The sequence below is a fragment of the Heterodontus francisci genome, chromosome 33 (assembly GCF_036365525.1).
Source record: "Heterodontus francisci isolate sHetFra1 chromosome 33, sHetFra1.hap1, whole genome shotgun sequence".
Classification (NCBI taxonomy): Eukaryota; Metazoa; Chordata; class Chondrichthyes; order Heterodontiformes; family Heterodontidae; genus Heterodontus; species Heterodontus francisci.
In genome coordinates, this window is record NC_090403.1 from 15,437,873 (window position 1) to 15,509,961 (window position 72,089).

The window sequence follows — 72,089 nt, forward strand, 5'->3', positions numbered from 1 at the left end:
TGCTGACACTTACTGGGTACTGTTCCAGGAGTGCTGACTCTTACTGGGTACATTTCCATGAGTGCTGACACTTAATGGGTACAGTTGCAGGAGTGCTGACACTTACTGGGTACATTTCCATGAGTGCTGACACTTACTGGGTACAGTTCCAGGAGTGCTGACACTTACTGGGTACATTTCCATGAGTGCTGACACTTACTGGGTACATTTCCATGAGTGCTGACACTTAATGGGTACAGTTCCAGGAGTGCTGACACTTACTGGGTACAGTTCCAGGAGTGCTGACAGTTACTGGGTAGAGTTCCATGAGTGCCGACACTTACTGGGTACAGTTCCAGGAGTGCTGACACTTACTGGGTACAGTTCCATGAGTGCTGACTCTTACTGGATACAGTTCCATGAGTGCTGACTATTACTGGGTACAGTTCCAGGAGTGCTGACACTTACTGAGTGCTGTTCCAGGAGTGCTGTCTGTTACTGGGTACAGTTCCATGAGTGCCGACACTTAATGGGTACAGTTCCAGGTGAGCTGACACTTACTGGGTACAGTTCCATGAGCGCTGACTCTTACTGGGTACATTTCCATGACTGCTGACTATTACTGGGTACAGTTCCAGGAGTGCTGACACTTACTGAGTGCTGTTCCAGGAGTGCTGTCTGTTCCTGGGTACAGTTCAAGGAGTGCTGACACTTCCTGGGCACAGTTTTGTGAGTGCTGACACTTCCTGGGTGCTGTTCCATGAGTGCTAACACTTACTGGGTGCTGTTCCAGGAGTGCTGACACTGGGTACAGTTCCATGAGTGCTGACACTTACTGGGTACTGTTCCATGAGTGCTGACACTTACTGGGTACAGTTCGATGAGTGCTGACACTTACTGGGTACAGTTCCATGAGTGCTGACTGTTACTTTGTACAGTTCCATGAGTGCTGACTCTTACTGGGAACATTTCCATGAGGGCTGACTGTTACTTTGTACATTTCCATGAGTGCTGACTGTTACTTTGTACAGTTCCATGAGTGCTGACTCTTACTGGGTACATTTCCATGAGTGCTGACTGTTACTTTGTACAGTTCCATGAGTGCTGACTCTTACTGGGTACATTTCCATGAGTGCTGACTGTTACTTTGTACAGTTCCATGAGTGCTGACTCTTACTGGGAACATTTCCATGAGGGCTGACTGTTACTTTGTACATTTCCATGAGTGCTGACTGTTACTTTGTACAGTTCCATGAGTGCTGACTCTTACTGGGTACATTTCCATGAGTGCTGACTGTTACTTTGTACAGTTCCATGAGTGCTGACACTTACTGGGTACATTTCCATGAGTGCTGACACTTACTGGGTACATTTCCATGAGTGCTGACTCTTACTGGGTACATTTGCATAAGTACTGACTCTTACTGGGTACAGTTCCAGGAGTGCCGACTGTTACTTTGTGCAGTTCCAAGAGTGATGACAGTTACTGGGTACATTTCCATGAGTGCTGACTCTTACTGGGTACAGTTCCAAGAATGATGACTCTTACTGGGTCAATTTCCATGACTGCTGACTTTTTCTGGGTACAGTTCCATGAGTGCTGACTCTTACTGGGTACAGTTCCAAGAGTGATGACTCTTACACGGTCAATTTCCATGACTGCTGACTATTACTGGGTACAGTTCCATGAGTGCTGAGTCTTACTGGGTATATTTCCATGAGTGCTGAATCTTACTGGGTACAGGTCCATGAGTGCTGACTCTTACTGGGTCAATTTCCATGTCTGCTGACTATTACTGGGTACAGTTCCATGAGTGCTGACTCTTACTGGGTCAATTTCCATGACTGCTGACTATTACTGGGTACAGTTCCATGAGTGCTGACTCTTACTGGGCATATTTTCATGAGTGCTGACACTTACTGGGTACTGTTCCAGGAGTGCTGACACTTACTGGGTACATTTCCATGAGTGCTGACACTTAATGGGTACAGTTCCAGGAGTGCTGACACTTACTGGGTACAGTTCCAGGAGTGCTGACAGTTACTGGGTACAGTTCCATGAGTGCCGACACTTACTGGGTACAGTTCCAGGAGTGCTGACACTTACTGGGTACAGTTCCATGAGTGCTGACTCTTACTGGATACAGTTCCATGAGTGCTGACACTTAATGGGTACAGTTCCAGGAGAGCTGACACTTACTGGGTACAGTTCCATGAGCGCTGACTCTTACTGGGTACATTTCCATGACTGCTGACTATTACTGGGTACAGTTCCAGGAGTGCTGACACTTACTGAGTGCTGTTCCAGGAGTGCTGTCTGTTACTGGGTACAGTTCAAGGAGTGCTGACATTTATGGGCACAGTTTTGTGAGTGCTGACACTTACTGGGTGCTGTTCCATGAGTGCTAACACTTACTGGGTGCTGTTCCAGGAGTGCTGACACTGGGTACAGTTCCATGAGTGCTGACACTTACTGGGTACTGTTCCATGAGTGCTGACACTTACTGGGTACAGTTCGATGAGTGCTGACACTTACTGGGTACAGTTCCATGAGTGTTGACTGTTACTTTGTACAGTTCCATGAGTGCTGACTCTTACTGGGAACATTTCCATGAGGGCTGACTGTTACTTTGTACATTTCCATGAGTGCTGACTGTTACTTTGTACAGTTCCATGAGTGCTGACTCTTACTGGGTACATTTCCATGAGTGCTGACTGTTACTTTGTACAGTTCCATGAGTGCTGACTCTTACTGGGTACATTTCCAAGAGTGATGACACTTACTGGGTACATTTCCATGAGTGCTGACTCTGACTGGGTACAGTTCCAAGAATGATGACTCTTACTGGGTCAATTTCCATGACTGCTGACTTTTACTGGGTACAGTTCCATGAGTGCTGACTCTTACTGGGTACAGTTCCAAGAGTGATGACTCTTACAGGGTCAATTTCCATGACTGCTGACTATTACTGGGTACTGTTGCATGAGTCCTGACTCTGACTGGGTATATTTCCATGAGTGCTGAATCTTACTGGGTACATTTCCATGAGTGTTGACACTTACTGGGTACAGGTCCATGAGTGCTGACTCTTACTGGGTCAATTTCCATGACTGCTGACTATTACTGGGTACAGTTCCATGAGTGCTGACTCTTACTGGGTCAATTTCCATGACTGCTGATTATTACTGGGTACAGTTCCATGAGTGCTGACTCTTACTGGGCATATTTTCATGAGTGCTGACACTTACTGGGTACTGTTCCAGGAGTGCTGACTCTTGCTGGGTACATTTCCATGCGTGCTGACACTTAATGGGTACAGTTCCAGGAGTGCTGACACTTACTGGGTACATTTCCATGAGTGCTGCCACTTACTGGGTACAGTTCCAGGAGTGCTGACACTTACTGGGTACATTTCCATGACTGCTGACTATTACTGGGTACAGTTCCAGGAGTGCTGACACTTACTGAGTGCTGTTCCAGGAGTGCTGTCTGTGACTGGGTACAGTTCAAGGAGTGCTGACACTTACTGGGCACAGTTTTGTGAGTGCTGACACTTACTGGGTGCTGTTCCATGAGTGCTGACACTTACTGGGTGCTGTTCCATGAGTGCTAACACTTACTGGGTGCTGTTCCAGGAGTGCTGACACTGGGTACAGTTCCATGAGTGCTGACACTTACTGGGTACTGTTCCATGAGTGCTGACACTTACTGGGTACAGTTCGATGAGTGCTGACACTTACTGGGTACAGTTCGATGAGTGCTGACACTTACTGGGTACAGTTCCATGAGTGCTGACTCTTACTGGGCACAGTTTCATGAGTGCTGACACTTACTGGGTACAGTTCCAGGAGTGCTGACACTAACTGGGTACAGTTCAATGAGTGCTGACTCTACAGGGTACAGTTCCAGGAGTGCTGACTGTTACTTTGTACAGTTCCATGAGTGCTGACATTTACTGGGTACAGTTCCAGGAGTGCTGACACTAACTGGGTACAGTTCAATGAGTGCTGACTCTACAGGGTACAGTTCCAGGAGTGCTGACTGTTACTTTGTGCAGTTCCATGAGTGCTGACACTGACTGGGTACATTTCCATGAGTGCTGTCTCTTACTGGGTACATTTGCATAAGAACTGACACTTACTGGGTACAGTTCCATGAGTGCTGACACTTACTGGGGACATTTCCATGAGTTCTGACACTTACTGGGTACTTTTCCATGAGTGCTGACTCTTACTGGGTACATTTGCATAAGTACTGACACTTACTGGGGACATTTCCATGAGTGCTGACACTTACTGGGTACAGTTCCATGAGTGCTGACTCTTACTGGGTACAGTTACATGAGTGCTGACTCTTACTGGATATAGTTCCAGGAGTGCTGACTCTGAATGGGTACTGTTCCATCAATGCTGCCTCGACAGGGTACAGTTCCATGAGTGCTGACACTTACTTGGTACAGTTCCATGAGTGCTGACACTTACTGGGTACTGTTCCAGGAGTGCTGACTCTTACTGGGTACATTTCCATGAGTGCTGACACTTAATGGGTACAGTTCCAGGAATGCTGACACTGACTGGGTCCAGTTCCAGGAGTGCCGACAGTTACTGGGTACAGTTCCATGAGTGCTGACTCTTACTGGGTACAGTTCCATGAGTGCTGACTCTGAATGGGTACTGTTCCATCAGTGCTGACTCCACAGGGTACAGTTCCAGGGGTGCTGACACTTACTTGGTACAGTTCCATGAGTGCTGACACTTACGGGGTACTGTTCCAGGAGTGCTGACTCTTACTGGGTACATTTCCATGAGTGCTGACACTTAATGGGTACAGTTCCATGAGTGCTGACACTTACTGGGTCAATTTCCATGACTGCTGACTATTACTGGGTACAGTTCCATGAGTGCTGACTGTATTTGGGTATATTTTCATGAGTGCTGACTCTTACTGGGTACATTTCCAAGAGTGATGACTCTTACTGGGTCAATTTCCATGAGTGCTGACTGTTACTGGGTACATTTCCATGAGTGCTGACTCTTACTGGGTCAATTTCCATGAGTGCTGACACTTACTGGGTACATTTCCATGAGTGCTGATTCTTACTGGGTACATTTGCATAAGTACTGACACCGACTGGGTACAGTTCCAGGAGTGCTGACAGTTACTGGGTACAGTTCCATGAGTGCTGACTCTTACTGGGTACAGTTCCATGAGTGCTGATTCTTACTGGGACATTTGCATAAGTACTGACACTGACTGGGTACAGTTCCATCAGTGCTGACACTTACTGGGTACATTTCCAGTAGTGCTGACACTTACTGGGTACATTTCCATGAGTGCTGACACTTACTGGGTACATTTCCATGAGTGCTGACACTTACTTGGTTCAGTTCCATGAGTGGTGACTCTTACTGGGTACATTTCCATGAGTGCTGACACTTACTGGGTACAGTTCCAGGAGTGCTGACAGTTACTGGGTACAGTTCCATGAGTGCTGACTCTTACTGGGTACAGTTCCATGAGTGCTGACTCTTCCTGGGCACAGTTCCATGAGTGCTGAATCTGACTGGGTACAGTTCCATGAGTGCTCACTCTTACTGGGTGCAGTTCCAGGAGTGCTGACTCTGAATGGGTACTGTTCCAACAGTGCTGACTGCACATGGGACATTTCCATGAGTGCTGACACTTAATGGGTACAGTTCCAGGAGTGCTGACACTTACTGCGTCAATCTCCATGGCTGCTGACTATTACTGGGTACAGTTCCATGAGTGCTGACTCTTACTGGGTCACTATCCATGACTGCTGACTATTACTGGGTACATTTCCATGAGTGCTGACTGTTACTTTGTTCAGTTCCATGAGTGCTGACACTTACTGGGTACAGTTCCATGAGTGCTGACACTTACTGGGTACATGTCCAGGAGTGCCGACTGTTACTTTGTGCAGTTCCATGAGTGCTGACACTGACTGGGTACATTTCCATGAGTGCTGTCTCTCACTGGGTACATTTGCATAAGTACTGACACTTACTGGGTACAGTTCCATGAGTGCTGACACTTACTGGGTACATTTCCATGAGTGCTGACACTTACTGGGTACATTTCCATCAGTGCTGACTCTGACTGGGTACATTTGCATAAGTACTGACACTTACTGGGTACAGTTCCATGAGTGCTGACACTTACTGGGAACATTTCCATGAGTGCTGACACTTACTGGGTACAGTTCCATGAGTGCTGACTCTTACTGGGTACATTTCCATGAGTGCTGACACTTACTGGGTACAGTTCCATGAGTGCTGACTCTTACTGGGCACATTTCCATGAGTGCTGACTCTGAATGGGTACTGTTCCATCAATGCTGACTCGACAGGGTACAGTTCCATGAGTGCTGACACTTACTTGGTACAGTTCCATGAGTGCTGACACTTACTGGGTACTGTTCCAGGAGTGCTGACTCTTACTGGGAACATTTCCATGAGTGCTGACACTTAATGGGTACAGTTCCAGGAGTGCTGATACTGACTGGGTACAGTTCCAGGAGTGCTGACATTTATTGGGTACAGTTCCATGAGTGCTGACTCTTACTGGGTACAGTTCCATGAGTGCTGACTCTGAATGGGTACTGTTCCATCAGTGCTGACTCCACAGGGTACTGTTCCAGGAGTGCTGACACTTACTTGGTACAGTTCCATGTGTGCTGACACTTACGGGGTACTGTTCCAGGAGTGCTGATTCTTACTGGGTACATTTCCATGAGTGCTGACACTTAATGGGTACAGTTCCATGAGTGCTGACTCTTCCTGGGTCAATTTCCATGACTGCTGACTATTACTGGGTACAGTTCCATGAGTGCTGACTCTAACTGGGTATATTTTCATGAGTGCTGACTCTTACTGGGTACATTTCCATGGGTGCTGACACTTACTGGGTACAGTTACATGAGTGCTGACTCTTACTGGGTACATTTCCGTGACTGCTGACTATTACTGGGCACAGTTCCATGAGTGCTGACTCTTACTGGGTACATTTCCAAGAGTGATGACTCTTACTGGGTCAATTTCCATGAGTGCTGACACTTACTGGGTACATTTCCATGAGTGCTGACTCTTACTGGGTCAATTTCCGTGAGTGCTGACACTTACTGGGTACATTTCCATGAGTGCTGATTCTTACTGGGACATTTGCATAAGTACTGACACTGACTGGGTACAGTTCCATCAGTGCTGACACTTACTGGGTACATTTCCAGTAGTGCTGACACTTACTGGGTACAATTCCATGAGTGCTGACACTTACTCGGTACATTTCCATGAGTGCTGACACTTACTGGGTATATTTCCATGAGTGCTGACTCTTCCTGGGTACATTTCCATGAGTGCTGACACTTACTGGGTACAGTTCCAGGAGTGCTGACACTTACTGGGTACAGTTCCAGGAGTGCTGACAGTTACTGGGTACAGTTCTATGAGTGCTGACTCTTACTGTGTACAGTTCCAGGAGTGCTGACTCTTACTGGGTACAGTTCCATGAGTGCTGACTCTTCCTGGGCACAGTTCCATGAGTGCTGAATCTGACTGGGTACAGTTCCATGAGTGCTGACACTTCCTGGGTACATTTCCATGAGTGCTCACTCTTGCTGGGTACAGTTCCAGGAGTGCTGACAGTTACTGGGTACAGTTCCATGAGTGCTGACACTTACTGGGTACAGTTCCATGAGTGCTGACACTTACTGGGTACATGTCCAGGAGTGCCGACTGTTACTTTGTGCAGTTCCATGAGTGCTGACACTGACTGGGTACATTTCCATGGGTGCTGTCTCTTACTGGGTACATTTGCATAAGTACTGACACTTACTGGGTACAGTTCCATGAGTGCTGACACTTACTGGGTACATTTCCATGAGTGCTGACACTTACTGGGTACATTTCCATCAGTGCTGACTCTGACTGGGTACATTTGCATAAGTACTGACACTTACTGGGTACAGTTCCATGAGTGCTGACACTTACTGGGGACATTTCCATGAGTGCTGACATTTACTGGGTACATTTCCATGAGTGCTGACACTTACTGGGTACAGTTCCATGAGTGCTGACTCTTAATAGGTACAGTTCCATGAGTGCTGACTCTTACTGGGCACATTTCCATGAGTGCTGAATCTGACTGGGTACAGTTCCATGAGTGCTGACACTTACTGGGTACAGTTCCATGAGTGCTGACTCTTACTGGGTACAGTTCCAGGAGTGCTGACTCTGAATGGGAACATTTCCATGAGTGCTGACACTTAATGGGTACAGTTCCAGGAGTGCTGATACTGACTGGGTACAGTTCCATGAGTGCTGACATTTACTGGGTACAGTTCCATGAGTGCTGTATCTTACTGGGTACAGTTCCATGAGTGCTGACTCTGAATGGGTACTGTTCCATCAGTACTGACTCCACAGGGTACATTTCCATGAGTGCTGACACTTAATGGGTACAGTTCCAGGAGTGCTGACACTTACTGGGTCAATCTCCATGACTGCTGACTATTACTGGGTACAGTTGCATGAGTGCTGACTCTTACTGGGTCACTTTCCATGACTGATGACTATTACTGGGTACATTTCCATGAGTGCTGACTGTTACTTTGGACAGTTCCATGAGTGCTGACACTTACTGGGCACAGTTCCATGAGTGCTGACACTTACTGGGTACTGTTCCATGAGTGCTGACACTTACTGGGTACAGTTCGATTAGTGCTGACACTTACTGGGTACAGTTCCATGAGTGCTGACTCTTACTGGGCACATTTCCATGAGTGCTGAATCTGATTGGGAGCAGTTCCATGAGTGCTGACACTTACTGGGTACAGTTCCAGGAGTGCTGACTCTGAATGGGTACTGTTCCATCAATGCTGACTCGACAGGGTACAGTTCCATGAGTGCTGACACTTACTTGGTACAGTTCCATGAGTGCTGACACTTACTGGGTACTGTTCCAGGAGTGCTGACTCTTACTGGGAACATTTCCATGAGTGCTGACACTTAATGGGTACAGTTCCAGGAGTGCTGATACTGACTGGGTACAGTTCCAGGAGTGCTGACATTTACTGGGTACAGTTCCATGAGTGCTGACTCTTACTGGGTACAGTTCCATGAGTGCTGACTCTGAATGGGTACTGTTCCATCAGTGCTGACTCCACAGGGTACTGTTCCAGGAGTGCTGACACTTACTTGGTACAGTTCCATGTGTGCTGACACTTACGGGGTACTGTTCCAGGAGTGCTGATTCTTACTGGGTACATTTCCATGAGTGCTGACACTTAATGGGTACAGTTCCAGGAGTGCTGACACTTACTGGGTCAATTTCCATGACTGCAGACTATTACTGGGTAAAGTTCCATGAGTGCTGACTCTTCCTGGGTCAATTTCCATGACTGCTGACTATTACTGGGTACAGTTCCATGAGTGCTGACTCAAAGTGGGTATATTTTCATGAGTGCTGACTCTTACTGGGTACATTTCCATGGGTGCTGACACTTACTGGGTACAGTTACATGAGTGCTGACTCTTACTGGGTACATTTCCGTGACTGCTGACTATTACTGGGCACAGTTCCATGAGTGCTGACTCTTATTGGGTACATTTCCAAGAGTGATGACTCTTACTGGGTCAATTTCCATGAGTGCTGACACTTACTGGGTACATTTCCATGAGTGCTGACTCTTACTGGGTCAATTTCCGTGAGTGCTGACACTTACTGGGTACATTTCCATGAGTGCTGATTCTTACTGGGACATTTGCATAAGTACTGACACTGACTGGGTACAGTTGCATCAGTGCTGACACTTACTGGGCACATTTCCAGTAGTGCTGACACTTACTGGGTACAATTCCATGAGTGCTGACACTTACTCGGTACATTTCCATGAGTGCTGACACTTACTGGGTATATTTCCATGAGTGCTGACTCTTCCTGTGTACATTTCCATGAGTGCTGACACTTACTGGGTACAGTTCCAGGAGTGCTGACACTTACTGGGTACAGTTCCAGGAGTGCTGACAGTTACTGGGTACAGTTCTATGAGTGCTGACTCTTACTGTGTACAGTTCCAGCAGTGCTGACAGTTACTGGGTACAGTTCCATGAGTGCTGACTCTTCCTGGGCACAGTTCCATGAGTGCTGAATCTGACTGGGTACAGTTCCATGAGTGCTGACACTTCCTGGGTACATTTCCATGAGTGCTCACTCTTGCTGGGTACAGTTCCATGAGTGCTGACACTTACTGGGTACATGTCCAGGAGTGCCGACTGTTACTTTGTGCAGTTCCATGAGTGCTGACACTGACTGGGTACATTTCCATGAGTGCTGTCTCTTACTGGGTACATTTGCATAAGTACTGACACTTACTGGGTACAGTTCCATGAGTGCTGACACTTACTGGGTACATTTCCATGAGTGCTGACACTTACTGGGTACATTTCCATCAGTGCTGACTCTGACTGGGTACATTTGCATAAGTACTGACACTTACTGGGTACAGTTCCATGAGTGCTGACACTTACTGGGGACATTTCCATGAGTGCTGACATTTACTGGGTACATTTCCATGAGTGCTGACACTTACTGGGTACAGTTCCATGAGTGCTGACTCTTAATGGGTACAGTTCCATGAGTGCTGACTCTTACTGGGCACATTTCCATGAGTGCTGAATCTGACTGGGTACAGTTCCATGAGTGCTGACACTTACTGGGTACAGTTCCATGAGTGCTGACTCTTACTGGGTACAGTTCCAGGAGTGCTGACTCTGAATGGGTACTGTTCCATCAATGCTGACTCGACAGGGTACAGTTCCAGGAGTGCTGACACTTACTTGGTACAGTTCCATGAGTGCTGACACTTACTGGGTACTGTTCCAGGAGTGCTGACTCTTACTGGGAACATTTCCATGAGTGCTGACACTTAATGGGTACAGTTCCAGGAGTGCTGATACTGACTGGGTACAGTTCCAGGAGTGCTGACATTTACTGGGTACAGTTCCATGAGTGCTGAATCTTACTGGGTACAGTTCCATGAGTGCTGACTCTGAATGGGTACTGTTCCATCAGTACTGACTCCACAGGGTACATTTCCATGTGTGCTGACACTTAATGGGTACAGTTCCAGGAGTGCTGACACTTACTGGGTCAATCTCCATGACTGCTGACTATTACTGGGTACAGTTCCATGAGTGCTGACTCTTACTGGGTCACTTTCCATGACTGATGACTATTACTGGGTACATTTCCATGAGTGCTGACTGTTACTTTGGACAGTTCCATGAGTGCTGACACTTACTGGGCACAGTTCCATGAGTGCTGACACTTACTGGGTACTGTTCCATGAGTGCTGACACTTACTGGGTACAGTTCGATTAGTGCTGACACTTACTGGGTACAGTTCCATGAGTGCTGACTCTTACTGGGCACAGTTTCATGAGTGCTGACACTTACTGGGTACAGTTCCAGGAGTGCTGACACTAACTGGGTACAGTTCAATGAGTGCTGACTCTACAGGGTACAGTTCCAGGAGTGCTGACTGTTACTTTGTACAGTTCCATGAGTGCTGACACTTACTGGGTACAGTTCCATGAGTGCTGACACTTACTGGGTACATGTCCAGGAGTGCCGACTGTTACTTTGTGCAGTTCCATGAGTGCTGACACTGACTGGGTACATTTCCATGAGTGCTGTCTCTTACTGGGTACATTTGCATAAGTACTGACACTTACTGGGTACAGTTCCATGAGTGCTGACACTTACTGGGTACATTTCCATGAGTGCTGACACTGACTGGGTACATTTCCATGAGTGCTGACTCTTACTGGGTACATTTGCATAAGTACTGACACTTACTGGGTACATTTCCATGAGTGCTGACACTTACTGGGTACAGTTCCATGAGTGCTGACTCTTACTGGGTACAGTTCCATGAGTGCTGACTCTTACTGGGCACATTTCCATGAGTGCTGAATCTTACTGGATGCAGTTCCAGGAGTGCTGACTCTGAATGGGTACTGTTCCATCAATGCTGACTCGACAGGGTACAGTTCCAGGAGTGCTGACACTTACTTGGTACAGTTCCATGAGTGCTGACACTTACTGGGTACTGATCCAGGAGTGCTGAGTCTTACTGGGTACATTTCCATGAGTGCTGACACTTAATGGGTACAGTGCCAGGAGTGCCGACACTGACTGGGTACAGTTCCAGGAGTGCTGACAGTTACTGGGTACAGTTCCATGAGTGCTGACTCTTACTGGGTACAGTTCCATGAGTGCTGACTCTGAATGGGTACTGTTCCATCAATGCTGACTCGACAGGGTACAGTTCCAGGAGTGCTGACACTTACTTGGTACAGTTCCATGAGTGCTGACACTTACGGGGTACTGTTCCAGGAGTGCTGACTCTTACTGGGTACATTTCCATGAGTGCTGACACTTAATGGGTACAGTTCCATGAGTGCTGACACTTACTGGGTCAATTTCCATGACTGCTGACTATTACTGGGTACAGTTCCATGAGTGCTGACTCTTACTGGGTCAATTTCCATGACTGCTGACTATTACAGGGTACAGTTCCATGAGTGCTGACTCTAACTGGGTATATTTTCATGAGTGCTGACTCTTACTGGGTACATTTCCATGAGTGCTGACACTTACTGGGTACAGTTCCATGAGTGCTGACTCTTACTGGGTACATTTCCATGAGTGCTGACTCTTACTGGGTACATTTCCATGAGTGCTGACACTTACTGGGTACAGTTCCAGGAGTGCTGACTGTTACTGGGTACAGTTCCATGAGTGCTGACTCTTACTGGGTACAGTTCCAGGAGTGCTGACTCTTACTGGGTACAGTTCCATGAGTGCTGACTCTTCCTGGGCACAGTTCCATGAGTGCTGAATCTGACTGGGTACAGTTCCATGAGTGCTGACACTTACTGGGTACATTTCCATGAGTGCTCACTCTTACTGGGTGCAGTTCCGGGAGTGCTGACTCTGAATGGGTACTGTTCCAACAGTGCTGACTGCACATGGGACATTTCCATGAGTGCTGACACTTAATGGGTACAGTTCCAGGAGTGCTGACACTTACTGGGTCAATCTCCATGACTGCTGACTATTACTGGGTACAGTTCCATGAGTACTGACTCTTACTGGGTCACTTTCCATGACTGCTGACTATTACTGGGTACATTTCCATGAGTGCTGACTGTTACTTTGTACAGTTCGATGAGTGCTGACACTTACTGGGTACAGTTCCATGAGTGCTGACACTTACTGGGTACATGTCCAGGAGTGCCGACTGTTACTTTGTGCAGTTCCATGAGTGCTGACACTGACTGGGTACATTTCCATGAGTGCTGTCTATTACTGGGTACATTTGCATAAGTACTGACACTTACTGGGTACAGTTCCATGAGTGCTGACACTTACTGGGTACATTTCCATGAGTGCTGACACTTACTGGGTACATTTCCATCAGTGCTGACTCTGACTGGGTACATTTGCATAAGTACTGACACTTACTGGGTACAGTTCCATGAGTGCTGACACTTACTGGGTACATTTCCATGAGTGCTGACATTTACTGGGTACATTTCCATGAGTGCTGACACTTACTGGGTACAGTTCCATGAGTGCTGACTCTTAATGGGTACAGTTCCATGAGTGCTGACTCTTACTGGGCACATTTCCATGAGTGCTGAATCTGACTGGGTACAGTTCCATGAGTGCTGACACTTACTGGGTACAGTTCCATGAGTGCTGACTCTTACTGGGTACAGTTCCAGGAGTGCTGACTCTGAATGGGTACTGTTCCATCAATGCTGACTCGACAGGGTACAGTTCCAGGAGTGCTGACACTTACTTGGTACAGTTCCATGAGTGCTGACACCTACTGGGTACTGCTCCAGGAGTGCTGATTCTTACTGGGTACATTTCCATGAGTGCTGACACTTAATGGGTACAGTTCCAGGAGTGCTGACACTTACTGGGTCAATTTCCATGACTGCAGACTATTACTGGGTACAGTACCATGAGTGCTGACTCTTACTGGGTCAATTTCCATGACTGCTGACTATTACTGGGTACATTTCCATGAGTGCTGACTCTTACTGGTTCAATTTCCGTGAGTGCTGACACTTACTGGGTGCATTTCCATGAGTGCTGATTCTTACTGGCACATTTGCATAAGTACTGACACTGACTGGGTACAGTTCCATAAGTGCTGACACTTACTGGGTACATTTTCAGGAGTGCTGACACTTACTGGGTACATTTCCATGAGTGCTGACACTTACTCGGTACATTTCCATGAGTGCTGACACTTACTGGGTACAGTTCCATGAGTGCTGACTCTTCCTGGGTACATTTCCATGAGTGCTGACAGTTACTGGGTACAGTTCTATGAGTTCTGACTCTGACCGGGTGCAGTTCCAGGAGTGCTGACTCTTACTGGGTACAGTTCCATGAGTGCTGACTCTTCCTGGGCACAGTTCCATGAGTGCTGAATCTGACTGGGTACAGTTCCATGAGTGCTGACACTTACTGGGTACATTTCCATGAGTGCTCACTCTTGCTGGGTACAGTTCCAGGAGTGCTGACTCTGAATGGGTCCTGTTCCATCAGTGCTGACTCCACAGGGTACATTTCCATGAGTGCTGACACTTAATCGGTACAGTTCCAGGAGTGCTGACACTTACTGGGTCAATCTCCATGACTGCTGACTATTACTGGCTACAGTTCCATGAGTGCTGACACTTACTGGGTACAGTTCCATGAGTGCTGACACTTATTGGGTACATGTCCAGGAGTGCCGACTGTTACTTTGTGCAGTTCCATGAGTACTGACACTTACTGGGTACAGTTCCATGAGTGCTGACACTTACTGGGTACATTTCCATGAGTGCTGACACTTACTGGGTACTGTTCCATCAATGCTGACTCGACAGGGTACAGTTCCAGGAGTGCTGACACTTACTGGGTACTGTTCCAGGAGTGCTGACTCTTACTAGGAACATTTCCATGAGTGCTGACACTTAATGGGTACAGTTCCAGGAGTGCTGATACTGACTGGGTACAGTTCCAGGAGTGCTGACATTTACTGGGTACAGTTCCATGAGTGCTGAATCTTACTGGGTACAGTTCCATGAGTGCTGACTCTGAATGGGTACTGTTCCATCAGTACTGACTCCACAGGGTACATTTCCATGAGTGCTGACACTTACTGGGTACAGTTCCATGAGTGCTGACACTTACTGGGTACAGTTCCATGAGTGCTGACACTTACTGGGTACAGTTCCAGGAGTGCTGACACTAACTGGGTACAGTTCAATGAGTGCTGACTCTACAGGGTACAGTTCCAGGAGTGCTGACTGTTACTTTGTACAGTTCCATGAGTGCTGACACTTACTGGGTACAGTTCCATGAGTGCTGACACTTACTGGGTACAGTTCCATGAGTGCTGACTCTTACTGGGCACAGTTTCATGAGTGCTGACACTTACTGGGTACAGTTCCAGGAGTGCTGACACTAACTGGGTACAGTTCAATGAGTGCTGACTCTACAGGGTACAGTTCCAGGAGTGCTGACTGTTACTTTGTGCAGTTCCATGAGTGCTGACACTGACTGGGTACATTTCCATGAGTGCTGTCTCTTACTGGGTACATTTGCATAAGTACTGACACTGACTGGGTACAGTTCCATGAGTGCTGACACTTACTGGGTACATTTCCATGAGTGCTGACACTTACTGGGTACATTTCCATGAGTGCTGACTCTTACTGGGTACAGTTCCATGAGTGCTGACTCTTACTGGGTACAGTTCCATGAGTGCTGACTCTTACTGGGCACATTTCCATGAGTGCTGAATCTGACTGGGTACAGTTCCATTAGTGCTGACACTTAATGGGTACAGTTCCATGAGTGCTGACTCTTACTGGATGCAGTTCCAGGAGTGCTGACTCTGAATGGGTACTGTTCCATCAATGCTGACTCGACAGGGTACAGTTCCAGGAGTGCTGACACTTACTTGGTACAGTTCCATGAGTGCTGACACTTACTGGGTACTGATCCAGGAGTGCTGAGTCTTACTGGGTACATTTCCATGAGTGCTGACACTTAATGGGTACAGTTCCAGGAGTGCTGACACAGACTGGGTACAGTTCCATGAGTGCTGACTCTTAATGGGTACAGTTCCAGGAGTGCTGACTCTGAATGGGTACTGTTCCATCAGTGCTGACTCCACAGGGTACATTTCCATGAGTGCTGACACTTAATGGGTACAGTTCCAGGAGTGCTGACACTTACTGGGTACAGTTCCAGGAGTGCTGACAGTTACTGGGTACAGTTCCATGAGTGCTGACTCTTAGTGGGTACAGTTCCAGGAGTGCTGAATCTTACTGGGTACAATTCCAGGAGTGCTGACTCTAATGAGTACTGTTCCATCAGTGCTGACTCCACAGGGTACAGTTCCAGGAGTGCTGACACTTACGGGGTACTGTTCCAGGAGTGCTGACTCTTACTGGGTAGGTTTCCATGAGTGCTGACACTTAATGGGTACAGTTCCATGAGTGCTGACACTTACTGGGTCAATTTCCATGACTGCTGACTATTACTGGGTAAAGTTCCATGAGTGCTGACTCTTACTGGGTCAATTTCCATGACTGCTGACTCTTACTGGGTACATTTCCATGAGTGCTGACACTTACTGGGTACAGTTCCATGAGTGCGGACTCTTACTGGGTACATTTCCATGACTGCTGACTATTACTGGGTACAGTTCCATGAGTGCTGACTCTTACTGGGTACATTTCCAAGAGTGATGACTCTTACTGGGCCAATTTCCATGAGTGCTGACTCTTACTGGGTACATTTCCATGAGTGCTGACTCTTAATGGGTCAATTTCCATGACTGCTGACTATTACTGGGTACAGTTCCATGAGTGCTGACTCTTACTGGGTCAATTTCCATGGGTGTTGACACTTACTGGGTACATTTCCATGAGTGCTGACTCTCACTGGGTACATTTGCATAAGTACTGACACTGACTGGGTACAGTTCCATCAGTGCTGACACTTACTGGGTACAGTTCCATGAGTGCTGACACTTAATGGGTACATTTCCAGGAGTGCTGACAGTTACTGGGTACATTTCCATGAGTGCTGACACTTACTGGGTACATTTCCATGAGTGCTGAAACTTACTCGGTACATTTCCATGAGTGCTGAAACTTACTGGGTACAGTTCCATGAGTGCTGACTCTTACTGGGTACATTTCCATGAGTGCTGAATCTGACTGGGTACAGTTCCATGCGTGCTGACACTTACTGGGTACAGTTCCAGGAGTGCTGACAGTTACTGGGTACAGTTCCAGGAGTGCTGACTCTGAATGGGTACTGTTCCATCAATGCTGACTCGACAGGGTACAGTTCCAGGAGTGCTGACACTTTCTTGGTACAGTTCCATGAGTGCTGACACTTGCTGGGTACTGTTCCAGGAGTGCTGACTCTTACTGGGTACATATCCATGAGTGCTGACACTTAATGGGTACAGTTCCAGGAGTGCTGATACTGACTGGGTCCAGTTCCAGGAGTGCTGACAGTTACTGGGTACATTTCCATGAGTGCTGACTCTTACTGGGTACAGTTCCATGAGTGCTGACTCTTCCTGGCTACAGTTCCATGAGTGCTGACTCTTATTGGGTCAATGTCCATGACTGCTGACTATTACAGGGTACAGTTCCATGAGTGCTGACTCTAACTGGGTATATATTCATGAGTGCTGACTCTTACTGGGTACATTTCCATGAGTGCTGACACTTACTGGGTACAGTTCCATGAGTGCTGACTCTTACTGGGTACATTTCCATGACTGCTGACTATTACTGGGCACAGTTCCATGAGTGCTGACTCTTACTGGGTACATTTCCAAGAGTGATGACTCTTACTGGGTCAATTTCCATGAGTGCTGACTCTTACTGGGTACATTTCCATGAGTGCTGACTCTTAATGGGTCAATTTCCATGACTGCTGACTCTTACTGGGTACATTTCCATGAGTGCTGACACTTACTGGGTACAGTTCCATGAGTGCGGACTCTTACTGGGTACATTTCCATGACTGCTGACTATTACTGGGTACAGTTCCATGAGTGCTGACTCTTACTGGGTACATTTCCAAGAGTGATGACTCTTACTGGGCCAATTTCCATGAGTGCTGACTCTTACTGGGTACATTTCCATGAGTGCTGACTCTTAATGGGTCAATTTCCATGACTGCTGACTATTACTGGGTACAGTTCCATGAGTGCTGACTCTTACTGGGTCAACTTCCATGGGTGTTGACACTTACTGGGTACATTTCCATGAGTGCTGACTCTCACTGGGTACATTTGCATAAGTACTGACACTGACTGGGTACAGTTCCATCAGTGCTGACACTTACTGGGTACAGTTCCATGAGTGCTGACACTTAATGGGTACATTTCCAGGAGTGCTGACAGTTACTGGGTACATTTCCATGAGTGCTGACACTTACTGGGTACATTTCCATGAGTGCTGAAACTTACTCGGTACATTTCCATGAGTGCTGAAACTTACTGGGTACAGTTCCATGAGTGCTGACTCTTACTGGGTACATTTCCATGAGTGCTGAATCTGACTGGGTACAGTTCCATGCGTGCTGACACTTACTGGGTACAGTTCCAGGAGTGCTGACAGTTACTGGGTACAGTTCCAGGAGTGCTGACTCTGAATGGGTACTGTTCCATCAATGCTGACTCGACAGGGTACAGTTCCAGGAGTGCTGACACTTTCTTGGTACAGTTCCATGAGTGCTGACACTTGCTGGGTACTGTTCCAGGAGTGCTGACTCTTACTGGGTACATATCCATGAGTGCTGACACTTAATGGGTACAGTTCCAGGAGTGCTGATACTGACTGGGTCCAGTTCCAGGAGTGCTGACAGTTACTGGGTACATTTCCATGAGTGCTGACTCTTACTGGGTACAGTTCCATGAGTGCTGACTCTTCCTGGCTACAGTTCCATGAGTGCTGACTCTTACTGGGTCAATGTCCATGACTGCTGACTATTACAGGGTACAGTTCCATGAGTGCTGACTCTAACTGGGTATATATTCATGAGTGCTGACTCTTACTGGGTACATTTCCATGAGTGCTGACACTTACTGGGTACAGTTCCATGAGTGCTGACTCTTACTGGGTACATTTCCATGACTGCTGACTATTACTGGGCACAGTTCCATGAGTGCTGACTCTTACTGGGTACATTTCCAAGAGTGATGACTCTTACTGGGTCAATTTCCATGAGTGCTGACTCTTACTGGGTACATTTCCATGAGTGCTGACTCTTACTGGGTCAATTTCCATGAGTGCTGACACTTACTGCGTACATTTCCATGAGTGCTGATTCTTACTGGCACATTTGCATAAGTACTGACACTGACTGGGTACAGTTCCATAAGTGCTGACACTTACTGGGTACATTTTCAGGAGTGCTGACACTTACTGGGTACATTTCCATGAGTGCTGACACTTACTCGGTACATTTCCATGAGTGCTGACACTTACTGGGTACAGTTCCATGAGTGCTGACTCTTCCTGGGTACATTTCCATGAGTGCTGACAGTTACTGGGTACAGTTCTATGAGTTCTGACTCTGACCGGGTGCAGTTCCAGGAGTGCTGACTCTTACTGGGTACAGTTCCATGAGTGCTGACTCTTCCTGGGCACAGTTCCATGAGTGCTGAATCTGACTGGGTACAGTTCCATGAGTGCTGACACTTACTGGGTACATTTCCATGAGTGCTCACTCTTGCTGGGTACAGTTCCAGGAGTGCTGACTCTGAATGGGTCCTGTTCCATCAGTGCTGACTCCACAGGGTACATTTCCATGAGTGCTGACACTTAATCGGTACAGTTCCAGGAGTGCTGACACTTACTGGGTCAATCTCCATGACTGCTGACTATTACTGGCTACAGTTCCATGAGTGCTGACACTTACTGGGTACAGTTCCATGAGTGCTGACACTTATTGGGTACATGTCCAGGAGTGCCGACTGTTACTTTGTGCAGTTCCATGAGTACTGACACTTACTGGGTACAGTTCCATGAGTGCTGACACTTACTGGGTACATTTCCATGAGTGCTGACACTTACTGGGTACATTTCCATCAGTGCTGACTCTGACTGGGTACATTTGCATAAGTACTGACACTTACTGGGTACAGTTCCATGAGTGCTGACACTGACTGGGGACATTTCCATGAGTGCTGACATTTACTGGGTACATTTCCATGAGTGCTGACACTTACTGGGTACAGTTCCATGAGTGCTGACTCTTAATGGGTACAGTTCCATGAGTGCTGACTCTTACTGGGCACATTTCCATGAGTGCTGAATCTGACTGGGTACAGTTCCAGGAGTGCTGACACTTACTGGGTACAGTTCCATGAGTGCTGACTCTTACTGGGTACAGTTCCAGGAGTGCTGACTCTGAATGGGTACTGTTCCATCAATGCTGACTCGACAGGGTACAGTTCCAGGAGTGCTGACACTTAATGGGTACTGTTCCAGGAGTGCTGACTCTTACTGGGAACATTTCCATGAGTGCTGACACTTAATGGGTACAGTTCCAGGAGTGCTGATACTGACTGGGTACAGTTCCAGGAGTGCTGACATTTACTGGGTACAGTTCCATGAGTGCTGAATCTTACTGGGTACAGTTCCATGAGTGCTGACTCTGAATGGGTACTGTTCCATCAGTACTGACTCCACACGGTACATTTCCATGAGTGCTGACACTTACTGGGTACAGTTCCATGAGTGCTGACACTTACTGGGTACAGTTCCAGGAGTGCTGACACTAACTGGGTACAGTTCAATGAGTGCTGACTCTACAGGGTACAGTTCCAGGAGTGCTGACTGTTACTTTGTACAGTTCCATGAGTGCTGACACTTACTGGGTACAGTTCCATGAGTGCTGACACTTACTGGGTACAGTTCCATGAGTGCTGACTCTTACTGGGCACAGTTTCATGAGTGCTGACTCTTACTGGGTACAGTTCCAGGAGTGCTGACACTAACTGGGTACAGTTCAATGAGTGCTGACTCTACAGGGTACAGTTCCAGGAGTGCTGACTGTTACTTTGTGCAGTTCCATGAGTGCTGACACTGACTGGGTACATTTCCATGAGTGCTGTCTCTTACTGGGTACATTTTCATAAGTACTGACACTTACTGGGTACAGTTCCATGAGTGCTGACACTTACTGGGTACATTTCCATGAGTGCTGACACTTACTGGGTACATTTCCATGAGTGCTGACTCTTACTGGGTACATTTGCATAAGTACTGACACTTACTGGGTACATTTCCATGAGTGCTGACACTTACTGGGTACAGTTCCATGAGTGCTGACTCTTACTGGGTACAGTTCCATGAGTGCTGACTCTTACTGGGCACATTTCCATGAGTGCTGAATCTGACTGGGTACAGTTCCATTAGTGCTGACACTTAATGGGTACAGTTCCATGAGTGCTGACTCTTACTGGATGCAGTTCCAGGAGTGCTGACTCTGAATGGGTACTGTTCCATCAATGCTGACTCGACAGGGTACAGTTCCAGGAGTGCTGACACTTACTTGGTACAGTTCCATGAGTGCTGACACTTACTGGGTACTGATCCAGGAGTGCTGAGTCTTACTGGGTACATTTCCATGAGTGCTGACACTTAATGGGTACAGTTCCAGGAGTGCTGACACTGACTGGGTACAGTTCCAGGAGTGCTGACAGTTACTGGGTACAGTTCCATGAGTGCTGACTCTAACTGGGTGCAGTTCCATGAGTGCTGACTCTGAATGGGTACTGTTCCATCAATGCTGACTCGACAGGGTACAGTTCCAGGAGTGCTGACACTTACTTGGTACAGTTCCATGTGTGCTGACACTTACGGGGTACTGTTCCAGGAGTGCTGACTCTTACTGGGTACATTTCCATGAGTGCTGACACTGAATGGGGACAGTTCCAGGAGTGCTGACACTTACTGGGTCAATTTCCATGACTGCAGACTATTACTGGGTACAGTTCCATGAGTGCTGACTCTTAATGGGTACAGTTCCAGGAGTGCTGACTCTGAATGGGTACTGTTCCATCAGTGCTGACTCCACAGGGTACATTTCCATGAGTGCTGACACTTAATGGGTACAGTTCCAGGAGTGCTGACACTTACTGGGTACAGTTCCAGGAGTGCTGACAGTTACTGGGTACAGTTCCATGAGTGCTGACTCTTACTGGGTACAGTTCCAGGAGTGCTGAATCTTACTGGGTACAATTCCAGGAGTGCTGACTCTAATGAGTACTGTTCCATCAGTGCTGACTCCACAGGGTACAGTTCCAGGAGTGCTGACACTTACGGGGTACTGTTCCAGGAGTGCTGACTCTTACTGGGTACGTTTCCATGAGTGCTGACACTTAATGGGTACAGTTCCATGAGTGCTGACACTTACTGGGTCAATTTCCATGACTGCTGACTATTACTGGGTAAAGTTCCATGAGTGCTGACTCTTACTGGGTCAATTTCCATGACTGCTGACTCTTACTGGGTACATTTCCATGAGTGCTGACACTTACTGGGTACAGTTCCATGAGTGCGGACTCTTACTGGGTACATTTCCATGACTGCTGACTATTACTGGGTACAGTTCCATGAGTGCTGACTCTTACTGGGTACATTTCCAAGAGTGATGACTCTTACTGGGCCAATTTCCATGAGTGCTGACTATTACTGGGTACATTTCCATGAGTGCTGACTCTTAATGGGTCAATTTCCATGACTGCTGACTATTACTGGGTACAGTTCCATGAGTGCTGACTCTTACTGGGTCAATTTCCATGGGTGTTGACACTTACTGGGAACATTTCCATGAGTGCTGACTCTCACTGGGTACATTTGCATAAGTACTGACACTGACTGGGTACAGTTCCATCAGTGCTGACACTTACTGGGTACAGTTCCATGAGTGCTGACACTTAATGGGTACATTTCCAGGAGTGCTGACAGTTACTGGGTACATTTCCATGAGTGCTGACACTTACTGGGTACATTTCCATGAGTGCTGAAACTTACTCGGTACATTTCCATGAGTGCTGAAACTTACTGGGTACAGTTCCATGAGTGCTGACTCTTACTGGGTACATTTCCATGAGTGCTGAATCTGACTGGGTACAGTTCCATGCGTGCTGACACTTACTGGGTACAGTTCCAGGAGTGCTGACAGTTACTGGGTACAGTTCCAGGAGTGCTGACTCTGAATGGGTACTGTTCCATCAATGCTGACTCGACAGGGTACAGTTCCAGGAGTGCTGACACTTTCTTGGTACAGTTCCATGAGTGCTGACACTTGCTGGGTACTGTTCCAGGAGTGCTGACTCTTACTGGGTACATATCCATGAGTGCTGACACTTAATGGGTACAGTTCCAGGAGTGCTGATACTGACTGGGTCCAGTTCCAGGAGTGCTGACAGTTACTGGGTACATTTCCATGAGTGCTGACTCTTACTGGGTACAGTTCCATGAGTGCTGACTCTTACTGGGTACAGTTCCATGAGTGCTGACTCTTACTGGGTACAGTTCGATGAGTGCTGACTCTTACTGGGTCAATGTCCATGACTGCTGACTATTACAGGGTACAGTTCCATGAGTGCTGACTCTAACTGGGTATATATTCATGAGTGCTGACTCTTACTGGGTACATTTCCATGAGTGCTGACACTTACTGGGTACAGTTCCATGAGTGCTGACTCTTACTGGGTACATTTCCATGACTGCTGACTATTACTGGGCACAGTTCCATGAGTGCTGACTCTTACTGGGTACATTTCCAAGAGTGATGACTCTTACTGGGTCAATTTCCATGAGTGCTGACTCTTACTGGGTACATTTCCATGAGTGCTGACTCTTACTGGGTCAATTTCCATGAGTGCTGACACTTACTGCGTACATTTCCATGAGTGCTGATTCTTAGTGGGGACATTTGCATAAGTACTGACACTGACTGGGTACAGTTCCATAAGTGCTGACACTTACTGGGTACATTTCCAGGAGTGCTGACACTTACTGGGTACATTTCCATGAGTGCTGACTCTTACTGGGTACATTTTCAAGAGTGCTGACACTTACTCGGTACATTTCCATGAGTGCTGACACTTACTGGGTACAGTTCCATTTGTGCTGACTCTTACTGGGTACATTTCAATGAGTGCTGACACTTTCTCGGTACAGTTCCAGGAGTGCTGACACTTACTGGGTACAGTTCCAGGAGTGCTGACAGTTACTGGGTACAGTTCCATGAGTGCTGATTCTTACTGGGTACAGTTCCAGGAGTGCTGAATCTGACTGGGTACAGTTCCATGAGTGCTGACACTGACTGGGTACAGTTCCATGAGTGCTCACTCTTACTGGGTACAGTTCCAGGAGAGCTGACTCTGAATGGGTACTGTTTCATCAGTGCTGACTCCACAGGGTACATTTCCATGAGTGCTGACACTTAATGGGTACAGTTCCATGAGTGCTGACACTTACTGGGTACAGTTCCAGGAGTGCTGACAGTTACTGGGTACAGTTCCATGAGTGCTGACTCTTACTGGGTACAGTTCCAGGAGTGCTGACTCTTACTGGGTACAGTTCCTGGAGTGCTCACTCTAATGGGTACTGTTCCATCAGTGCTGACTCCACAGCGTACAGTTCCAGGAGTGCTGACACTTATGGGGTACTGTTCCAGGAGGGCTGACTCATACTGGGTACATTTCCATGAGTGCTGACACTTAATGGGTACAGTTCCATGAGTGCTGACACTTACTGGGTCAATTTCCATGACTGCTGACTATTACTGGGTACAGTTCCATGAGTGCTGACACTTACTGGGTCAATTTCCATGACTGCTGACTATTACTGGGTACAGTTCCATGAGTGCTGACTCTAACTGGGTATATTTTCATGAGTGCTGACTCTTACTGGGTACATTTCCATGAGTGCTGACACTTACTGGGTACATTTCCATGAGTGCTGATTCTTACTGGGTACAGTTCCATGAGTGCGGACTCTTACTGGGTACAGTTCCATGAGTGCTGACTCTTACTGGGTACAGTTCCATGAGTGCTGACTGTTACTGGGTACATTTCCAAGAGTGATGACTCTTACTAGGCCAATTTCCATGAGTGCTGACTCTTACTGGGTACATTTCCATGAGTGCTGACTCTTAATGGGTCAATTTCCATGACTGCTGACTATTGCTGGGTACAGTTCCATGAGTGCTGACTCTTACTGGGTCAATTTCCATGGGTGTTGACACTTACTGGGTACATTTCCATGAGTGCTGACTCTCACTGGGTACATTTGCATAAGTACTGACACTGACTGGGTACAGTTCCATAAGTGCTGACACTTACTGGGTACAGTTCCATGAGTGCTGACACTTACTGGGTACATTTCCAGGAGTGCTGACAGTTACTGGGTACATTTCCATGAGTGCTGACACTTACTCGGTACATTTCCATGAGTGCTGAAACTTACTGGGTACAGTTCCATGAGTGCTGACTCTTACTGGGTACATTTCCATGAGTGCTGAATCTGACTGGGTACAGTTCCATGCGTGCTGACACTTACTGGGTACAGTTCCAGGAGTGCTGACAGTTACTGGGTACAGTTCCAGGAGTGCTGACTCTGAATGGGTACTGTTCCATCAATGCTGACGCGACAGGGTACAGTTCCAGGAGTGCTGACACTTTCTTGGTACAGTTCCATGAGTGCTGACACTTGCTGGGTACTGTTCCAGGAGTGCTGACTCTTACTGGGTACATTTCCATGAGTGCTGACACTTAATGGGTACAGTTCCAGGAGTGCTGATACTGACTGGGTACAGTTCCAGGAGTGCTGACAGTTACTGGGTACAGTTCCATGAGTGCTGACTCTTACTGGGTACAGTTCCATGAGTGCTGACTCTGAATGGGTACTGTTCCATCAGTGCTGACTCCACAGGGTACTGTTCCAGGAGTGCTGACACTTACTTGGTACAGTTCCATGTGTGCTGACACTTACGGGGTACTGTTCCAGGAGTGCTGACTCTTACTGGGTACATTTCCATGAGTGCTGACACTTAATGGGTGCAGTTCCAGGAGTGCTGACACTTACTGGGTCAATTTCCATGACTGCAGACTATTACTGGGTACAGTTCCATGAGTGCTGACTCTTACTGGGTCAATTTCCATGACTGCTGACTATTACAGGGTACAGTTCCATGAGTGCTGACTCTAACTGGGTATATTTTCATGAGTGCTGACTCTTACTGGGTACATTTCCATGAGTGCTGACACTTACTGGGTACAGTTCCATGACTGCTGACTATTACTGGGCACAGTTCCATGAGTGCTGACTCTTACTGGGTACATTTCCAAGAGTGATGACTCTTACTGGGTCAATTTCCATGAGTGCTGTCTCTTACTGGGTACATTTCCATGAGTGCTGACTCTTACTGGGTCAATTTCCATGAGTGCTGACACTTACTGCGTACATTTCCATGAGTGCTGATTCTTACTGGGGACATTTGCATAAGTACTGACACTGACTGGGTACAGTTCCATAAGTGCTGACTCTTACTGGGTACATTTTCAAGAGTGCTGATTCTTACTGGGTACAGTTCCAGGAGTGCTGACACTTACTGGGTACAGTTCCAGGAGTGCTGACAGTTACTGGGTACAGTTCCATGAGTGCTGATTCTTACTGGGTACAGTTCCAGGAGTGCTGAATCTGACTGGGTACAGTTCCATGAGTGCTGACACTTACTGGGTACAGTTCCATGAGTGCTCACTCTTACTGGGTACAGTTCCAGGAGTGCTGACCCTGAATGGGTACTGTTCCATCAGTGCTGACTCCACAGGGTACATTTCCATGAGTGCTGACACTTAATGGGTACTGTTCCAGGAGGGCTGACTCTTACTGGGTACATTTCCATGAGTGCTGACACTTAATGGGTACAGTTCCATGAGTGCTGACTCTGACTGGGTACAGTTCCATGAGTGCTGACACTTAATGGGTGCATTTCCAGGAGTGCCGAATGTTACTTTGTGCAGTTCCATGAGTGCTAACACTGACTGGGTACATTTGCATAAGTACTGACACTTACTGGGTACATTTCCATGAGTGCTGACACTTACTGGGTACATTTCCATGAGTGCTGACTCTTACTGGGTACATTTGCATAAGTACTGACCCTTACTGGGTACAGTTCCATGAGTGCTGACACTTACTGGGTACATTTCCATGAGTGCTGACACTTACTGGGTACAGTTCCATGAGTGCTGACTCTTACTGGGCACAGTTCCATGAGTGCTGACTCTTAGTGGGTACAGTTCCAGGAGTGCTGACTCTTACTGGGTACAGTTCCAGGAGTGCTGACTCTAATGGGTACAGTTCCATCAGTGCTGACTCCACAGGGTACAGTTCCAGGAGTGCTGACACTTACGGGGTACTGTTCCAGGCGTGCTGACTCTTACTGGGTACATTTCCATGAGTGCTGACACTTAATGGGTACAGTTCCATGAGTGCTGACACTTACTGGGTCAATTTCCATGACTGCTGACTATTGCTGGGTAAAGTTCCATGAGTGCTGACTCTTACTGGTTCAATTTCCATGACTGCTGACTATTACTGGGTACAGTTCCATGAGGGCTGACTCTAACTGGGTATATTTTCATGAGTGCTGACTCTTACTGGGTACAGTTCCAGGAGTGCTGACACTTACTGGGTACAGTTCCAGGAGTGCTGACACTTACTGGGTACAGTTCCAGGAGTGCTGACAGTTACTGGGTACAGTTCCAGGAGTGCTGACAGTTACTGGGTACAGTTCCATGAGTGCTGACACTTACTGGGTACAGTTCCATGAGTGCTCACTCTTACTGGGTACAGTTCCAGGAGTGCTGACTCTGAATGGGTACTGTTTCATCAGTGCTGACTCCACAGGGTACATTTCCATGAGTGCTGACACTTAATGGGTACAGTTCCAGGAGTGCTGACACTTACTGGGTACAGTTCCAGGAGTGCTGACAGTTACTGGGTACAGTTCCATGAGTGCTGACTCTTACTGGGTACAGTTCCAGGAGTGCTGACTCTTACTGGGTACAGTTCCAGGAGTGCTGACTCTAATGGGTACTGTTCCATCAGTGCTGACTACACAGGGTACAGTTCCAGGAGTGCTGACACTTACGGGGTACTGTTCCAGGAGGGCTGACTCTTACTGGGTACATTTCCATGAGTGCTGACACTTCATGGGTACAGTTCCATGAGTGCTGACACTTACTGGGTCAATTTCCATGACTGCTGACTATTACTGGGTACAGTTCCATGAGTGCTGACTCTAACTGGGTCAATTTCCATGACTGCTGACTCTTACTGGGTACAGTTCCATGAGTGCTGACTCTTACTGGGTACATTTCCATGAGTGCTGACTCTTACTGGGTACATTTCCATGAGTGCTGACACTTACAGGGTACATTTCCATGAGTGCTGATTCGTACTGGATACATTTGCATAAGTACTGACACTGACTGGGTAGAGTTCCATAAGTGCTGACACTTACTGGGTACATTTCCAGGAGTGCTGACACTTACTGGGTACATTTCCATGAGTGCTGACACTTACTCGGGACATTTCCATGAGTGCTGACACTGACTGGGTACAGTTCCATGAGTGCTGACTCTTACTGGGTACATTTCCATGAGTGCTGACACTTACTCGGTACAATTCCAGAAGTGCTGACACTTACTGGGTACAGTTCAAGGAGTGCTGACAGTTACTGGGTCCAGTTCCATGAGTGCTGACTCTTACTGGGTACAGTTCCAGGAGTGCTGACTCTTACTGGGTACAGTTCCATGAGTGCTGACTCTTCCTGGGCACAGTTCCATGAGTGCTGAATCTGACTGGGTACAGTTCCATGAGTGCTGACACTTACTGGGTACAGTTCCATGAGTGCTCACTCTTACTGGGTACTGTTCCAGGAGGGCTGACTCTGAATGGGTACTGTTCCATCAGTGCTGACTCCACAGGGTACATTTCCATGAGTGCTGACACTTAATGGGTACAGTTCCAGGAGTGCTGACACTTAGTGGGTACAGTTCCAGGAGTGCTGACAGTTGCTGGGTACAGTTCCATGAATGCTGACGCTAATGGGTACTGTTCCATCAGTGCTGACTCCACAGGGTACAGTTCCAGGAGTGCTGACACTTACAGGGTACTGTTCCAGGAGTGCTGACTCTTACTGGGTACGTTTCCATGAGTGCTGACACTTAATGGGTACAGTTCCATGAGTGCTGACACTTACTGGGTCAATTTCCATGACTGCTGACTATTACTGGGTACATTTCCATGAGTGCTGACTCTTACTGGGTCAGTTTCCATGACTGCTGACTATTACTGGGTACAGTTCCATGAGTGCTGACTCTCATTGGGTACATTTCCATGAGTGCTGACTCTTACTGGGTACATTTCCATGAGTGCTGACACTTACTGGGTACAGTTCCATGAGTGCGGACTCTTACTGGGTACATTTCCATGACTGCTGACTATTACTGGGTACAGTTCCATGAGTGCTGACTCTTACTGGGTACATTTCCAAGAGTGATGTCTCTTACTGGGCCAATTTCCATGAGTGCTGACTCTTACTGGGTACATTTCCATGAGTGCTGACTCTAACTGGGTCAATTTCCATGAGTGTTGACACTTATTGGGTACATTTCCATGAGTGCTGACTCTCACTGGGTACATTTGCATCAGTACTGACACTGACTGGGTACAGTTCCATAAGTGCTGACACTTACTGGGTACAGTTCCATGAGTGCTGACACTTACTGGGTACATTTCCAGGAGTGCTGACAGTTACTGGGTACATTTCCATGAGTGCTGACACTTACTGGGTACATTTCCATGAGTGCTGACTGTTACTTTGTACAGTTCTATGAGTGCTGAAACTTACTGGGTAGAGTTCCATGAGTGCTGACACTTAATGGGTGCATTTCCAGGAGTGCCAAATGTTACTTTGTGCAGTTACATGAGTGCTGACACTGACTGGGTACATTTGCATAAGTACTGACACTTACTGGGTACATTTCCATGAGTGCTGACACTTACTGGGTACATTTCCATGAGTGCTGACTCTTACTGGGTACATTTGCATAAGTACTGACCCTTACTGGGTACAGTTCCATGAGTGCTGACATTAACTGGGTACATTTCCATGAGTGCTGACACTTACTGGGTACATTTCCATGAGTGCTGACACTTACTGGGTACAGTTCCATGAGTGCTGACTCTTACTGGGTACAGTTCCATGAGTGCTGACTCTTAGTGGGTACAGTTCCAGGAGTGCTGACTCTTACTGGGTACAGTTCCAGGAGTGCTGACTCTAATGGGTACAGTTCCATCAGTGCTGACTCCACAGGGTACAGTTCCAGGAGTGCTGACACTTACGGGGTACTGTTCCAGGCGTGCTGACTCTTACTGGGTACATTTCCATGAGTGCTGACACTTAATGGGTACAGTTCCATGAGTGCTGACACTTACTGGGTCAATTTCCATGACTGCTGACTATTACTGGGTACAGTTCCATGAGTGCTGACTCTAACTGGGTATATTTTCATGAGTGCTGACTCTTACTGGGTACATTTCCATGAGTGCTGACTCTTACTGGGTACATTTCCATGAGTGCTGACACTTACAGGGTACATTTCCATGAGTGCTGATTCGTACTGGATACATTTGCATAAGTACTGACACTGACTGGGTAGAGTTCCATAAGTGCTGACACTTACTGGGTACATTTCCAGGAGTGCTGACACTTACTGGGTACATTTCCATGAGTGCTGACACTTACTCGGGACATTTCCATGAGTGCTGACACTGACTGGGTACAGTTCCATGAGTGCTGACTCTTACTGGGTACATTTCCATGAGTGCTGACACTTACTCGGTACAATTCCAGGAGTGCTGACACTTACTGGGTACAGTTCCAGGAGTGCTGACAGTTACTGGGTCCAGTTCCATGAGTGCTGCCTCTTACTGGGTACAGTTCCAGGAGTGCTGACTCTTACTGGGTACAGTTCCATGAGTGCTGACTCTTCCTGGGCACAGTTCCATGAGTGCTGAATCTGACTGGGTACAGTTCCATGAGTGCTGACACTTACTGGGTACAGTTCCATGAGTGCTCACTCTTACTGGGTACTGTTCCAGGAGGGCTGACTCTGAATGGGTACTGTTCCATCAGTGCTGACTCCACAGGGTACATTTCCATGAGTGCTGACACTTAATGGGTACAGTTCCAGGAGTGCTGACACTTACTGGGTACAGTTCCAGGAGTGCTGACAGTTGCTGGGTACAGTTCCATGAATGCTGACTCTAATGGGTACTGTTCCATCAGTGCTGACTCCACAGGGTACAGTTCCAGGAGTGCTGACACTTACAGGGTACTGTTCCAGGAGTGCTGACTCTTACTGGGTACGTTTCCATGAGTGCTGACACTTAATGGGTACAGTTCCATGAGTGCTGACACTTACTGGGTCAATTTCCATGACTGCTGACTATTACTGGGTACAGTTCCATGAGTGCTGACTCTTACTGGGACAATTTCCATGACTGCTGACTATTACTGGGTACAGTTCCATGAGTGCTGACTCTCATTGGGTATATTTTCATGAGTGCTGACTCTTACTGGGTACATTTCCATGAGTGATGACACTTACTGGGTACAGTTCCATGAGTGCGGACTCTTACTGGGTACATTTCCATGACTGCTGACTATTACTGGGTACAGTTCCATCAGTGCTGACTCTTACTGGGTACATTTCCAAGAGTGATGACTCTTACTGGGTGAATTTCCATGAGTGCTGACTCTTACTGGGTACATTTCCATGAGTGCTGACTCTAACTGGGTCAATTTCCATGAGTGTTGACACTTACTGGGTACATTTCCATGAGTGCTGACTCTCACTGGGTACATTTGCATCAGTACTGACACTGACTGGGTACAGTTCCATAAGTGCTGACACTTACTGGATACAGTTCCATGAGTGCTGACACTTACTGGGTACATTTCCAGGAGTGCTGACAGTTACTGGGTACATTTCCATGAGTGCTGACACTTACTGGGTACATTTCCATGAGTGCTGAAACTTACTCGGTACATTTCCATGAGTGCTGAAACTTACTGGGTACAGTTCCATGAGTGCTGACTCTTACTGGGTACATTTGCATGAGTGCTGAATCTGACTGGGTACAGTTCCATGCGTGCTGACTCTTACTGGGTACAGTTCCAGGAGTGCTGACTCTTACTGGGTACAGTTCCATGAGTGCTGACTCTGACTGGGTCACTTTCCATGACTGCTGACTATTAGTGGGTACATTTCCATGAGTCCTGACTGTTACTTTGTACAGTTCTATGAGTGCTGATACTTACTGGGTAGAGTTCCATGAGTGCTGACACTTAATGGGTGCATTTCCAGGAGTGCCGAATGTTACTTTGTGCAGTTACATGAGTGCTGACACTGACTGGGTACATTTGCATAAGTACTGACACTTACTGGGTACATTTCCATGAGTGCTGACACTTACTGGGTACATTTCCATGAGTGCTGACTCTTACTGGGTACATTTGCATAAGTACTGACCCTTACTGGGTACAGTTCCATGAGTGCTGACACTTACTGGGTACATTTCCATGAGTGCTGACATTAACTGGGTACATTTCCATGAGTGCTGACACTTACTGGGTACATTTCCATGAGTGCTGACACTTACTGGGTACAGTTCCATGAGTGCTGACTCTTACTGGGTACAGTTCCATGAGTGCTGACTCTTAGTGGGTACAGTTCCAGGAGTGCTGACTCTTACTGGGTACAGTTCCAGGAGTGCTGACTCTAATGGGTACAGTTCCATCAGTGCTGACTCCACAGGGTACAGTTCCAGGAGTGCTGACACTTACGGGGTACTGTTCCAGGCGTGCTGACTCTTACTGGGTACATTTCCATGAGTGCTGACACTTAATGGGTACAGTTCCATGAGTGCTGACACTTACTGGGTCAATTTCCATGACTGCTGACTATTGCTGGGTACAGTTCCATGAGTGCTGACTCTTACTGGTTCAATTTCCATGACTGCTGACTATTACTGGGTACAGTTCCATGAGGGCTGACTCTAACTGGATATATTTTCATGAGTGCTGACTCTTACTGGGTACATTTCCATGAGTGCTGACACTTACTGGATACAGTTCCATGAGTGCTGACTCTTACTGGGTACATTTCCATGACTGCTGACTATTACTGGGTACAGTTCCATGAGTGCTGACTCTTACTGGGTACATTTCCAAGAGTGATGACTCTTACTGGGCCAATTTCCATGAGTGCTGACTCTTACTGGGTACATTGCCATGAGTGCTGACTCTTAATGGGTCAATTTCCATGACTGCTGACTATTACTGGGTACAGTTCCATGAGTGCTGACTCTTACTGGGTCAATTTCCATGAGTGCTGACTCTTACTGGGTACATTTCCATGAGTGCTGACTCTTACTGGGTACATTTGCATAAGTACTGACACTGACTGGGTACAGTTCCAAAAGTGCTGACACTTACTGGGTACAGTTCCATGAGTGCTGACACTTACTGGGTACATTTCCAGGAGTGCTGACAGTTACTGGGTACATTTCCATTAGTGCTGACACTTACTGGGTACATTTCCATGAGTGCTGACACTTACTCGGTACATTTCCATGAGTGCAGAAACTTACTGGGTACAGTTCCATGACTGCTGACTCTTACTGGGTACATTTCCATGAGTGCTGAATCTGACTGGGTACAGTTCCATGAGTGCTGACACTTACTGGGTACAGTTCCAGGAGTGCTGACAGTTACTGGGTACAGTTCCATGAGTGCTGACTCTTACTGGGTACAGTTCCATGAGTGCTGACTCTTACTGGGTCACTTTCCATGACTGCTGACTATTACTGGGTACATTTCCATGAGTGCTGACTGTTACTTCGTACAGTTCTATGAGTGCTGACACTTACTGGGTACAGTTCCATGAGTGCTGACACTTACTGGGTACATTTCCATGTGTGCTGACACTTACTGGGTACATTTCCATGAGTGCTGACACTTACTGGGTACAGTTCCATGAGTGCTAACTCTTACTGGGTACAGTTCCATGAGTGCTGACTCTTACTGGGCACATTTCCATGAGTGCTGAATCTGACTGTGTACAGTTCCAGGAGTGCTGACTCTTACTGGGTACAGTTCCAGGAGTGCTGACTCTAATGGGTACTGTTCCATCAGTGCTGACTCCACAGGGTACAGTTCCAGGAGTGCTGACACTTACGGGGTACTGTTCCAGGAGTGCTGACTCTTAATGGGTACATTTCCATGAGTGCTGACACTTAATGGGTACAGTTCCATGAGTGCTGACACTTACTGGGTCAATTTCCATGACTGCTGACTATTGCTGGGTACAGTTCCATGAGGGCTGAATCTAACTGGGTATATTTTCATGAGTGCTGACTCTTACTGGGTACATTTCCATCAGTGCTGACACTTACTGGGTACATTTCCATGACTGCTGACTATTACTGGGTACTGTTCCATGAGTGCTGACTCTTACTGGGTACATTTCCAAGAGTGATCACACTTACTGGGCCAATTTCCATGAGTGCTGACTCTTACTGGGTACATTTCCATGAGTGCTGACTCTTAATGGGTCAATTTCCATGACTGCTGACACTTACTGGGTACAATTCCATGAGTGCTGAAACTTACTCGGTACATTTCCATGAGTGCTGAAACTTACTGGGTACAGTTCCATGAGTGCTGACTCTTACTGGGTACATTTGCATGAGTGCTGAATCTGACTGGGTACAGTTCCATGCGTGCTGACTCTTACTGGGTCAATTTCCATGACTGCTGACTATTGCTGGGTACAGTTCCATGAGGGCTGAATCTAACTGGGTATATTTTCATGAGTGCTGACTCTTACTGGGTACATTTCCATCAGTGCTGACACTTACTGGGTACATTTCCATGACTGCTGACTATTACTGGGTACTGTTCCATGAGTGCTGACTCTTACTGGGTACATTTCCAAGAGTGATCACACTTACTGGGCCAATTTCCATGAGTGCTGACTCTTACTGGGTACATTTCCATGAGTGCTGACTCTTAATGGGTCAATTTCCATGACTGCTGACACTTACTGGGTACAATTCCATGAGTGCTGAAACTTACTCGGTACATTTCCATGAGTGCTGAAACTTACTGGGTACAGTTCCATGAGTGCTGACTCTGACTGGGTCACTTTCCATGACTGCTGACTATTAGTGGGTACATTTCCATGAGTCCTGACTGTTACTTTGTACAGTTCTATGAGTGCTGACACTTACTGGGTAGAGTTCCATGAGTGCTGACACTTAATGGGTGCATTTCCAGGAGTGCCGAATGTTACTTTGTGCAGTTACATGAGTGCTGACACTGACTGGGTACATTTGCATAAGTACTGACACTTACTGGGTACATTTCCATGAGTGCTGACACTTACTGGGTACATTTCCATGAGTGCTGACTCTTACTGGGTACATTTGCATAAGTACTGACCCTTACTGGGTACAGTTCCATGAGTGCTGACACTTACTGGGTACATTTCCATGAGTGCTGACATTAACTGGGTACATTTCCATGAGTGCTGACACTTACTGGGTACATTTCCATGAGTGCTGACACTTACTGGGTACATTTCCATGAGTGCTGACACTTACTGGGTACAGTTCCATGAGTGCTGACTCTTACTGGGTACAGTTCCATGAGTGCTGACTCTTAGTGGGTACAGTTCCAGGAGTGCTGACTCTTACTGGGTACAGTTCCAGGAGTGCTGACTCTAATGGGTACAGTTCCATCAGTGCTGACTCCACAGGGTACAGTTCCAGGAGTGCTGACACTTACGGGGTACTGTTCCAGGCGTGCTGACTCTTACTGGGTACATTTCCATGAGTGCTGACACTTAATGGGTACAGTTCCATGAGTGCTGACACTTACTGGGTCAATTTCCATGACTGCTGACTATTGCTGGGTACAGTTCCATGAGTGCTGACTCTTACTGGTTCAATTTCCATGACTGCTGACTATTACTGGGTACAGTTCCATGAGGGCTGACTCTAACTGGATATATTTTCATGAGTGCTGACTCTTACTGGGTACATTTCCATGAGTGCTGACACTTACTGGATACAGTTCCATGAGTGCTGACTCTTACTGGGTACATTTCCATGACTGCTGACTATTACTGGGTACAGTTCCATGAGTGCTGACTCTTACTGGGTACATTTCCAAGAGTGATGACTCTTACTGGGCCAATTTCCATGAGTGCTGACTCTTACTGGGTACATTGCCATGAGTGCTGACTCTTAATGGGTCAATTTCCATGACTGCTGACTATTACTGGGTACAGTTCCATGAGTGCTGACTCTTACTGGGTCAATTTCCATGAGTGCTGACTCTTACTGGGTACATTTCCATGAGTGCTGACTCTTACTGGGTACATTTGCATAAGTACTGACACTGACTGGGTACAGTTCCAAAAGTGCTGACACTTACTGGGTACAGTTCCATGAGTGCTGACACTTACTGGGTACATTTCCAGGAGTGCTGACAGTTACTGGGTACATTTCCATTAGTGCTGACACTTACTGGGTACATTTCCATGAGTGCTGACACTTACTCGGTACATTTCCATGAGTGCAGAAACTTACTGGGTACAGTTCCATGACTGCTGACTCTTACTGGGTACATTTCCATGAGTGCTGAATCTGACTGGGTACAGTTCCATGAGTGCTGACACTTACTGGGTACAGTTCCAGGAGTGCTGACAGTTACTGGGTACAGTTCCATGAGTGCTGACTCTTACTGGGTACAGTTCCATGAGTGCTGACTCTTACTGGGTCACTTTCCATGACTGCTGACTATTACTGGGTACATTTCCATGAGTGCTGACTGTTACTTCGTACAGTTCTATGAGTGCTGACACTTACTGGGTACAGTTCCATGAGTGCTGACACTTACTGGGTACATTTCCATGTGTGCTGACACTTACTGGGTACATTTCCATGAGTGCTGACACTTACTGGGTACAGTTCCATGAGTGCTAACTCTTACTGGGTACAGTTCCATGAGTGCTGACTCTTACTGGGCACATTTCCATGAGTGCTGAATCTGACTGTGTACAGTTCCAGGAGTGCTGACTCTTACTGGGTACAGTTCCAGGAGTGCTGACTCTAATGGGTACTGTTCCATCAGTGCTGACTCCACAGGGTACAGTTCCAGGAGTGCTGACACTTACGGGGTACTGTTCCAGGAGTGCTGACTCTTAATGGGTACATTTCCATGAGTGCTGACACTTAATGGGTACAGTTCCATGAGTGCTGACACTTACTGGGTCAATTTCCATGACTGCTGACTATTGCTGGGTACAGTTCCATGAGTGCTGACTCTTACGGGTTCAATTTCCATGACTGCTGACTATTACTGGGTACAGTTCCATGAGGGCTGAATCTAACTGGGTATATTTTCATGAGTGCTGACTCTTACTGGGTACATTTCCATCAGTGCTGACACTTACTGGGTACATTTCCATGACTGCTGACTATTACTGGGTACTGTTCCATGAGTGCTGACTCTTACTGGGTACATTTCCAAGAGTGATGACTCTTATTGGGCCAATTTCCATGAGTGCTGACTCTTACTGGGTACATTTCCATGAGTGCTGACTCTTAATGGGTCAATTTCCATGACTGCTGACACTTACTGGGTACATTTCCATGAGTGCTGACTCTTACTGGGTACATTTCCATGAGTGCTGACTCTTACTGGGTATAGTTCCATGAGTGCTGACTCTTACTTGGTACAGTTCCAGGAGTGCTGACTCTGAATGGGTACTGGTCCATCAGTGCTGACTCGACAGGGTACAGTTCCAGGAGTGCTGACACTTACTTGGTACAGTTCCATGAGTGCTAACACTTACTGGGTACTGTTCCAGGAGTGCTGACTCTTACTGGGTACATTTCCATGAGTGCTGACACTTAATGGGTACAGTTCCAGGAGTGCTGACACTGACTGGGTACAGTTCCAGGAGTGCTGACACTGACTGGGTACAGTTCCAGGAGTGCTGACAGTTACTGGGTACAGTTCCATGAGTGCTGGCTCTTACTGGGTACAGTTCCATGTGTGCTGACTCTGAATGGGTACTGTTCCATCAGTGCTGACTCCACAGGGTACATTTCCAGGAGTGCTGACACTTACTTGGTACAGTTCCATGAGTCCTGACAGTTACGGGGTACTGTTCCAGGAGTGCTGACTCTTACTGGGTACATTTCCATGAGTGCTGACACTTAATGGGTACAGTTCCAGGAGTGCTGACACTGACTGGGTACAGTTCCAGGGGTGCTGACAGTTACTGGGTACAGTTCCATGAGTGCTGGCTCTTACTGGGTACAGTTCCATGAGTGCTGACTCTGAATGGGTACTGTTCCATCAGTGCTGACTCCACAGGGTACAGTTCCAGGAGTGCTGACACTTACTTGGTACAGTTCCATGAGTCCTGACAGTTACGGGGTACTGTTCCAGGAGTGCTGACTCTTACTGGGTACATTTCCATGAGTGCTGACACTTAATGGGTACAGTTCCACGAGTGCTGACACTGCCTGGGTCAATTTCCATGACTGCTGACCATTGCTGGGTACAGTTCCATGAGTGCTGACTCTTACAGGTTCAATTTCCATGACTGCTGACTATTACTGGCTACAGTTCCATGAGTGCTGACTCTAACTGGGTATATTTTCATGAGTGCTGACTCTTACTGGGTACATTTCCATCAGTGCTGACACTTACTGGGTATATTTCCATGACTGCTGACTATTACTGGGTACTGTTCCATGAGTGCTGACTCTTATTGGGTACATTTCCAAGAGTGATGACTCTTACTGGGCCAATTTCCATGAGTGCTGACTCTTATTTGGTACATTTCCATGAGTGCTGACACCTACTGGGTACAGTTCCATGAGTGCTGACTCTTACTGGGTACAGTTCCATGAGTGCTGACACTTACTGGGTCAATTCCATGAGTGCTGACACTTACTGGGTACATTTCCATGATTGCTGACACCTACTGGCTACAGTTCCATGAGTGCTGACTCTTACTGGGTACATTTCCATGAGTGCTGACTCTTACTGGGCACATTTCCATGAGTGCTGAATATGACTGGGTGCAGTTCCATGAGTGCTGACACTTACTGGGTACAGTTCCATGAGTGCTGACTCTTACTGGGTAGAGTTCCAGGAGTGCTGACTCTGAATGGGTACTGTTCCATCAGTGCTGACTCGACAGGGTACAGTTCCAGGAGTGCTGACACTTACTTGGTACAGTTCCATGAGTGCTGACACTGACTGGGTACTGTTCCAGGAGTGCTGACTCTTACTGGGTACATTTCCATGAGTGCTGACACTTAATGGCTCCATTTCCATGAGTGCTGACTGTTACTGGCTACATTTCCATGCGTGCTGACTCTTACTGGCTGCATTTCCATGAGTGCTGACACTTACTGGCTACATTTCTATGAGGGCTGACTCTTCCTGGGTACAGTTCCATGAGTGCTGACTCTTACTGGCTACATTTCCATGGGTACTGACTCTTACTGGCTACATTTCCATGGGTGCTGACTCTTTCTGTCTACATTTCCATGAGTGCTGACTCTTAATGGGTATATTTCCATGAGTGCTGATGCTTCCTGGCTACAGTTCCATGGGTGCTGACTCTTACTGCCTACATTTGCATGAATGCTGACTCTTACTGGCGACATTTCCATGAGTGCTGACTCTTACTGGCTACATTTCCATGAGTGCTGACGCTTACTGGCTACATTTCCATGAGTGCTGACTCTTACTGGGTACATTTCCACGAGTGCTGAGTCTTCCTGGCTACATTTCCATGAGTGCGGACACTTACTGGCGATATTTCCATGAGTGCTGACTCTTACTGGGTACATTTCCATGAGTGCTGACACTTACTGGATACAGTTCCATGAGTGCTGACTCTTACTGGGTACATTTCCATGACTGCTGACTATTACTGGGTACAGTTCCATGAGTGCTGACTCTTACTGGGTACATTTCCAAGAGTGATGACTCTTACTGGGCCAATTTCCATGAGTGCTGACTCTTACTGGGTACATTGCCATGAGTGCTGACTCTTAATGGGTCAATTTCCATGACTGCTGACTATTACTGGGTACAGTTCCATGAGTGCTGACTCTTACTGGGTCAATTTCCATGAGTGCTGACTCTTACTGGGTACATTTCCATGAGTGCTGACTCTTACTGGGTACATTTGCATAAGTACTGACACTGACTGGGTACAGTTCCAAAAGTGCTGACACTTACTGGGTACAGTTCCATGAGTGCTGACACTTACTGGGTACATTTCCAGGAGTGCTGACAGTTACTGGGTACATTTCCATTAGTGCTGACACTTACTGGGTACATTTCCATGAGTGCTGACACTTACTCGGTACATTTCCATGAGTGCAGAAACTTACTGGGTACAGTTCCATGACTGCTGACTCTTACTGGGTACATTTCCATGAGTGCTGAATCTGACTGGGTACAGTTCCATGAGTGCTGACACTTACTGGGTACAGTTCCAGGAGTGCTGACAGTTACTGGGTACAGTTCCATGAGTGCTGACTCTTACTGGGTACAGTTCCATGAGTGCTGACTCTTACTGGGTCACTTTCCATGACTGCTGACTATTACTGGGTACATTTCCATGAGTGCTGACTGTTACTTCGTACAGTTCTATGAGTGCTGACACTTACTGGGTACAGTTCCATGAGTGCTGACACTTACTGGGTACATTTCCATGTGTGCTGACACTTACTGGGTACATTTCCATGAGTGCTGACACTTACTGGGTACAGTTCCATGAGTGCTAACTCTTACTGGGTACAGTTCCATGAGTGCTGACTCTTACTGGGCACATTTCCATGAGTGCTGAATCTGACTGTGTACAGTTCCAGGAGTGCTGACTCTTACTGGGTACAGTTCCAGGAGTGCTGACTCTAATGGGTACTGTTCCATCAGTGCTGACTCCACAGGGTACAGTTCCAGGAGTGCTGACACTTACGGGGTACTGTTCCAGGAGTGCTGACTCTTAATGGGTACATTTCCATGAGTGCTGACACTTAATGGGTACAGTTCCATGAGTGCTGACACTTACTGGGTCAATTTCCATGACTGCTGACTATTGCTGGGTACAGTTCCATGAGGGCTGAATCTAACTGGGTATATTTTCATGAGTGCTGACTCTTACTGGGTACATTTCCATCAGTGCTGACACTTACTGGGTACATTTCCATGACTGCTGACTATTACTGGGTACTGTTCCATGAGTGCTGACTCTTACTGGGTACATTTCCAAGAGTGATCACACTTACTGGGCCAATTTCCATGAGTGCTGACTCTTACTGGGTACATTTCCATGAGTGCTGACTCTTAATGGGTCAATTTCCATGACTGCTGACACTTACTGGGTACAATTCCATGAGTGCTGAAACTTACTCGGTACATTTCCATGAGTGCTGAAACTTACTGGGTACAGTTCCATGAGTGCTGACTCTTACTGGGTACATTTGCATGAGTGCTGAATCTGACTGGGTACAGTTCCATGCGTGCTGACTCTTACTGGGTACAGTTCCAGGAGTGCTGACTCTTACTGGGTACAGTTCCATGAGTGCTGACTCTGACTGGGTCACTTTCCATGACTGCTGACTATTAGTGGGTACATTTCCATGAGTCCTGACTGTTACTTTGTACAGTTCTATGAGTGCTGACACTTACTGGGTAGAGTTCCATGAGTGCTGACACTTAATGGGTGCATTTCCAGGAGTGCCGAATGTTACTTTGTGCAGTTACATGAGTGCTGACACTGACTGGGTACATTTGCATAAGTACTGACACTTACTGGGTACATTTCCATGAGTGCTGACACTTACTGGGTACATTTCCATGAGTGCTGACTCTTACTGGGTACATTTGCATAAGTACTGACCCTTACTGGGTACAGTTCCATGAGTGCTGACACTTACTGGGTACATTTCCATGAGTGCTGACATTAACTGGGTACATTTCCATGAGTGCTGACACTTACTGGGTACATTTCCATGAGTGCTGACACTTACTGGGTACATTTCCATGAGTGCTGACACTTACTGGGTACAGTTCCATGAGTGCTGACTCTTACTGGGTACAGTTCCATGAGTGCTGACTCTTAGTGGGTACAGTTCCAGGAGTGCTGACTCTTACTGGGTACAGTTCCAGGAGTGCTGACTCTAATGGGTACAGTTCCATCAGTGCTGACTCCACAGGGTACAGTTCCAGGAGTGCTGACACTTACGGGGTACTGTTCCAGGCGTGCTGACTCTTACTGGGTACATTTCCATGAGTGCTGACACTTAATGGGTACAGTTCCATGAGTGCTGACACTTACTGGGTCAATTTCCATGACTGCTGACTATTGCTGGGTACAGTTCCATGAGTGCTGACTCTTACTGGTTCAATTTCCATGACTGCTGACTATTACTGGGTACAGTTCCATGAGGGCTGACTCTAACTGGATATATTTTCATGAGTGCTGACTCTTACTGGGTACATTTCCATGAGTGCTGACACTTACTGGATACAGTTCCATGAGTGCTGACTCTTACTGGGTACATTTCCATGACTGCTGACTATTACTGGGTACAGTTCCATGAGTGCTGACTCTTACTGGGTACATTTCCAAGAGTGATGACTCTTACTGGGCCAATTTCCATGAGTGCTGACTCTTACTGGGTACATTGCCATGAGTGCTGACTCTTAATGGGTCAATTTCCATGACTGCTGACTATTACTGGGTACAGTTCCATGAGTGCTGACTCTTACTGGGTCAATTTCCATGAGTGCTGACTCTTACTGGGTACATTTCCATGAGTGCTGACTCTTACTGGGTACATTTGCATAAGTACTGACACTGACTGGGTACAGTTCCAAAAGTGCTGACACTTACTGGGTACAGTTCCATGAGTGCTGACACTTACTGGGTACATTTCCAGGAGTGCTGACAGTTACTGGGTACATTTCCATTAGTGCTGACACTTACTGGGTACATTTCCATGAGTGCTGACACTTACTCGGTACATTTCCATGAGTGCAGAAACTTACTGGGTACAGTTCCATGACTGCTGACTCTTACTGGGTACATTTCCATGAGTGCTGAATCTGACTGGGTACAGTTCCATGAGTGCTGACACTTACTGGGTACAGTTCCAGGAGTGCTGACAGTTACTGGGTACAGTTCCATGAGTGCTGACTCTTACTGGGTACAGTTCCATGAGTGCTGACTCTTACTGGGTCACTTTCCATGACTGCTGACTATTACTGGGTACATTTCCATGAGTGCTGACTGTTACTTCGTACAGTTCTATGAGTGCTGACACTTACTGGGTACAGTTCCATGAGTGCTGACACTTACTGGGTACATTTCCATGTGTGCTGACACTTACTGGGTACATTTCCATGAGTGCTGACACTTACTGGGTACAGTTCCATGAGTGCTAACTCTTACTGGGTACAGTTCCATGAGTGCTGACTCTTACTGGGCACATTTCCATGAGTGCTGAATCTGACTGTGTACAGTTCCAGGAGTGCTGACTCTTACTGGGTACAGTTCCAGGAGTGCTGACTCTAATGGGTACTGTTCCATCAGTGCTGACTCCACAGGGTACAGTTCCAGGAGTGCTGACACTTACGGGGTACTGTTCCAGGAGTGCTGACTCTTAATGGGTACATTTCCATGAGTGCTGACACTTAATGGGTACAGTTCCATGAGTGCTGACACTTACTGGGTCAATTTCCATGACTGCTGACTATTGCTGGGTACAGTTCCATGAGTGCTGACTCTTACGGGTTCAATTTCCATGACTGCTGACTATTACTGGGTACAGTTCCATGAGGGCTGAATCTAACTGGGTATATTTTCATGAGTGCTGACTCTTACTGGGTACATTTCCATCAGTGCTGACACTTACTGGGTACATTTCCATGACTGCTGACTATTACTGGGTACTGTTCCATGAGTGCTGACTCTTACTGGGTACATTTCCAAGAGTGATGACTCTTATTGGGCCAATTTCCATGAGTGCTGACTCTTACTGGGTACATTTCCATGAGTGCTGACTCTTAATGGGTCAATTTCCATGACTGCTGACACTTACTGGGTACATTTCCATGAGTGCTGACTCTTACTGGGTACATTTCCATGAGTGCTGACTCTTACTGGGTATAGTTCCATGAGTGCTGACTCTTACTTGGTACAGTTCCAGGAGTGCTGACTCTGAATGGGTACTGGTCCATCAGTGCTGACTCGACAGGGTACAGTTCCAGGAGTGCTGACACTTACTTGGTACAGTTCCATGAGTGCTAACACTTACTGGGTACTGTTCCAGGAGTGCTGACTCTTACTGGGTACATTTCCATGAGTGCTGACACTTAATGGGTACAGTTCCAGGAGTGCTGACACTGACTGGGTACAGTTCCAGGAGTGCTGACACTGACTGGGTACAGTTCCAGGAGTGCTGACAGTTACTGGGTACAGTTCCATGAGTGCTGGCTCTTACTGGGTACAGTTCCATGTGTGCTGACTCTGAATGGGTACTGTTCCATCAGTGCTGACTCCACAGGGTACATTTCCAGGAGTGCTGACACTTACTTGGTACAGTTCCATGAGTCCTGACAGTTACGGGGTACTGTTCCAGGAGTGCTGACTCTTACTGGGTACATTTCCATGAGTGCTGACACTTAATGGGTACAGTTCCAGGAGTGCTGACACTGACTGGGTACAGTTCCAGGGGTGCTGACAGTTACTGGGTACAGTTCCATGAGTGCTGGCTCTTACTGGGTACAGTTCCATGAGTGCTGACTCTGAATGGGTACTGTTCCATCAGTGCTGACTCCACAGGGTACAGTTCCAGGAGTGCTGACACTTACTTGGTACAGTTCCATGAGTCCTGACAGTTACGGGGTACTGTTCCAGGAGTGCTGACTCTTACTGGGTACATTTCCATGAGTGCTGACACTTAATGGGTACAGTTCCACGAGTGCTGACACTGCCTGGGTCAATTTCCATGACTGCTGACCATTGCTGGGTACAGTTCCATGAGTGCTGACTCTTACAGGTTCAATTTCCATGACTGCTGACTATTACTGGCTACAGTTCCATGAGTGCTGACTCTAACTGGGTATATTTTCATGAGTGCTGACTCTTACTGGGTACATTTCCATCAGTGCTGACACTTACTGGGTATATTTCCATGACTGCTGACTATTACTGGGTACTGTTCCATGAGTGCTGACTCTTATTGGGTACATTTCCAAGAGTGATGACTCTTACTGGGCCAATTTCCATGAGTGCTGACTCTTATTTGGTACATTTCCATGAGTGCTGACACCTACTGGGTACAGTTCCATGAGTGCTGACTCTTACTGGGTACAGTTCCATGAGTGCTGACACTTACTGGGTCAATTCCATGAGTGCTGACACTTACTGGGTACATTTCCATGATTGCTGACACCTACTGGCTACAGTTCCATGAGTGCTGACTCTTACTGGGTACATTTCCATGAGTGCTGACTCTTACTGGGTACATTTCCATGAGTGCTGACTCTTACTGGGCACATTTCCATGAGTGCTGAATATGACTGGGTGCAGTTCCATGAGTGCTGACACTTACTGGGTACAGTTCCATGAGTGCTGACTCTTACTGGGTAGAGTTCCAGGAGTGCTGACTCTGAATGGGTACTGTTCCATCAGTGCTGACTCGACAGGGTACAGTTCCAGGAGTGCTGACACTTACTTGGTACAGTTCCATGAGTGCTGACACTGACTGGGTACTGTTCCAGGAGTGCTGACTCTTACTGGGTACATTTCCATGAGTGCTGACACTTAATGGCTCCATTTCCATGAGTGCTGACTGTTACTGGCTACATTTCCATGCGTGCTGACTCTTACTGGCTGCATTTCCATGAGTGCTGACACTTACTGGCTACATTTCTATGAGGGCTGACTCTTCCTGGGTACAGTTCCATGAGTGCTGACTCTTACTGGCTACATTTCCATGGGTACTGACTCTTACTGGCTACATTTCCATGGGTGCTGACTCTTTCTGTCTACATTTCCATGAGTGCTGACTCTTAATGGGTATATTTCCATGAGTGCTGATGCTTCCTGGCTACAGTTCCATGGGTGCTGACTCTTACTGCCTACATTTGCATGAATGCTGACTCTTACTGGCGACATTTCCATGAGTGCTGACTCTTACTGGCTACATTTCCATGAGTGCTGACGCTTACTGGCTACATTTCCATGAGTGCTGACTCTTACTGGGTACATTTCCACGAGTGCTGAGTCTTCCTGGCTACATTTCCATGAGTGCGGACACTTACTGGCGATATTTCCATGAGTGCTGACTCTTACTGGCTACATTTTCATGAGGGCTGACGTTTACTGGCTCCATTTCCATGAGTGCTGACTCTTACTGGCTCCATTTCCATGAGTGCTGACTCTTACTGGCGACATTTCCATGGGTGCTGACTCTTGCTGGCTACATTTCCATGAGTGCTGTCTCTTCCTGGCTACATTTCCTTGAGTGCTGACTCTTACTGGCTACATTTCCATGAGTGCTGACTCTTACTGGCTACATTTCCATGGGTGCTGACTCTTACTGGCTACATTTCCATGAGTGCTGACACTTACTGGCTACATTTCCATGAGTGCTGACTCTTACTGGCTACAATTCCATGAGGGCTGACGCTTACTGGCTACATTTCCATGGGTGCTGGCTCTTTCTGGCTACATTTCCATGAGTGCTGCCTCTTACTGGGTACACTTCCATGAGTGCTGACGCTTCCTGGCTATATTTCCATGAGTGCTGACTCTTACTGGCTACATTTCCATGAGGCTGTCTCTTACTGGCTGCATTTCCATGAGTGCTGATACTTACTGGCTACATTTCTATGAGGGCTGACTCTTCCTGGGTCCAGTTCCGTGAGTGCTGACTCTTACTGGCTACATTTCCATGGGTACTGACTCTTACTGGCTACACTTCCATGGGTGCTGACTCTTTCTGTCTACATTTCCATGAGTGCTGACTCTTACTGGGTATATTTCCATGAGTGCTGATGCTTCCTGACTACAGTTCCATGGGTGCTGACTCTTACTGGCTACGTTTCCATGACTGCTGACTCTTACTGGCTACATTTCCATGAGTGCTGACACTTACTGGCTACATTTCCATGGGTGCTGACTCTGACTGGCTACGTTTCCATGAGTGCTGACTCTTACTGGCTTCATTTCCATGGGTGCTGACTCTTACTGGCTACATTTCCATGAGTGCTGACTATTACTGGCTCCATTTCCATGAGTGCTGATTATTACTGGCGACATTTACATGAGTGCTGACTCTTACTGGCTACCTTTCCATGAGTGCTGACTCTTACTGGGTGCAGTTCCATGAGTGCTGACACTTACTGGGTACAGTTCCATGAGTGCTGACTCTTACTGGGTAGAGTTCCAGGAGTGCTGACTCTGAATGGGTACTGTTCCATCAGTGCTGACTCGACAGGGTACAGTTCCAGGAGTGCTGACACTTACTTGGTACAGTTCCATGAGTGCTGACACTGACTGGGTACTGTTCCAGGAGTGCTGACTCTTACTGGGTACATTTCCATGAGTGCTGACACTTAATGGCTCCATTTCCATGAGTGCTGACTGTTACTGGCTACATTTCCATGCGTGCTGACTCTTACTGGCTGCATTTCCATGAGTGCTGACACTTACTGGCTACATTTCTATGAGGGCTGACTCTTCCTGGGTACAGTTCCATGAGTGCTGACTCTTACTGGCTACATTTCCATGGGTACTGACTCTTACTGGCTACATTTCCATGGGTGCTGACTCTTTCTGTCTACATTTCCATGAGTGCTGACTCTTACTGGGTATATTTCCATGAGTGCTGATGCTTCCTGGCTACAGTTCCATGGGTGCTGACTCTTACTGCCTACATTTGCATGAATGCTGACTCTTACTGGCGACATTTCCATGAGTGCTGACTCTTACTGGCTACATTTCCATGAGTGCTGACGCTTACTGGCTACATTTCCATGAGTGCTGACTCTTACTGGGTACATTTCCACGAGTGCTGAGTCTTCCTGGCTACATTTCCATGAGTGCGGACACTTACTGGCGATATTTCCATGAGTGCTGACTCTTACTGGCTACATTTTCATGAGGGCTGACGTTTACTGGCTCCATTTCCATGAGTGCTGACTCTTACTGGCTCCATTTCCATGAGTGCTGACTCTTACTGGCGACATTTCCATGGGTGCTGACTCTTGCTGGCTACATTTCCATGAGTGCTGTCTCTTCCTGGCTACATTTCCTTGAGTGCTGACTCTTACTGGCTACATTTCCATGAGTGCTGACTCTTACTGGCTACATTTCCATGGGTGCTGACTCTTACTGGCTACATTTCCATGAGTGCTGACACTTACTGGCTACATTTCCATGAGTGCTGACTCTTACTGGCTACAATTCCATGAGGGCTGACGCTTACTGGCTACATTTCCATGGGTGCTGGCTCTTTCTGGCTACATTTCCATGAGTGCTGCCTCTTACTGGGTACACTTCCATGAGTGCTGACGCTTCCTGGCTATATTTCCATGAGTGCTGACTCTTACTGGCTACATTTCCATGAGGCTGTCTCTTACTGGCTGCATTTCCATGAGTGCTGATACTTACTGGCTACATTTCTATGAGGGCTGACTCTTCCTGGGTCCAGTTCCGTGAGTGCTGACTCTTACTGGCTACATTTCCATGGGTACTGACTCTTACTGGCTACACTTCCATGGGTGCTGACTCTTTCTGTCTACATTTCCATGAGTGCTGACTCTTACTGGGTATATTTCCATGAGTGCTGATGCTTCCTGACTACAGTTCCATGGGTGCTGACTCTTACTGGCTACGTTTCCATGAGTGCTGACTCTTACTGGCTACATTTCCATGAGTGCTGACACTTACTGGCTACATTTCCATGGGTGCTGACTCTGACTGGCTACGTTTCCATGAGTGCTGACTCTTACTGGCTTCATTTCCATGGGTGCTGACTCTTACTGGCTACATTTCCATGAGTGCTGACTATTACTGGCTCCATTTCCATGAGTGCTGATTATTACTGGCGACATTTACATGAGTGCTGACTCTTACTGGCTACCTTTCCATGAGTGCTGACTCTTACTGGCGACATTTCCATGAGTGCTGACACTTACTGGCTACATTTCTATGACGGCTGACTCTTCCTGGGTACAGTTCCATGAGTGCTGACTCTTACTGGCTACATTTCCATGGGTACTGACTCTTACTGGCTACATTTCCATGGGTGCTGACTCTTTCTGTCTACATTTCCATGAGTGCTGACTCTTACTGGGTGTATTTCCATGAGTGCTGATGCTTCCTGGCTGCAGTTCCATGGGTGCTGACTCTTACTGCCTACATTTCCATGAATGCTGACTCTTACTGGCGACATTTCCATGAGTGCTGACACTTACTGGCTAGATTTCCATGAGTGCTGACTCTTACTGGCTGCATTTCCATGAGTGCCGACGCTTACTGGCTACATTTCCATGAGGGCTGACTCTTCCTGGGTACAGTTCCATGAGTGCTGAGTCTTCCTGGCTACATTTCCATGAGTTCTGACGTTTACTGGCTACATTTCCATGGGTGCTGACTCTTACTGGCTCCATTTCCATGAGTGCTGACTCTTACTGTCTACAGTTCCATGAGTGCTGATGCTTACTGGCGACATTTCCATGGGTGCTGACTCTTGCTGGCTACATTTCCATGAGTGCTGTCTCTTCTTGGCTACATTTCCATGAGTGCTGACTCTTACTGGCTACATTTCCATGGGTGCTGACTCTTACTGGCTACATTTCCATGAGTGCTGACTCTTACTGAGTGTATTTCCATGAGTGCTGATGCTTCCTGGCTACAGTTCCATGGGTGCTGAATCTTACTGCTTACATTTCCATGAGTGCTGACTCTTACTGGCTACATTTTGATGAGTGCTGACACTTACTGGCTACATTTCCATGAGTGCTGACTCTTACTGGCTACATTTCCATGGGTGCTGACTCTTACTGGCTACATTTCCATGAGTGCTGACTCTTACTGAGTATATTTCCATGAGTGCTGACTCTTACTGGGTATATTTCCATGAGTGCTGATGCTTCCTGACTACAGTTCCATGGGTGCTGACTCTTACTGGCTACGTTTCCATGAGTGCTGACTCTTACTGGCTACATTTCCATGAGTGCTGACACTTACTGGCTACATTTCCATGGGTGCTGACTCTGACTGGCTACGTTTCCATGAGTGCTGACTCTTACTGGCTTCATTTCCATGGGTGCTGACTCTTACTGGCTACATTTCCATGAGTGCTGACTATTACTGGCTCCATTTCCATGAGTGCTGATTATTACTGGCGACATTTACATGAGTGCTGACTCTTACTGGCTACCTTTCCATGAGTGCTGACTCTTACTGGGTGCAGTTCCATGAGTGCTGACACTTACTGGGTACAGTTCCATGAGTGCTGACTCTTACTGGGTAGAGTTCCAGGAGTGCTGACTCTGAATGGGTACTGTTCCATCAGTGCTGACTCGACAGGGTACAGTTCCAGGAGTGCTGACACTTACTTGGTACAGTTCCATGAGTGCTGACACTGACTGGGTACTGTTCCAGGAGTGCTGACTCTTACTGGGTACATTTCCATGAGTGCTGACACTTAATGGCTCCATTTCCATGAGTGCTGACTGTTACTGGCTACATTTCCATGCGTGCTGACTCTTACTGGCTGCATTTCCATGAGTGCTGACACTTACTGGCTACATTTCTATGAGGGCTGACTCTTCCTGGGTACAGTTCCATGAGTGCTGACTCTTACTGGCTACATTTCCATGGGTACTGACTCTTACTGGCTACATTTCCATGGGTGCTGACTCTTTCTGTCTACATTTCCATGAGTGCTGACTCTTACTGGGTATATTTCCATGAGTGCTGATGCTTCCTGGCTACAGTTCCATGGGTGCTGACTCTTACTGCCTACATTTGCATGAATGCTGACTCTTACTGGCGACATTTCCATGAGTGCTGACTCTTACTGGCTACATTTCCATGAGTGCTGACGCTTACTGGCTACATTTCCATGAGTGCTGACTCTTACTGGGTACATTTCCACGAGTGCTGAGTCTTCCTGGCTACATTTCCATGAGTGCGGACACTTACTGGCGATATTTCCATGAGTGCTGACTCTTACTGGCTACATTTTCATGAGGGCTGACGTTTACTGGCTCCATTTCCATGAGTGCTGACTCTTACTGGCTCCATTTCCATGAGTGCTGACTCTTACTGGCGACATTTCCATGGGTGCTGACTCTTGCTGGCTACATTTCCATGAGTGCTGTCTCTTCCTGGCTACATTTCCTTGAGTGCTGACTCTTACTGGCTACATTTCCATGAGTGCTGACTCTTACTGGCTACATTTCCATGGGTGCTGACTCTTACTGGCTACATTTCCATGAGTGCTGACACTTACTGGCTACATTTCCATGAGTGCTGACTCTTACTGGCTACAATTCCATGAGGGCTGACGCTTACTGGCTACATTTCCATGGGTGCTGGCTCTTTCTGGCTACATTTCCATGAGTGCTGCCTCTTACTGGGTACACTTCCATGAGTGCTGACGCTTCCTGGCTATATTTCCATGAGTGCTGACTCTTACTGGCTACATTTCCATGAGGCTGTCTCTTACTGGCTGCATTTCCATGAGTGCTGATACTTACTGGCTACATTTCTATGAGGGCTGACTCTTCCTGGGTCCAGTTCCGTGAGTGCTGACTCTTACTGGCTACATTTCCATGGGTACTGACTCTTACTGGCTACACTTCCATGGGTGCTGACTCTTTCTGTCTACATTTCCATGAGTGCTGACTCTTACTGGGTATATTTCCATGAGTGCTGATGCTTCCTGACTACAGTTCCATGGGTGCTGACTCTTACTGGCTACGTTTCCATGAGTGCTGACTCTTACTGGCTACATTTCCATGAGTGCTGACACTTACTGGCTACATTTCCATGGGTGCTGACTCTGACTGGCTACGTTTCCATGAGTGCTGACTCTTACTGGCTTCATTTCCATGGGTGCTGACTCTTACTGGCTACATTTCCATGAGTGCTGACTATTACTGGCTCCATTTCCATGAGTGCTGATTATTACTGGCGACATTTACATGAGTGCTGACTCTTACTGGCTACCTTTCCATGAGTGCTGACTCTTACTGGCGACATTTCCATGAGTGCTGACACTTACTGGCTACATTTCTATGACGGCTGACTCTTCCTGGGTACAGTTCCATGAGTGCTGACTCTTACTGGCTACATTTCCATGGGTACTGACTCTTACTGGCTACATTTCCATGGGTGCTGACTCTTTCTGTCTACATTTCCATGAGTGCTGACTCTTACTGGGTGTATTTCCATGAGTGCTGATGCTTCCTGGCTGCAGTTCCATGGGTGCTGACTCTTACTGCCTACATTTCCATGAATGCTGACTCTTACTGGCGACATTTCCATGAGTGCTGACACTTACTGGCTAGATTTCCATGAGTGCTGACTCTTACTGGCTGCATTTCCATGAGTGCCGACGCTTACTGGCTACATTTCCATGAGGGCTGACTCTTCCTGGGTACAGTTCCATGAGTGCTGAGTCTTCCTGGCTACATTTCCATGAGTTCTGACGTTTACTGGCTACATTTCCATGGGTGCTGACTCTTACTGGCTCCATTTCCATGAGTGCTGACTCTTACTGTCTACAGTTCCATGAGTGCTGATGCTTACTGGCGACATTTCCATGGGTGCTGACTCTTGCTGGCTACATTTCCATGAGTGCTGTCTCTTCTTGGCTACATTTCCATGAGTGCTGACTCTTACTGGCTACATTTCCATGGGTGCTGACTCTTACTGGCTACATTTCCATGAGTGCTGACTCTTACTGAGTGTATTTCCATGAGTGCTGATGCTTCCTGGCTACAGTTCCATGGGTGCTGAATCTTACTGCTTACATTTCCATGAGTGCTGACTCTTACTGGCTACATTTTGATGAGTGCTGACACTTACTGGCTACATTTCCATGAGTGCTGACTCTTACTGGCTACATTTCCATGGGTGCTGACTCTTACTGGCTACATTTCCATGAGTGCTGACTCTTACTGAGTATATTTCCATGAGTGCTGATGCTTCCTGGCTACAGTTCCATGGGTGCTGCCTCTTACTGCTTACATTTCCATGAGTGCTGACTCTTACTGGCTACATTTCCATGAGTGCTGACACTTACTGGCTACATTTCCATGAGTGCTGACTCTTACTGGCTACATTTCCATGAGTGCTGACTCTTACTGGCTACATTTCCATGAGTGCTGACACTTACTGGCTACATTTCCATGAGTGCTGACTCTTACTGGCTACATTTCCATGAGTGCTGACTCATACTGGCTAGATTTCCATGGGTGCTGGCTATTTCTGGCTACATTTCCATGAGTGCTGCCTCTTACTGGGTACACTTCCATGAGTGCTGACGCTTCCTGGCTACATTTCCATGAGTGCTGACGCTTACTGGCTACATTTCCATGATTGCTGACTCTTACTGGCTACATTTCCATGAGTGCTGACGCTTACTGGCGACATTTCCATGAGTGCTGACACTTACTGGATACAGTTCCATGAGTGCTGACTCTTACTGGGTACATTTCCATGACTGCTGACTCTTACTGGGTACATTTCCACGAGTGCTGAGTCTTCCTGGCTACATTTCCATAAGTGCTGACTCTTACTGGCTACATTTTCATGAGTGCTGACTCTTACTGGCTACATTTTCATGAGTGCTGACTCTTACTGGCTACATTTTCATGAGTGCTGACGTGTACTGGCTACATTTCCATGGGTGCTGACTCTTACTGGCTACATTTCCATGAGTGCTGACTCTTACTGGCTCCATTTCCATGAGTGCTGACTCTTACTGTCTACATTTCCATGAGTGCTAATGCTTACTGGCGACATTTCCATGGGTGCTGACTCTTGCTGGCTACATTTCCATGAGTGCTGTCTCTTCCTGGCTACATTTCCTTGAGTGCTGACTCTTACTGGCTACATTTCCATGAGTGCTGACTCTTACTGGCTACATTTCCATGGGTGCTGACTCTTACTGGCTCCATTTCCATGAGTGCTGACACTTACTGGCTACATTTCTATGAGTGCTGACTCTTACTGGCTACATTTCCATGAGGGCTGACGCTTACTGGCTACATTTCCATGGGTGCTGGCACTTTCTGGCTACATTTCCATGATTGCTGCCTCTTACTGGGTACACTTCCATGAGTGCTGACTCTTACTGGCTGCATTTCCATGAGTGCTGATACTTACTGGCTACATTTCTATGAGGGCTGACTCTTCCTGGGTACAGTTCCATGAGTGCTGACTCTTACTGGCTACATTTCCATGGATACTGACTCTTACTGGCTACATTTCCATGGGTGCTGACTCTTTCTGTCTCCATTTCCATGAGTGCTGACTCTTACTGGGTACATTTCCATGAGTGCTGAGTCTTCCTGGCTACATTTCCATGAGTTCTGACGTTTACTGGCTACATTTCCATGGGTGCTGACTCTTACTGGCTCCATTTCCATGAGTGCTGACTCTTACTGTCTACAGTTCCATGAGTGCTGATGCTTACTGGCGACATTTCCATGGGTGCTGACTCTTACTGGCTACATTTCCATGAGTGCTGACTCTTACTGAGTGTATTTCCATGAGTGCTGATGCTTCCTGGCTACAGTTCCATGGGTGCTGAATCTTACTGCTTACATTTCCATGAGTGCTGACTCTTACTGGCTACATTTTGATGAGTGCTGACACTTACTGGCTACATTTCCATGAGTGCTGACTCTTACTGGCTACATTTCCATGGGTGCTGACTCTTACTGGCTACATTTCCATGAGTGCTGACTCTTACTGAGTATATTTCCATGAGTGCTGATGCTTCCTGGCTACAGTTCCATGGGTGCTGCCTCTTACTGCTTACATTTCCATGAGTGCTGACTCTTACTGGCTACATTTCCATGAGTGCTGACACTTACTGGCTACATTTCCATGAGTGCTGACTCTTACTGGCTACATTTCCATGAGTGCTGACTCTTACTGGCTACATTTCCCTGAGTGCTGACGCTTACTGGCTACATTTCCATGAGTGCTGACTCTTACTGGCTACATTTCCATGAGTGCTGACTCATACTGGCTAGATTTCCATGGGTGCTGGCTATTTCTGGCTACATTTCCATGAGTGCTGCCTCTTACTGGGTACACTTCCATGAGTGCTGACGCTTCCTGGCTACATTTCCATGAGTGCTGACGCTTACTGGCTACATTTCCATGATTGCTGACTCTTACTGGCTACATTTCCATGAGTGCTGACGCTTACTGGCGACATTTCCATGAGTGCTGACACTTACTGGATACAGTTCCATGAGTGCTGACTCTTACTGGGTACATTTCCATGACTGCTGACTCTTACTGGGTACATTTCCACGAGTGCTGAGTCTTCCTGGCTACATTTCCATAAGTGCTGACACTTACTGGCGATATTTCCATGAGTGCTGACTCTTACTGGCTACATTTTCATGAGTGCTGACGTGTACTGGCTACATTTCCATGGGTGCTGACTCTTACTGGCTACATTTCCATGAGTGCTGACTCTTCATGGCTCCATTTCCATGAGTGCTGACTCTTACTGTCTACATTTCCATGAGTGCTAATGCTTACTGGCGACATTTCCATGGGTGCTGACTCTTGCTGGCTACATTTCCATGAGTGCTGTCTCTTCCTGGCTACATTTCCTTGAGTGCTGACTCTTACTGGCTACATTTCCATGAGTGCTGACTCTTACTGGCTACATTTCCATGGGTGCTGACTCTTACTGGCTCCATTTCCATGAGTGCTGACACTTACTGGCTACATTTCTATGAGTGCTGACTCTTACTGTCTACATTTCCATGAGTGCTAATGCTTACTGGCGACATTTGCATGGGTGCTGACTCTTGCTGGCTACATTTCCATGAGTGCTGTCTCTTCCTGGCTACATTTCCATGGGTGCTAATGCTTACTGGCGACATTTCCATGGGTGCTGACTCTTGCTGGCTACATTTCCATGAGTGCTGTCTCTTCCTGGCTCCATTTCCTTGAGTGCTGACTCTTACTGGCTACATTTCCATGAGTGCTGACTCTTACTGGCTACATTTCCATGGGTGCTGACTCTTACTGGCTCCATTTCCATGAGTGCTGACACTTACTGGCTACATTTCTATGAGTGCTGATTCTTACTGTCTACAGTTCCATGAGTGCTGACTCTTACTGGGTACATTTCCAAGAGTGATCACTCTTACTGGGCCAATTTCCATGAGTGCTGACTCTTACTGGGTACATTGCCATGAGTGCTGACTCTTAATGGGTCAATTTCCATGAGTGCTGACTCTTACTGGGTACATTTGCATAAGTACTGACACTGACTGGGTACAGTTCAAAAAGTGCTGACTCTTACTGGGTACAGTTCCATGAGTGCTGACACTTACTGGGTACATTTCCAGGAGTGCTGACAGTTACTGGGTACATTTCCATGAGTGCTGACACTTACTGGGTACATTTCCATGAGTGCTGACACTTACTGGGTACATTTCCATGAGTGCTGACGCTTACTCGGTACATTTCCATGAGTGCAGAAACTTACTGGGTACAGTTCCATGACTGCTGACTCTTACTGGGTACATTTCCATGAGTGCTGAATCTGACTGGGTACAGTTCCATGAGTGCTGACACTTACTGGGTACAGTTCCAGGAGTGCTGACATTTACTGGGTACAGTTCCATGAGTGCTGACTCTTACTGGGTACAGTTCCATGAGTGCTGACTCTTACTGGATCACTTTCCATGACTGCTGACTATTACTGGCGACATTTCCATGAGTGCTGACTCTTACTGGCTTCATTTCCATGAGTGCTGATGCTTACTGGCTACATTTCCATGAGTGCTGACTCTTACTGGGTACATTTCCACGAGTGCTGAGTCTTCCTGGCTACATTTCCATGTGTGCGGACACTTACTGGCGATATTTCCATGAGTGCTGACTCTTACTGGCTACATTTTCATGAGTGCTGACGTTTACTGGCTCCATTTCCATGAGTGCTGACTGTTACTGGCTCCATTTCCATGAGTGCTGACTCTTACTGGCGACATTTCCATGGTTGCTGACTCTTGCTGGCTACATTTCCATGAGTGCTGTCTCTTCCTGGCTACATTTCCTTGAGTGCTGACTCTTACTGGCTACATTTCCATGAGTGCTGACTCTTACTGGCTACATTTCCATGGGTGCTGACTCTTACTGGCTACATTTCCATGAGTGCTGACACTTACTGGCTACATTTCCATGAGTGCTGACTCTTACTGGCTACAATTCCATGAGGGCTGACGCTTACTGGCTACATTTCCATGGGTGCTGGCTCTTTCTGGCTACATTTCCATGAGTGCTCCCTCTTACTGGGTACACTTCCATGAGTGCTGACGCTTCCTGGCTATATTTCCATGAGTGCTGACTCTTACTGGCTGCATTTCCATGAGTGCTGTCTCTTACTGGCTGCATTTCCATGAGTGCTGATACTTACTGGCTACATTTCTATGAGGGCTGACTCTTCCTGGGTCCAGTTCCGTGAGTGCTGACTCTTACTGGCTACATTTCCATGGGTACTGACTCTTACTGGCTACACTTCCATGGGTGCTGACTCTTTCTGTCTACATTTCCATGAGTGCTGACTCTTACTGGGTATATTTCCATGAGTGCTGATGCTTCCTGACTACAGTTCCATGGGTGCTGACTCTTACTGGCTACGTTTCCATGAGTGCTGACTCTTACTGGCTACATTTCCATGAGTGCTGACACTTACTGGCTACATTTCCATGGGTGCTGACTCTGACTGGCTACGTTTCCATGAGTGCTGACTCTTACTGGCTTCATTTCCATGGGTGCTGACTCTGACTGGCTACGTTTCCATGAGTGCTGACTCTGACTGGCTACGTTTCCATGGGTGCTGACTCTTACTGGCTACATTTCCATGGGTGCTGACTCTGACTGGCTACGTTTCCATGAGTGCTGACTCTTACTGGCTACATTTCCATGAGTGCTGACTATTACTGGCTCCATTTCCATGAGTGCTGACTATTACTGGCGACATTTACATGAGTGCTGACTCTTACTGGGTACATTTCCATGAGTGCTGAGTCTTCCTGGCTACATTTCCATGAGTTCTGACGTTTACTGGCTACATTTCCATGGGTGCTGACTCTTACTGGCTCCATTTCCATGAGTGCTGACTCTTACTGTCTACAGTTCCATGAGTGCTGATGCTTACTGGCGACATTTCCATGGGTGCTGACTCTTACTGGCTACATTTCCATGAGTGCTGACTCTTACTGAGTGTATTTCCATGAGTGCTGATGCTTCCTGGCTACAGTTCCATGGGTGCTGAATCTTACTGCTTACATTTCCATGAGTGCTGACTCTTACTGGCTACATTTTGATGAGTGCTGACACTTACTGGCTACATTTCCATGAGTGCTGACTCTTACTGGCTACATTTCCATGGGTGCTGACTCTTACTGGCTACATTTCCATGAGTGCTGACTCTTACTGAGTATATTTCCATGAGTGCTGATGCTTCCTGGCTACAGTTCCATGGGTGCTGCCTCTTACTGCTTACATTTCCATGAGTGCTGACTCTTACTGGCTACATTTCCATGAGTGCTGACACTTACTGGCTACATTTCCATGAGTGCTGACTCTTACTGGCTACATTTCCATGAGTGCTGACTCTTACTGGCTACATTTCCCTGAGTGCTGACACTTACTGGCTACATTTCCATGAGTGCTGACTCTTACTGGCTACATTTCCATGAGTGCTGACTCATACTGGCTAGATTTCCATGGGTGCTGGCTATTTCTGGCTACATTTCCATGAGTGCTGCCTCTTACTGGGTACACTTCCATGAGTGCTGACGCTTCCTGGCTACATTTCCATGAGTGCTGACGCTTACTGGCTACATTTCCATGATTGCTGACTCTTACTGGCTACATTTCCATGAGTGCTGACGCTTACTGGCGACATTTCCATGAGTGCTGACACTTACTGGATACAGTTCCATGAGTGCTGACTCTTACTGGGTACATTTCCATGACTGCTGACTCTTACTGGGTACATTTCCACGAGTGCTGAGTCTTCCTGGCTACATTTCCATAAGTGCTGACACTTACTGGCGATATTTCCATGAGTGCTGACTCTTACTGGCTACATTTTCATGAGTGCTGACGTGTACTGGCTACATTTCCATGGGTGCTGACTCTTACTGGCTACATTTCCATGAGTGCTGACTCTTCATGGCTCCATTTCCATGAGTGCTGACTCTTACTGTCTACATTTCCATGAGTGCTAATGCTTACTGGCGACATTTCCATGGGTGCTGACTCTTGCTGGCTACATTTCCATGAGTGCTGTCTCTTCCTGGCTACATTTCCTTGAGTGCTGACTCTTACTGGCTACATTTCCATGAGTGCTGACTCTTACTGGCTACATTTCCATGGGTGCTGACTCTTACTGGCTCCATTTCCATGAGTGCTGACACTTACTGGCTACATTTCTATGAGTGCTGACTCTTACTGTCTACATTTCCATGAGTGCTAATGCTTACTGGCGACATTTGCATGGGTGCTGACTCTTGCTGGCTACATTTCCATGAGTGCTGTCTCTTCCTGGCTACATTTCCATGGGTGCTAATGCTTACTGGCGACATTTCCATGGGTGCTGACTCTTGCTGGCTACATTTCCATGAGTGCTGTCTCTTCCTGGCTCCATTTCCTTGAGTGCTGACTCTTACTGGCTACATTTCCATGAGTGCTGACTCTTACTGGCTACATTTCCATGGGTGCTGACTCTTACTGGCTCCATTTCCATGAGTGCTGACACTTACTGGCTACATTTCTATGAGTGCTGACTCTTACTGTCTACAGTTCCATGAGTGCTGACTCTTACTGGGTACATTTCCAAGAGTGATCACTCTTACTGGGCCAATTTCCATGAGTGCTGACTCTTACTGGGTACATTGCCATGAGTGCTGACTCTTAATGGGTCAATTTCCATGAGTGCTGACTCTTACTGGGTACATTTGCATAAGTACTGACACTGACTGGGTACAGTTCAAAAAGTGCTGACTCTTACTGGGTACAGTTCCATGAGTGCTGACACTTACTGGGTACATTTCCAGGAGTGCTGACAGTTACTGGGTACATTTCCATGAGTGCTGACACTTACTGGGTACATTTCCATGAGTGCTGACACCTACTGGGTACATTTCCATGAGTGCTGACGCTTACTCGGTACATTTCCATGAGTGCAGAAACTTACTGGGTACAGTTCCATGACTGCTGACTCTTACTGGGTACATTTCCATGAGTGCTGAATCTGACTGGGTACAGTTCCATGAGTGCTGACACTTACTGGGTACAGTTCCAGGAGTGCTGACATTTACTGGGTACAGTTCCATGAGTGCTGACTCTTACTGGGTACAGTTCCATGAGTGCTGACTCTTACTGGATCACTTTCCATGACTGCTGACTATTACTGGCGACATTTCCATGAGTGCTGACTCTTACTGGCTTCATTTCCATGAGTGCTGATGCTTACTGGCTACATTTCCATGAGTGCTGACTCTTACTGGGTACATTTCCACGAGTGCTAAGTCTTCCTGGCTACATTTCCATGTGTGCGGACACTTACTGGCGATATTTCCATGAGTGCTGACTCTTACTGGCTACATTTTCATGAGTGCTGACGTTTACTGGCTCCATTTCCATGAGTGCTGACTGTTACTGGCTCCATTTCCATGAGTGCTGACTCTTACTGGCGACATTTCCATGGTTGCTGACTCTTGCTGGCTACATTTCCATGAGTGCTGTCTCTTCCTGGCTACATTTCCTTGAGTGCTGACTCTTACTGGCTACATTTCCATGAGTGCTGACTCTTACTGGCTACATTTCCATGGGTGCTGACTCTTACTGGCTACATTTCCATGAGTGCTGACACTTACTGGCTACATTTCCATGAGTGCTGACTCTTACTGGCTACAATTCCATGAGGGCTGACGCTTACTGGCTACATTTCCATGGGTGCTGGCTCTTTCTGGCTACATTTCCATGAGTGCTCCCTCTTACTGGGTACACTTCCATGAGTGCTGACGCTTCCTGGCTATATTTCCATGAGTGCTGACTCTTACTGGCTGCATTTCCATGAGTGCTGTCTCTTACTGGCTGCATTTCCATGAGTGCTGATACTTACTGGCTACATTTCTATGAGGGCTGACTCTTCCTGGGTCCAGTTCCGTGAGTGCTGACTCTTACTGGCTACATTTCCATGGGTACTGACTCTTACTGGCTACACTTCCATGGGTGCTGACTCTTTCTGTCTACATTTCCATGAGTGCTGACTCTTACTGGGTATATTTCCATGAGTGCTGATGCTTCCTGACTACAGTTCCATGGGTGCTGACTCTTACTGGCTACGTTTCCATGAGTGCTGACTCTTACTGGCTACATTTCCATGAGTGCTGACACTTACTGGCTACATTTCCATGGGTGCTGACTCTGACTGGCTACGTTTCCATGAGTGCTGACTCTTACTGGCTTCATTTCCATGGGTGCTGACTCTGACTGGCTACGTTTCCATGAGTGCTGACTCTGACTGGCTACGTTTCCATGGGTGCTGACTCTTACTGGCTACATTTCCATGGGTGCTGACTCTGACTGGCTACGTTTCCATGAGTGCTGACTCTTACTGGCTACATTTCCATGAGTGCTGACTATTACTGGCTCCATTTCCATGAGTGCTGACTATTACTGGCGACATTTACATGAGTGCTGACTCTTACTGGCGACATTTCCATGTGTGCTGACTCTTACTGGCTACCTTTCCATGAGTGCTGACTCTTACTGGCGACATTTCCATGAGTGCTGACTCTTACTAGCTACATTTCCATGAGTGCTGACTCTTACTGGCTACATTTCCTTGAGCGATGACTCTTACTGGCTACATTTCCATGAGTGCTGACTCTCACTGGCTACATTTCCATGAGTGCTGACTCTTACTGGCGACATTTCCATGAGTGCTGACTCTTACTGGCGACATTTCCATGAGTGCTGACTCTTACTGGCTACCTTTCCATGAGTGCTGACTCTTACTGGCTACATTTCCATGAGTGCTGACTCTTACTGGCAACATTTCCATGAGTGCTGACTCTTACTGGCTCCATTTCCATGAGTGCTGACTCTGACTGGCTACATTTCCATGAGTGCTGACACTTACTGGCTACATTTCTATGACGGCTGACTCTTCCTGGGTACAGTTCCATGAGTGCTGACTCTTACTGGCGACATTTCCATGGGTACTGACTCTTACTGGCTACATTTCCATGGGTGCTGACTCTTTCTGTCTACATTTCCATGAGTGCTGACTCTTGCTGGGTGTATTTCCATGAGTGCTGATGCTTCCTGGCTGCAGTTCCATGGGTGCTGACTCTTACTGCCTACATTTCCATGAATGCTGACTCTTACTGGCGACATTTCCATGAGTGCTGACACTTACTGGCTACATTTCCATGAGTGCTGACTCTTACTGGGTACATTTCCACGAGTGCTGAGTCTCCCTGGCTACATTTCCATGAGTGCTGACACTTACTGGCGATATTTCCATGAGTGCTGACTCTTACTGGCTACATTTTCATGAGTGCTGACGTGTACTGGCTACATTTCCATGGGTGCTGACTCTTACTGGCTACATTTCCATGAGTGCTGACTCTTACTGGCTCCATTTCCATGAGTGCTGACTCTTACTGTCTACATTTCCATGAGTGCTAATGCTTACTGGCGACATTTCCATGGGTGCTGACTCTTGCTGGCTACATTTCCATGAGTGCTGTCTCTTCCTGGCTTCATTTCCTTGAGTGCTGACTCTTACTGGCTACATTTCCATGAGTGCTGACTCTTACTGGCTACATTTCCATGGGTGCTGACTCTTACTGGCTCCATTTCCATGAGTGCTGACACTTACTGGCTACATTTCCATGAGTGCTGACTCTTACTGGCTACATTTCCATGAGGGCTGACGCTTACTGGCTACATTTCCATGAGTGCTGGCACTTTCTGGCTACATTTCCATGAGTGCTGCCTCTTACTGGGTACACTTCCATGAGTGCTGACGCTTCCTGGCTACATTTCCATGAGTGCTGACTCTTACTGGCTGCATTTCCATGAGTGCTGATACTTACTGGCTACATTTCTATGAGGGCTGACTCTTCCTGGGTACAGTTCCATGAGTGCTGACTCTTACTGGCTACATTTCCATGGGTACTGACTCTTACTGGCTACATTTCCATGGGTGCTGACTCTTTCTGTCTCCATTTCCATGAGTGCTGACTCTTACTGGGTACATTTCCATGAGTGCTGACATTTACTGGGTACAGTTCCATGAGTGCTGACTCTTACTGGGGACAGTACCATGAGTGCTGACGCTTACTGGCTACATTTCCACGAGTGCTGACTCTTACTGGGTACATTTCCACGAGTGCTGAGTCTTCCTGGCTACATTTCCATGAGTGCGGACACTTACTGGCGATATTTCCATGAGTGCTGACTCTTACTGGCTACATTTTCATGAGTGCTGATGTTTACTGGCTCCATTTCCATGAGTGCTGACTCTTACTGGCTCCATTTCCATGAGTGCTGACTCTTACTGGCGACATTTCCATGGGTGCTGACTCTTGCTGGCTACATTTCCATGAGTGCTGTCTCTTCCTGGCTACATTTCCTTGAGTGCTGACTCTTACTGGCTACATTTCCATGAGTGCTGACTCTTACTGGCTACATTTCCATGAGTGCTGACACTTACTGGGTACATTTCCATGAGTGCTGACGCTTACTCGGTACATTTCCATGAGTGCAGAAACTTACTGGGTACAGTTCCATGACTGCTGACTCTTACTGGGTACATTTCCATGAGTGCTGAATCTGACTGGGTACAGTTCCATGAGTGCTGACACTTACTGGGTACAGTTCCAGGAGTGCTGACATTTACTGGGTACAGTTCCATGAGTGCTGACTCTTACTGGGTACAGTTCCATGAGTGCTGACTCTTACTGGATCACTTTCCATGACTGCTGACTATTACTGGCGACATTTCCATGAGTGCTGACTCTTACTGGCTACATTTCCATGAGTGCTGATGCTTACTGGCTACATTTCCATGAGTGCTGACTCTTACTGGGTACATTTCCACGAGTGCTGAGTCTTCCTGGCTACATTTCCATGAGTGCGGACACTTACTGGCGATATTTCCATGAGTGCTGACTCTTACTGGCTACATTTTCATGAGTGCTGACGTTTACTGGCTCCATTTCCATGAGTGCTGACTCTCACTGGCTCCATTTCCATGAGTGCTGACTATTACTGGCGACATTTACATGAGTGCTGACTCTTACTGGCGACATTTCCATGTGTGCTGACTCTTACTGGCTACCTTTCCATGAGTGCTGACTCTTACTGGCGACATTTCCATGAGTGCTGACTCTTACTAGCTACATTTCCATGAGTGCTGACTCTTACTGGCTACATTTCCTTGAGCGATGACTCTTACTGGCTACATTTCCATGAGTGCTGACTCTCACTGGCTACATTTCCATGAGTGCTGACACTTACTGGCGACATTTCCATGAGTGCTGACTCTTACTGGCGACATTTCCATGAGTGCTGACTCTTACTGGCTACCTTTCCATGAGTGCTGACTCTTACTGGCTACATTTCCATGAGTGCTGACTCTTACTGGCAACATTTCCATGAGTGCTGACTCTTACTGGCTCCATTTCCATGAGTGCTGACTCTGACTGGCTACATTTCCATGAGTGCTGACACTTACTGGCTACATTTCTATGACGGCTGACTCTTCCTGGGTACAGTTCCATGAGTGCTGACTCTTACTGGCGACATTTCCATGGGTACTGACTCTTACTGGCTACATTTCCATGGGTGCTGACTCTTTCTGTCTACATTTCCATGAGTGCTGACTCTTGCTGGGTGTATTTCCATGAGTGCTGATGCTTCCTGGCTGCAGTTCCATGGGTGCTGACTCTTACTGCCTACATTTCCATGAATGCTGACTCTTACTGGCGACATTTCCATGAGTGCTGACACTTACTGGCTACATTTCCATGAGTGCTGACTCTTACTGGGTACATTTCCACGAGTGCTGACACTTCCTGGCGATATTTCCATGAGTGCTGACTCTTACTGGCTACATTTTCATGAGTGCTGACGTGTACTGGCTACATTTCCATGGGTGCTGACTCTTACTGGCTACATTTCCATGAGTGCTGACTCTTACTGGCTCCAATTCCATGAGTGCTGACTCTTACTGTCTACATTTCCATGAGTGCTAATGCTTACTGGCGACATTTCCATGGGTGCTGACTCTTGCTGGCTACATTTCCATGAGTGCTGTCTCTTCCTGGCTTCATTTCCTTGAGTGCTGACTCTTACTGGCTACATTTCCATGAGTGCTGACTCTTACTGGCTACATTTCCATGGGTGCTGACTCTTACTGGCTCCATTTCCATGAGTGCTGACACTTACTGGCTACATTTCCATGAGTGCTGACTCTTACTGGCTACATTTCCATGAGGGCTGACGCTTACTGGCTACATTTCCATGGGTGCTGGCACTTTCTGGCTACATTTCCATGAGTGCTGCCTCTTACTGGGTACACTTCCATGAGTGCTGACGCTTCCTGGCTACATTTCCATGAGTGCTGACTCTTACTGGCTGCATTTCCATGAGTGCTGATACTTACTGGCTACATTTCTATGAGGGCTGACTCTTCCTGGGTACAGGTCCATGAGTGCTGACTCTTACTGGCTACATTTCCATGGGTACTGACTCTTACTGGCTACATTTCCATGGGTGCTGACTCTTTCTGTCTCCATTTCCATGAGTGCTGACTCTTACTGGGTACATTTCCATGGGTGCTGACTCTTTCTGTCTCCATTTCCATGAGTGCTGACATTTACTGGGTACAGTTCCATGAGTGCTGACTCTTACTGGGGACAGTACCATGAGTGCTGACTCTTACTGGGTCACTTTCCATGACTGCTGACTATTACTGGCGACATTTCCATGAGTGCTGACTCTTACTGGCTACATTTCCATGAGTGCTGACGCTTACTGGCTACATTTCCATGAGTGCTGACTCTTACTGGGTACATTTCCACGAGTGCTGAGTCTTCCTGGCTACATTTCCATGAGTGCGGACACTGACTGGCGATATTTCCATGAGTGCTGACTCTTACTGGTACATTTTCATGAGTGCTGACGTTTACTGGCTCCATTTCCATGAGTGCTGACTCTTACTGGCTCCATTTCCATGAGTGCTGACTCTTACTGGCGACATTTCCATGGGTGCTGACTCTTGCTGGCTACATTTCCATGAGTGCTGTCTCTTCCTGGCTACATTTCCTTGAGTGCTGACTCTTACTGGCTACATTTCCATGAGTGCTGACTCTTACTGGCTACATTTCCATGGGTGCTGACTCTTACTGGCTACATTTCCATGAGTGCTGACACTTACTGGCTACATTTCCATGAGTGCTGACTCTTACTGGCTACAATTCCATGAGGGCTGACGCTTACTGGCTACATTTCCATGGGTGCTGGCTCTTTCTGGCTACATTTCCACGAGTGCTGCCTCTTACTGGGTACACTTCCATGAGTGCTGACGCTTCCTGGCTATATTTCCATGAGTGCTGACTCTTACTGGCTACATTTCCATGAGTGCTGTCTCTTACTGGCTGCATTTCCATGAGTGCTGATACTTACTGGCTACATTTCTATGAGGGCTGACTCTTCCTGGGTCCAGTTCCGTGAGTGCTGACTCTTACTGGCTACATTTCCATGGGTACTGACTCTTACTGGCTACACTTCCATGGGTGCTGACTCTTTCTGTCTACATTTCCATGAGTGCTGACTCTTCCTGGGTATATTTCCATGAGTGCTGATGCTTCCTGGCTACAGTTCCATGGGTGCTGACTCTTACTGGCTACGTTTCCATGAGTGCTGACTCTTACTGGCTACATTTCCATGAGTGCCGACACTTACTGGCTACATTTCCATGGGTGCTGACTCTGACTGGCTACGTTTCCATGAGTGCTGACTCTTACTGGCTTCATTTCCATGGGTGCTGACTCTTACTGGCTCCATTTCCATGAGTGCTGACTATTACTGGCTCCATTTCCATGAGTGCTGACTATTACTGGCGACATTTACATGAGTGCTGACTCTTACTGGCGACATTTCCATGTGTGCTGACTCTTACTGGCTACCTTTCCATGAGTGCTGACTCTTACTGGCGACATTTCCATGAGTGCTGACTCTTACTAGCTACATTTCCATGAGTGCTGACTCTTACTGGCTACATTTCCTTGAGCGATGACTCTTACTGGCTACATTTCCATGAGTGCTGTCTCTCACTGGCTACATTTCCATGAGTGCTGACTCTTACTGGCGACATTTCCATGAGTGCTGACTCTTACTGGCGACATTTCCATGAGTGCTGACTCTTACTGGCTACCTTTCCATGAGTGCTGACTCTTACTGGTTACCTTTCCATGAGTGCTGACTCTTACTGGCTACATTTCCATGAGTGCTGACTCTTACTGTCAACATTTCCATGAGTGCTGACTCTTACTGGCTCCATTTCCATGAGTGCTGACTCTGACTGGCTACATTTCCATGAGTGCTGACACTTACTGGCTACATTTCTATGACGGCTGACTCTTCCTGGGTACAGTTCCATGAGTGCTGACTCTTACTGGCTACATTTCCATGGGTACTGACTCTTACTGGCTACATTTCCATGGGTGCTGACTCTTTCTGTCTACATTTCCATGAGTGCTGACTCTTGCTGGGTGTAATTCCATGAGTGCTGATGCTTCCTGGCTGCAGTTCCATGGGTGCTGACTCTTACTGCCTACATTTCCTTGAATGCTGACTCTTACTGGCGACATTTCCATGAGTGCTGACACTTACTGGCTCGATTTCCATGAGTGCTGACTCTTACTGGCTACATTTCCATGAGTGCTGATGCTTACTGGCTACATTTCCATGAGTGCTGACTCTTACTGGGTACATTTCCACGAGTGCTGAGTCTCCCTGGCTACATTTCCATGAGTGCTGACACTTACTGGCGATATTTCCATGAGTGCTGACTCTTACTGGCTACATTTTCATGAGTGCTGACGTGTACTGCCTACATCTCCATGGGTGCTGACTCTTACTGGCTACATTTCCATGAGTGCTGACTCTTACTGGCTCCATTTCCATGAGTGCTGACTCTTACTGTCTACATTTCCATGAGTGCTAATGCTTACTGGCGACATTTCCATGGGTGCTGACTCTTGCTGGCTACATTTCCATGAGTGCTGTCTCTTCCTGGCTACATTTCCTTGAGTGCTGACTCTTACTGGCTACATTTCCATGAGTGCTGACTCTTACTGGCTACATTACCATGGGTGCTGACTCTTTCTGGCTCCATTTCCATGAGTGCTGACACTTACTGGCTACATTTCCATGAGTGCTGACTCTTACTGGCTACATTTCCATGAGGGCTGACGCTTACTGGCTACATTTCCATGGGTGCTGGCACTTTCTGGCTACATTTCCATGAGTGCTGCCTCTTACTGGGTACACTTCCATGAGTGCTGACGCTTCCTGGCTCCATTTCCATGAGTGCTGACTCTTACTGGCTGCATTTCCATGAGTGCTGATACTTACTGGCTACATTTCTATGAGGGCTGACTCTTCCTGGGTACAGTTCCATGAGTGCTGACTATTACTGGCTACATTTCCATGGGTACTGACTCTTACTGGCTACATTTCCATGGGTGCTGACTCTTTCTGTCTCCATTTCCATGAGTGCTGACTCTTACTGGGTACATTTCCATGAGTGCTGAGTCTTCCTGGCTACATTTCCATGAGTGCTGACGTTTACTGGCTACATTTCCATGGGTGCTGACTCTTACTGGCTCCATTTCCATGAGTGCTGACTCTTACTGTCTACAGTTCCATGAGTGCTGACGCTTACTGGCGACATTTCCATGGGTGCTGACTCTTGCTGGCTACATTTCCATGAGTGCTGTCTCTTCCTGGCTACATTTCCATGAGTGCTGACTCTTACTGGCTACATTTCCATGGGTGCTGACTCTTACTGGCGACATTTCCATGAGTGCTGACTCTTACTGAGTGTATTTCCATGAGTGCTGATGCTTCCTGGCTACAGTTCCATGGGTGCTGACTCTTACTGCTTACATTTCCATGAGTGCTGACTCTTACTGGCTACATTTTGATGAGTGCTGACACTTACTGGCTACATTTCCATGAGTGCTGACTCTTACTGGCGACATTTCCATGGGTGCTGACTCTTACTGGCTACATTTCCATGAGTGCTGACTCTTACTGAGTATATTTCCATGAGTGCTGATGCTTCCTGGCTACAGTTCCATGGGTGCTGCCTCTTACTGCTTACATTTCCATGAGTGCTGACTCTTACTGGCTACATTTCCATGGGTGCTGACACTTACTGGCTACATTTCCATGAGTGCTGACTCTTACTCGCTACATTTCCATGAGTGCTGACTCTTATTGGCTACATTTCCATGAGTGCTGACACTTACTGGCTACATTTCCATGAGTGCTGACTCTTACTGGCTACATTTCCATGAGTGCTGACTCATACTGGCTACATTTCCATGGGTGCTGGCTCTTTCTGGCTACATTTCCATGAGTGCTGCCTCTTACTGGGTACACTTCCATGAGTGCTGACGCTTCCTGGCTACATTTCCATGAATGCTGACTCTTACTGGCGACATTTCCATGACTGCTGAGTCTTCCTGGCTACATTTCCATGAGTGCTGACACTTACTGGCGATATTTCCATGAGTGCTGACTCTTACTGGCTACATTTCCATGATTGCTGACACTTACTGGCTACTTTTCCATGGGTGCTGACGCTTACTGGCTACTTTTCCATGTGTGCTGACGCTTACTGGCTACATTTCCATGAGTGCTGACTCTTACTGGCTACTTTTCGATGGGTGCTGACGCTTACTGGCTACATTTCCATGAGTGCTGACGCTTACTGGCTACATTTCCATGATTGCTGACTCTTACTGGCTACATTTCCATGAGTGCTGACGCTTACTGGCTACATTTCCATGAGTGCTGACACTTACTGGATACAGTTCCATGAGTGCTGACTCTTACTGGGTACATTTCCATGACTGCTGACTATTACTGGGTACAGTTCCATGAGTGCTGACTCTTACTGGGTACATTTCCAAGAGTGATGACTCTTACTGGGCCAATTTCCATGAGTGCTGACTCTGACTGGGTACATTGCCATGAGTGCTGACTCTTAATGGGTCAATTTCCATGAGTGCTGACTATTACTGGGTACAGTTCCATGAGTGCTGACTCTTACCGGGTCACTTTCCATGAGTGCTGACTCTTACTGGGTACATTTCCATGAGTGCTGACTCTTCCTGGGTACATTTGCATAAGTACTGACAGTGACTGGGTACAGTTCCAGGAGTGCTGACAGTTATTGGGTACAGTTCCATGAGTGCTGACTCTTACTGGGTACAGTTCCATGAGTGCTGACTCTTACTGGGTCACTTTCCATGACTGCTGACTATTACTGGGTACATTTCCATGAGTGCTGACTGTTACTTTGTACAGTTCTATGAGTGCTGACACTTACTGGGTACAGTTCCATGATTGCTGACACTTACTGGGTACATTTCCAGGAGTGCCGAATGTTACTTTGTGCAGTTCCAATGGTGCTGACACTGACTGGGTACATTTGCATAAGTACTGACACTTACTGGCGACATTTCCATGAGTGCTGACACTTACTGGCTCGATTTCCATGAGTGCTGACTCTTACTGGCTACATTTCCATGAGTGCTGATGCTTACTGGCTACATTTCCATGAGTGCTGACTCTTACTGGGTACATTTCCACGAGTGCTGAGTCTCCCTGGCTACATTTCCATGAGTGCTGACACTTACTGGCGATATTTCCATGAGTGCTGACTCTTACTGGCTACATTTTCATGAGTGCTGACGTGTACTGCCTACATCTCCATGGGTGCTGACTCTTACTGGCTACATTTCCATGAGTGCTGACTCTTACTGGCTCCATTTCCATGAGTGCTGACTCTTACTGTCTACATTTCCATGAGTGCTAATGCTTACTGGCGACATTTCCATGGGTGCTGACTCTTGCTGGCTACATTTCCATGAGTGCTGTCTCTTCCTGGCTACATTTCCTTGAGTGCTGACTCTTACTGGCTACATTTCCATGAGTGCTGACTCTTACTGGCTACATTACCATGGGTGCTGACTCTTTCTGGCTCCATTTCCATGAGTGCTGACACTTACTGGCTACATTTCCATGAGTGCTGACTCTTACTGGCTACATTTCCATGAGGGCTGACGCTTACTGGCTACATTTCCATGGGTGCTGGCACTTTCTGGCTACATTTCCATGAGTGCTGCCTCTTACTGGGTACACTTCCATGAGTGCTGACGCTTCCTGGCTCCATTTCCA